We start from the raw sequence: 72,089 nt of genomic DNA on the forward strand, positions 1-72,089 counted from the left end.
TTGTTGTTTTTCTTGAAATCGGTAATATTGCAATACAAGAATATAATTTTTTTGTTGTATAATAAATTGGGATGGGATAATATGAAATTTACCGATATCGATAACTGATATTCTACTGATCCAATATAAAATTCCAGGTAGTCCTTGAAGAGCCTGAATGGTTCACTGACCTCCTTAATAAATGTGTGTTTTGAAGTGACTACAGTGCAAAAGAAGTTCAATATTTAGACGTGGAGATTATCCATAAAAATTATAACAAAATGGCAGAATTTTGTTTTAAATTATAAGATATTTATAGATATATTGGATCTGTAAAATAATTGGTAATTTTACCGATATGCCTATAGATACTGATACCGATAGAGTACCGATTGAATGTGTGATGAATGAAAAAATATTTGAAAAAATGACAACAAACAATGAAATTTATGTGTGTGGGTTACACTCAGAGGTATACCAACAGTGTTACTCTTGGAATGTGCATACAAGTGAAGGGTAATATGGTGCAGAAACATTATGATGCCAGCAGATATGCTTGCAAGGTGAGGCTGCAGGGTTTAATTCTTTACCTGTAAATTTTTAATGTGTCACCATGCAAAAAAATCTTGCATCCCTAATTTGTTTTTGTTTTTTTCAGTAAATTAGGGCTTCGTAAGTATTCATGCTACAGAGGCAACATTCTTTTTATGGCTACATATTGAGGCCTCTTGTTGATGAAATAAGCAAAACATTACCAAGAAAAGTTGTTTGTCTTGATGTCCTCTACATGCTGAGGAAGTTTGTAAGGCAACACCCTCTGTATGTGTGAAAGATTTCCATATGAAAGAATTGTTTTTTCTTGGCTTGAACCAAGTTGCTTGAATGCTCATTAGCATGCATTGATTAACAGCCATCTTTTCTTTTTTGTCAGTATGCTCCACTGGATATATCAGAAACTTAGTTTATAGTGCTATAGTGCATTTATTTTCCCAAAAGAGTACATTTTCATGGTGACAGCATACAAATTGCTACTTCACAGGATACTGTCCCTTAAGGGTAGTGCTAAAAAGAAAGTGCAACAAGTGCCACATGAAGTGTGGCACTCGGTTCATTTTGAGTTTAACAGGTAACCCAATGAGGATGATCCTCAGGCCTGCACTGCTGAGGACATGCTTCATCTAGATATGTTGAGTTGGGTGTGGCCCCTACAAAGTTGGGTGGAAAAATGTTTCGTTCCACAGGCCATGGCCTCACATACTTGTAGTCTTCGTAGTCCTTGCAGTGATAGCTGTCATGCTGAATGGAATCACCTGAAATAAAACAATTACAGTATATTATTGCTGTAAATATTTGAACCAGTATGCACTTTCATGTTAAATTATATTAATTCATCATCTCAGTTCTATGTAGTTTTGACAGACAGATCGATTACAAATATGTTTAGCATGACACAATTTGCTGTGTATGTTTCACATGTGATTTGTCAGGACCAGTGGCATGGCATGAGATTTTTCAAAAGGCTTACCAGGTATTGCTACAGTTATAGCTGTTAGATGTTTACATCTTCCACCCCCCTCCCCTGGATGTTTTTGATCTATTCACTCAATTCATTCTTTATTCACACCCCCTCTCAGTGATTTATCCACACACCCCCTAGAAAGAAGTCTTGCACCATGACCATGTGGTCTAAGGCATCATTCTTTTGGCTCCAGCTATGGGACACGTTCAGGTTCGAGTATCCTGGGGAAAGTGTTACAACTTTTCTCCTAGAGATTTTTGCCTGTATGTGGGACCGGTGGCCACTCACCATCATGAGGAAATTGGGGAGCTACGAATTAGTACCGTAACCCGGTCATGGAAACCTACAACAATGACTGTGTGTTCGTCGTGCTGACCAGGATGATCTCCCACTTCGGCAGTCGGTAGGTAGGCTCTGACCCTTGTGGCTGTTGCAGTCAGAGTTTGTACCCCTAAAAGGAATGTGAAAATCTTGTTCTCCAGTGGCATGGCATAATGCTCAACCTTTCTTCCAAGTACTTCTTGTTTTCAAAGAGCACTTTCTTAAAATTAATTAATTCTCTCTCTCTCTCTCTCTCTCTCTCTCTCTCTCTCTCTCTCTCTCTCCCTCCCCCTCCCCCCTTCCTCCCTCCCTCCCCCCTCTAAATATTGAAAGGAAAGTGTGCAAAATAATTAAAATTACTTATATTCTAAACTACAATTAAGTCCAAAAAGGGATTTATGACCACCATAACACCCTTTTCAAGTTTGTATTTGTTTCTTTATCATCTCTCTTCTATCTATTTAATTGTGAAAGTGAAGACTGATCTACTATAATGTTAGATGCAAATCATGCTTAATTTTCAAAGTGAAACTTCATAGAGGATTCAGGTATTTGCACACATGGATAGAGATAAATAAAATTTAGGTTTTATGCTAAATTATCACTTCCATGAATAGTTAAAATTATTTTGTCTGTATTGAAACAACACTGAAATCTATGCATTTGGGTGTGTGCGATGCTTTAAAGCCATAATCAGTTGCAACTCCAAATGCTGAGGTCACCGCATGTCACTGTTAATTTTTAAAATGTAAAATTATGTAATAAACATGTACCCTTTAAAAAATAATTAAAGAAACCTGACATGTGGTTTTCATGTCTTTAAATGGTCAAAAATTTGTTACTAAAGCTCTGGGCATGACAATTAGTAAAAAGAACTTGGTGTTACGCATACAACCACTATAGCAGAACTGGCAAATTTAAAGCAAAGTGTGATGCAATAGTATTTGTGATTTACCAACAAATTTTCATTTCTCTGTAAAAATATGGTGGAGAGCCTCAGTGGTGTATGTGCCACATTATAGTCATGTATATTAACCTACACTGGTCTCCATTTCTACATTCCCTGAAGATGAGAGCAATGTATCCCCTTGAAACGTCTTTTGAGGGCCAAGTCTTGCCAGTTGGCTTTTTATTGGCTGACTCTTGGTCAATGCATTTGGTCTGATTACTGCTGTTTTCTGGATTTCAAAATTGATTTCAAGCAGCTTCTCAATTGTCCTCAAGATACTGAGTCAGCACAGACATTTTGGAGCTCCCACCAGTGATTTAACAAGAGACCAGTCACACTGAAGGTGAAAGTGCTAAACGTTTGGCTATGTAGGATCCTAATTCAAAATAATGCAAACTTTTAATCAGTGACAGCTCAAAGAGGAGCACTACCCTCAGAAAAAGTGCATTCTTTACCAAAGTATAGTTAAATGAATACATTTATGGACAAGGAGATTCAAATCTCGCAATCATTTTCCTCTCCACGTGGCATCCTCAGCTGTTCCTCACTCTTTATTCGAGCCTTGCATGGTGTGACCCAAATTGATGCATGCGCAGAAGCTTGAAAAATTCTCCAAGGGGAATGAGCCCCAGCTATGATGGTCTCAAGACACCAGTCAAGTCAATTTTTGTTTGGCCTGACGTAAGAGCTTTCTCATTGTGTTGACATAGTTGCTAACTTTAGAGAGAATTCGCCAATTCTCACCAATTTGTAATACCCATTGGAGAAGTAATTTGTGGGATTGGTACTATTTACTTTTCTTTGCCTATTCTGGGAAGAACAAATGTAATATCTTCCCAAATTTATATAACTATTTGCATAGATGCATCTAAACGGCCATCCAGACTTTTCATTATTGATTTCATCCTTATGAAAATATATCCCTTCCTCTCACCCATGCATATATATCAGGCTTCGCATTTTGCCCGGTTCTTTCGAAAAAAAAACAAAAAAAACCTAGGTGGGTTTTTCGGTTGTTTTTTTCCCAGAAAAAAACCCGGCAAAACTGTTTTTTTTTTTAGATTTTTTGAGGTTATGTTTATGTATTTTTTTAAAATTAAAAGAAAAATTCCCTGATAGTAATTCATTGGAACATTCAATTTGTATTGTTTTAGTTCACTGAATCATAAACTATTTTATATTTTCTGTTAACATAGTTAAAAATTGACAATCAAGATCTCACACCTTTGAAATGATTAAACTAAAAACATACATAACCTGTACCGCAGCAGACCATTGAGAGCCCAAGCCTACCTACTGACTGCCGGCTGCACTCCCACCTGATCCTACTCTGTGGTGGATGATCATCCAACCAGTTTCGGGGTGACATGTGGTCAGCACGATGAACCCCGTCGTCGTTGTAGGTTTTCATGACGGGGTTACGCTACTCATTCGTAGTTCCCCCATTTAATCATGATGGTGAGTGTTCACCATGTTCATACACAGGCCAAAATCTCGGAGCAAAGCTGTTACGTTTCCCCCAGGAGACTTGAACCTGCATGCATCCCGTAGCCGGAACCCAAAGTATGAAACCTTAGACGGCACAGTCACAGTGCGGTACAAATGATTAAATTATTTAAAATACTATGTTCTGAAATATTTCACCAACAGTTTCATTCTACTCTTAGATCTGTGATCAGTTCCCAGGGTTGCACATTGCAATACTATACTAATACTAATAGCTGTTTTAGTTTAGTCGACGTCCATGGCAGAGTGGTTAGCACAGCATGCTGCAATGCCAGGGGTCCCAGGTTCGAACGTGGATGTTTCGTGTTTGTCCCAATGAGAATACAGAGAAAATAGAAGAAATTGATGTGTGTGAAAATTGAGAAAATGGGGGATACTACTGCTTAGGGGTTTTATTACAAATGTGAAAAAAGAGTCGACAGGCTGTCTGACTGTCATGCAGAAGACTCAGGTTCGAATCTTGCGGTGGGTGATCTATGGTTGGAATTTTTCTTGTCTTGTTTCTGCATAAAGCAGATCTAGGACTCACTCAGCCTGAAATCAATGGGTCCCGGGTGGTAAAGGCAGCCAGAGTTTGATTGTGATCACATCACCTCCAAAATGGCCGAGATCGAGAATATGTCTGGCCCTAGCCCCATATCCCCTGAATGTGCCTTCATGGCACGGTGCTATATGCACGGGGAACTTTACCTTTACCTCCTATACAGCACATGATAGCTACACATACACTTTTAAAATCTGCTTCAATACAGTTTGTTCACAGTAGATATATCACAGTTGTGTTTTCCCATTATTTTTGTGGATGTTCCAAGCTTAAATATCTCCTTTGTGTATTAACCAAAATTATAAGGTTGGCATATTTAATTGCCTTGGCTGATTTCATCCAAATGAAATACCGTATCCATCATCCAAAATATCTGGTAGCAATGAAACTAATAGTTCCCATGGACAAAACATTAGTGACCCCAATTTGGCCCCCAACATACATATGCACTATATTTTTTTAAAAAAATCATTGTCAAGTCATAGCTTAAGAAATGCCCTAAAATATTTCTCTCTTTTCTTAATGTCTAAAAATGAAGTTTAGGCAGATATTTGGCATAAGAATTTAGAGCTTCCTCAGAATATGAAAAATCAATTTTTCATCCACCATCTTGAAATGCTTTCAACAGATGCAAAATAAAATCATTCCCTGGGTGTATCTAGTTGCGACATGGATTTAAGCTTAGAAATTCTAAATTTGCTACATATATCGTGGTCTCAAAATTGGTGACTTCACCCCCCCCCCCACCCTTTCTAAACCACACACTGTATTAGAGAGCTTTTATTAAAAAAAAACTTCAAGCTCAACTTAGCTGAGACTTGATTTTCTTAATCTACGAAAATCTAATCTCAAATATTAGCATTACTTAAAAGCTCTTGCAAGGCATGTTAAATCAGTCTGTCATCCACCATCTTTAAACATGGTGACAATATTTTCTCAAATACAATATGACACCAATCCTTTAAGGTAACCTGTAACTCTAAAAATTGCAACTCAAAAGCTTTACATTTATGGCAAAATTTATGTTTGCGATTTTACCACCACTCCTCTCCTAAACTAAGAAATATAATTTTAAAAATTTTACTGCAAAATTGCAGACTGACGAATTATCTACAATGACTGAGTTTAGTTACTTATATTCCAAAAATGCATTGTACACAGTTTTGGGGGAAATGAGAGCATGGTGTGGAACGTACGTGCAACATGAGGAAAATTAGTTTTTCATTCACTATCTTGAAACAAATTGTCCAACTTCACTCACATGTAATACCATTGCAGTCTGTCAAGTTTTCTAGCTGCAGAAACATGTTATCACGGTCACTAAACAGATGACTTGTCTTTCTTTGCCCATCCACCCCACACAAGCTCCTAAATCGTGCATTATGTTTCAATAATTGTATTGTCAATTTACAGTGCAAATAATGTCACAATGCTCCTGTTTTATGCACAAAGCTTGAAATTATAGTCTATAAAAAGGTTTGAAAATGTAAAAACTGGTCAAAATATAAAAGTACATGTATGCATTGTATTTACTTGAGTTCCCCACACCCCCTATTGTTAAGAAAGAAAATGAAATTGTGGTAGATTATGAGAGTAGTCAACTTCTTGGGTATAGAGCTCCTAACTACAAATAACATTTATCCTACATGGGCAAGCAACCCATTACACTGTCTCAGTGCAAGGTATTGGAAAGAAAACAGAACATTTGCACACATACTAAGTTTTGAGAAATGAAATGAATCATTTGAAAAGTGTTTGATTTAATTATACCACAATTAACTTTATTCTACTGTCACGACATTTCAATAAAATGTACTCAATTCTCCTTTGTATTGTTTTATACATAAAAAAAATTATTGTAAAACATGATCGTCACAGGTGAAACTATGTGGCTTGCCCACGTACAGAAGTGACTGATATCTAAAGTGCTACCACATTTCAAAATTATAAGCTTTGTTCGTTCAATGTTTTATCTAAATATTTCAGACCCTTTTGATTTCTTGTTTCTTGGATATATGTTCATATTATTTCTGTTAAAAGTCCATTTCTAGCATGATTTGAGAAAAATATCCTGAAAATACCCACTGTGACTTGTACCACATGAATTATTTTGAGTATTATAAGCTTGGCTAAGCCTTTATTTTACAAGTTTTCTCAAACTGTTGACAATTCTAGAACCTCATAATTATTTAAAACAATAATTTACAACATTTTCGAGGTGGGTTTTTCTGAAAAAAACCTGCATGGGGAAAACTGGGCTGGACCTACCCAGGCCAACCCTGATACATACACATATTGCAACTGGACAGCAATAATATTCAATATTTAAAAAAAAATAATAATAAAATAAAATATCAAAGGGAACTCGTATCACCAGGGAATTTTTGACTTTATACTTTAGAAAAATCTTGTAAAAATCTATAATTGTAAATGAATTTCACTTTGAAATAGAATTCAATTTGTTGCCCTGATTTTTATAATTTTTAAATCCACATTTGACTTAGCAGATATTTGTGGAGTTTTAGCACTAATCATATTTCAGTTGTTGTTAACACTGGTTGCTGATGTGCCGTACTTGAGTGGCAGAATTATAAACAAAGCAAGGTGAGAATTACATGTTTGACTTAGATTTTCTAATTGTCCAGTGTTTTTAGTTGAGTGAAAGTGTCCGATAGTGTGTAAAAGATAGGGTAGTGAGTGAAGATGAATCAAGCTTAGTATATTATATAAACCATAAAAAATTGTGGTAAAGAACATCTCAAGGCTGACCCCATTAATATCAAATTACAGAATGCGATGGAACTAACATTTGCAAATTTATATCTTTCTCTATTTTCATAATGCAAAGTAAAGTTGAAATCAGAAAATCACAAGTAATACGCATACCTCAAAATTGCAGAAAACATCCCTTCAGATGTTGGTTGATTTAGTGTTTTAAGTCCACTTTATGCACAGTAAGGCTAATCGGGACTGGACCTACAGTTTAAAGTGGAATCCGAACCACTACGTGCCTCCACCGGGTATTGAAACTGAGACCCCTTGATTACAAGGTGACGACGCAACCACTGCGCCATCGGGGAGGCCCTCTTCAGATGTTGATGTATATATATATCTTCTTTTGCAAGTAATTCATGTTTTGGAAGCTTTGTGCAAAAGATTTAATGTTACAGACAAATGTGGTTTTGCCCTTTCATGACAAAATATCACGTTATAGCTATCTTTGTGCTCTTTTGAAAAACAAAATAGGTTGCACAAAATTTACTACTTAATTCCAAATATCAGTCATGTTATTTGAATAGTTGCTGCAACATGTATACCTGAGCTGTTATAGTTCCCAGCATGAACAGTCTCCTATTACCTAGGCTGTTGCATCATTGGGGGAGTATGTGATGTGATTTGTTGCTTACAGAGTTGCCTCTCCTATGTGTTGCTACACGGGGGTGCCGAACCCCCCCCCCCCCCAAGACCTTGGATGCAACCCCCTCAAATTCGTTCATCATAATCCCCCCAAAATTATTTTGATTAATATATTGTAACTAATTGTAATTTTAATGCAATAGCCTGTCAAGGGGTCGACAGTTTTATCTTAAAATGTTGTAAATTTTAGGCACGCAGAAAGCTAGCACATTGATTGGTTAGATAATTTGAAATTCAAGAAAATAAATTATGTATAAAGTGTTTTTCGATGGGGAATAAATATTGAAAAGCCTGCAACTTAATGATAAGATTGAAAATTCTAACTACACCACTGGCATACTTGGAGGGGGCTGGAATTGTGAAGGTAGATATTACATAGCAGCGTTCCGGGAGTAGACTGGATACAGCCCAGCTGGAAATTTTTCCAATTTGTTCCGATAGCCAATATGTGTTTTTAGACACATTAATGGATCTAACAATTCAATTGTAATGAATTGGTTTCTATTGGAAAGTATTTTATTGTTTTCAATATATTTCTTATGAAAAATTCTTATCTATACAACTGTAAATGCAATGGAGAAATCATATAAAACAACTAAAATAAATCTCTGGTAAAGCATGTGGAATTTATAACTTAGAAAAACTTTCACATACAAAACTTTTTCAAATATATGAACACGTTTTTAACTCTGTGATTAACACACTTATAGAAAATTGAAAAATATGCTGCTTCAGTCATAAATTGACTTATTGTTCTTCCTTTGTACAGGCGAAAACAGCAACAAATTAGGTTAAACAAAGAGTATGACCCACACAGTAGCCTGCATAGTCTGGATTTTGCCTACCCGCTGCCTGCTTGCCTGCAAGAACAGGTATACCTGCTCTCCGGCCCACCACAACAAGTCGACTTGCATCTTTACCCGGGTTCCTCATCTTCAAGGTGCTCTGCACTTACAAGGTAACTGGGCATTCAACAAGACCCGGGCACCTGCAAAACCTGCTGGAAGGAAACAGCCCTCCGGCAGCGTGTCGCTCCAAGTGTTTTTTCACCACATGGACAGCTGCAGCCAGTGTTACCTACTTACATAGCTCCTAAATCCTATGAAGTCCTAGGAGGAGCTCTCTGCTCCAAGGAGAATTTATATACTTAGCGATTTCAGTTCAGAGTAATCAGTTTTTATCTTATTGCCAGGAAATGCACGCAATATTACAGCTTCATTTATCTAAATGAATGATCGAGCAAACAAAAATCTCCTCACTGAACACTAATTGTTTTTCATTGCATGGTGCCTTAACCAGGCATGCAGTGCCGCAACCAGAGGGGGCATTGCTCATCAACCTTGGACGGAAATTAAGTCTAGTGGAGGGACAAGGGTGGGGGTCAAACATTAAGGTACAAGAAAAACAGGCTAGCAGAATTTAAGAGTAGCAGGGCTAAAGGATTCTCAAGATGGAATTAGTTTTCATATTTTTCTTGCATTTTACTTCCAGACGGCCAAGGGCACCTGCAGAGGGGGAATGGAGGAGTAATTGCAACCCCTTGATTTCAAACTTTATGAAAGTAGAAATATATTATAATATATTATACAGTCTCATCAAGTTCAATGCCATAGCTAGGGGGTAGCGGGAATCTGCTCTGGGCACCGAACGATCTAAGTGAATGCCATGGCAGCCCGTGATATTATTTGCTATTAATGTTGGTTTGTTACGAGTTGGATGAATTGATTATGTAATGTATTTAAATAATATATATGCTTTAATGAAACTTTGAATATGTACACAATTTAGTGTTAGCATATGTATTTCTTATTTTACGACGCTCCATGTGAAGAGAAAATATTGTAGATGGAAATTTTATATGCCATATGTATGTACATTCGGAATGCATTTATCATGCACTTTCTTTCTTTCAAAAACAGTTTGTGTGCTTGTTTTCCATTATTAGCTAATGTTAGGGATGTGACGAAGCTGAAAATTTACCGATGCCGATGTACTCACCGATAATTTTTGGAACCGATACCAATACATAAGATTATTAAACAGAAAGGGATGTTATTTTCAGCATGACAAAAATAAATTTGCTATGTACATTTCTATTGCATACATACATATATATTCTCAAGAGTGCGAATGTACATTTGCATCTACAAAATATTATGTGAACCTTTAAGAAGAACATGGATTCTCAAGAGATTAAACATTAGTACACAAGCAGTTCTTTGAAATGCAAAATGAATTCCTGTTCTGCCAGATTCAACTTCAGAAACACGAAATTTGGAAGCACCTCAGGAAGTAACCTACTTCTTCTCTTATCACAAATCTGTTCAGCAACACTGAACACTCAATCACTGAATACTGATACAGCAGGTATGCCCAAGTATTTTCTCAGCACTTGGCTTCAGGTTTGAATACTCATTTTTGAATTTCCAATACAACAGCAGATCCTGGTTCAGCAATGTACTGTTTTATTTCGATTTATAGTTAGGTTGATCCTCTGAATGGGAGTTTGCAATAATTTTATTACAAAAGCTCTACAATAATGACGAATCATAACCAAATTTTCAAAAAATCTTACAAAACTAGAATATGAAACTTATTAGAAGGTAAAAACTCTAGTATAATCTGTACCGCGGATTTTTGCCGATTCCGATACCGATGTGTCAATTTCGGCCGATTTTCATACATCTGTAATCGGCTTCGACACATCCCTAGCTAATGTGAAATTGACGTGTTGAAAAAATATTTCTAATCCTCTGTTTCAACACAAATGCGTGAGAACCGACTTCTACCCCCTTTTTTCAAGAGTTATGAGGATAATAATTCCTTTCATGCTACTTTATTACTATTATTGTTATTGTTGGCACATTTATCAGGTACTTGCCTTCCCCCCCCCCCCCTCAAATGAGGGTAACGGCAATGTCCCTGGCTGGCTACGGCCCTGGTGTTCGCAGTAGAACAATGTGTTGTTCAACTCGCGACCTCAGCGTCGAACATGACATGTTTCAGTCCTGCCCTATATATATATATATATATATATATATATACAGGGTGACTGGTAATTAGATGTATTCCCTGAAAGGGGTTAAAGTAGAGACAATTTGCAATCAATTTGACCATATGATACCCCATCCGAAAATTAGTAGTTTTCGAGATAATTGAATTTCTATTGTTGTTTTAAAAAATGACAATTTTCCAAATAAAAAGATGAATTCAGAAAATACTGCTAATTGTATGGAACTTATTTCAGTGTTTTCTGATAGCTAACAAATAAGTGGTTCGTTGAAAAAAAAGTCTTTCCCAAATAACAATCACATGTAAGTAACGGGTGTTTCTAAACTTACAAGTGATGATAAAAAATGCACTCTTAGTTTACTTGGCAACGTATTAACAACAAAAATGGTATGACACGAAGCGTACAAATTACTTTAATTACTTCCTTGCTTCATCTGCTATCCAACAAGGTACAAATGTTGCTAACATTCACATTTGTGTACAAGAAATAATACTTCATTCATCTTCATGTGAATGGAATCGATGAACAATACAATTAAAGAACATTACACATTACAAAGTGGGCACCTCCATTACGAAAGCAGGCACGCAGGTTTTTACGGACATTTGGTCTCTTAACTCATGATGTGATGGTGTCCTTGATGTGTTGACCAGCTGTTAAGATCCTCTCCCTGAGCTCTTCTTGCTAGTTTACTGGTATCTTGTAAACTAATTCTTTCATGTGGCTCCAAATGTAGAAGTCGTAAGGCGTCAAATCGGGGGATCGAGCCGGCCAGGGAATCGGGCTGCCATTTCTTTGGGTAATTTTCATCCAGCCACTGTTGCATGTACAGGCAGAAGTATGGATGGGCGTCATCAACAATCATTTGATCGAGCCATTTTTCCTGCCCCAAATCTTAAATGGCATCACTTATGAACATTTTTTGAGGAACAGGATGGCAATGTTGTTGGAGGATGTGCCTCTAGCTACTAGACGTGACATGATTTATCAGCATGATGACTACCCAGCTCGATTCCCCAATCGATTTGACACCTTGCGACTTTTACATTTGGAGCCACATGACAAGACACCGGTAAACGCGGAAGAAGAGCTCAGGGAGAGGATCTTAACAGCTGGTCAACACATCAAGGACACCATCACATCACGGGTTAAAAGACCAAATGTCCGTAAAACCTGCGTGCCTGCATTCGTAACGGAGGTGCCCACTTTGAGCAAGACGTGTAATGTTCTTTAATTGTATTGTTCATTGATTCCATTCACATGAAGATGAATGAAGTATTATTTCTTGTACACAAATGTGAATGTTAGCAACATTTGTACCTTGTTGGATAGCAGATGAAGCAAGGAAGTAATTAAAGTAATTTGTACGCTTCGTGTCATACCATTTTTATTATTAATACATTGCCAAGTAAACTCAGATTGCATTTTTTTATCACCACTTGTAAGTTTAGACCCACCCGTTACTTACATGTGATTGTTATTTGGGAAAGACTTTTTTTTTTTTTCAACGAACCGCTTATTTGTTAGCTATCAGAAAATGCTGAAATAAGTTCCATACAATGAGCAGTATTTTCTGAATTCATCTTTTTATTTGGAAAATTGTCATTTTTTAAAAGAACAATAGAAATTCGATTATCTCGAAAACTACCAATTTTCGGATGGGGTATCATATGGTCAAATTGATTGCAAATTGTCTCTACTTTAACCCCTTTCAGGGAATACATCTAATTACCAGTCACCCTGTATATATATATATATTGGTTGTTTATGACATGTACTTATGGATCCTGCGCCACGGAAAACCTATTTCAATGTGTGTGGGGGGGGGGGGAGGGGTGCAACATTCATAAATCTCATTTCATTGGCTTACGAACTTAGAGTTCCCTTTTTTAACTAGTGAAAATCTATTGCAGTTGGCAACACTGCAGACAGGTGTGTGCCCGGTGCAGTTTCTACTCGAAGCAACTACGTCATGCAGAGGGAGGGGCATGCAGTTGATTGAATGAACGCACTGAGACCTACTAGGTATCTTACGACTGCGGGTACCTGGCGGGTTTTCAATACCTGCCAAGAAGGATCTGGGCAGATGGTCAGTCAAGGTGCTCAAGCGAGGGTGTTGCACAGGTTGCATGGCATTTCAGGAGTGATGTCTCGCGAACGGGTCTGCTCCAGGTCTTGTGCAGGCCTCTGGACCCACAACACTTGACAAAGTAATAAACAAACAAAACACTGTCGAGGTTGACTTAGTTGATCAAAAGGTTGCTCATTTTTCCAATTGCATTACATACACACAAGAATAATCATGGAAATTTCATTTTACTAAAACAAGAACTAATATGAACATTTATTCCAACTACTAGGTCCTCTAAGGTCAAGTTGGTTCTTAAGAAAGAGTTCTTGTTAAGTTAAGATAAATTTGACTTCAGTAGTATGCATTAGAATTCAGAACAAATTCATTTCAAGTGTGCTGTTTTTCCAAAGAACTTCTAAATCACAGGAAATGTGGTGTCAAGAATTAAAGTACCTATGCTTTGAGTCAATAAATGAGTTGATAACATATTGATTCTACAATACACACAAACTTACAATTGGATACAATTCACCAATTGTAAATTGTCTTGATTTTCCAATTGGTTTCAGTTGAGATTCCGATTGAAACCAATACATTCCAATAGACTCAGATTCATTCCAATTGAAACCGATAGAATATGATTCATTCCAATTGAAACCAATTCAATCCAATTGAAATTTCAATTGAAACCAATAGAAAATTCATAAATATAATTTTTTTACCTTCGTTTTAGAAGCTGTTCAGACAGAAATGCTAATCGGGGGTCATTTCATATCATTTTCCATTTTCCTGAGTTCTTTACTGCTTTCATTTGAAAAATTTAATTTTCAAAAAATTTCCAAACCCTGTGTACACGAGTGGGGCACACCAAATATTCAGACTGCAGTTGTCTTAACCAAAACTGTTTTGTTCGTATGACTGATTCAATTATTGTTTCATACACAGAGCCATAGACTGTTGCCTAAGGCAACAAATTCTCCTCCTATGCTTCGAGAATTTCATAGTCAAAATTTTCTGGATTGTATTATCAAGTGCAAAATTTACTTCCTGCGACAAGTTAAGTTGTTTATTTTTCTGTTGTATCGGGTTATTTTCAAAGCTTTACTATGTAGTATATTTAGTAAAATTGTGACAGTATGGGGAATAGACAATACATTAGTATTCCTAATAGAACAAGATCGTTAAAATAATGCACCTGCAGGAAGAAATCACAAAGGCCAAGTCCTGTGAACAGGCTGGATGGGTAATAATTTTGAAGCAAAAACCGTGCAATTTTGCCATTGCGACGTTCGATTTGTGGGATTTTCTGTTTAAGAAGCACTTTTTGGGCTACTGGGAAAGTGATCTATTCACCTCATGAATTGCGGTATCATATCCTGAAATTACTTGCCAGCGAAGCCAGGAGGAAATTTTTTATATCTATTTCTTTGCAAACTTGCAAGAAGGTTAATTTAATTTGGCGTCAATATTTTCACAGCATTCCAAAAACAAAAACAGTCCATCACTAAGAAATGGGGTAGAAAAGTGGTACAATATCACGTAAATTGTAAGACAATCAAAAACTTTGTTACTTTGTCAAAAAGTGAACCAAGGTAATAAAAAGATAATACAGGTTTTCAGGAGAGATCACTTCCAGTGCCCTGTTCCCACATCCTTCTATCAGCCCTTGTAAACTGCGAGCAAGAAAATTTTTAGGATATTTATTTCAAAACTGGCAATAGTCAATATTGTCGCAAGGAGAAGGCGACCTTTACTCCTTCCAAATTTTTCTATTTTTGCTCCCAGCACCCACTTTGGCTCTGGGCTTGTGGCGCTCCTTTGCCTTCCCCCAGTGGTGCAGGAACGGGGAGGTACAGGGGTACATTGTACCTCCCCAAATTTTTGAAGGGGGGTACTGTACCCCCTGAATCCGTAAATTCTGTTGTACTACCTGTACCCCCCTTAGATAATCTGACAGAGGCAAGGTATTACTGTTAAAAGAACCTATTTCCAATTCACTCAATAAAAAAAGTTTATATTGTTTATAATTTACAAGCATTATTATCCTTACCATAGGAATTCAAACAATTGTAAACTTATTCCACTACATTGTGCTTGCTACTATTTAGTTCATCGACCTGTGTTCTTGGAAATATCTTTAAGGAGATGAAAAAGGTTTAATATGTGTGTGGTAAAGTTTACTCTCAGAAAACACACTCCAGAAGAATGCTCTTTTGCATAAGGGAGGTACACTTTTGTAAAGAAGTGGTCACGTCAATTCGAAGATAAGATACAAGTCTTCATCACAAGATTACATGACTGACCTCCTTTTCTTTTGAATTTTTCAAGTGGAATTTTCTGAACTTACACCAACGAGACGAGACACGACTGACCAACTTGGGGGGTACAATGTTCTCCTGTACCTCACCCATAATTTTTCAAAGCTTTGTAAGAGGATGTTCGGAAAACTATACTTATACCTATATATTAAGATATTTTTTGAAAGTAGAGATGATACTGAGACAAGAAAAGTCTGTGTTTCCTCTAGACGAAACTGAAGTAAGTCTCTGCAAAGTCAAAGCAAGACGATTCTTGATGTCCGAGGTGATCTCGTTGGAAACTTTGGTATTATATTTGAAGAAATTGCTTAAAAAAAATTTAAATTACTATTTGCCTTATCCAGACACATCAAGCTTATATCATATTGATTTTTTTCAAATAAGTCGTATATTTTGTTTACTGTAATTGCATAGTTAATCCATTACTGACAATTGCGAGCCAATGCTGTCCAGTTTCATCTATTCAGGATAAAATTCCATATGTCGACGGTATATATTTTGATACAAGATGTAAAGCAGAAAAATGTTATTAAGAAAAGTTTTTGCTTTAATGGCCTATATATGTTGTGAAACTTTGAGTGGTGGCACAATGTACGTGTTTGCTTATACTCAACATTTCTTTTTTCAGGATGAGATATCTCGTCTTGTAATTAAGGGGTCCCACATGTACAGTGCTTTGGATTCCACTTTAAACTGTAGATCCAGTTCCGATTAGATTTTGTACCCCCCCAAAATGAAAATCATTCCTGGGCCAGTGCCTTCCCCCATAGCAAATGCTGTGTCTAACCATCACTTATCCTCAGAGGCATGGCGTGCATGTAGCCGCTGTTACCGCAGGTAACACCAAAATATAAAGAATTGAAGAACCTGTCTTAAAATATTATTACGTACATAAACTGGTAATATTGTCGTAAAGTAAACATTGCAGACTGACATTTTTCTGACACCGGCAAAAGCGAAAAGGAGGACTGATCCGGTACCCTCCACAGGCAACATGGGGAAAGGGACCTGAGGCCACGCAAGGAAGACTTTCCTTCGCGGCAAAGACTGTTTCGGCGGGTTAATGGCATGACTGTTTAGCTGCCACAGTTGCCGGTGATACTTACCGGAAACAGATCAGTGTTGCCATATTCAATTGACAGAAAAGAGCTAAGTCGCCTAATCGGGTCTATATTAGTCTGAAGGTGTCCAGTCACACTGGGGAACGATGCTGCAGTGATAGCGCCACCACCTTGTAATCAAGGGATCCCGGGTTCGATACCCGGTGGAGGCACAAGTGGTTCGGATCCCACTTTAAACTGTCCCGATTAACATTACTGTGCATGAGTTGACTTAAATCGCCAAATCAAAATTTAAAAAAATCAAATCACACTGGGGGAAAATCAAACTACCAAGTGATATTTTGTATTTACTCTAAATATCAGCGATTACGAAAGTCCTCTTTGTCCTTCTTCGACATCATGGGCGAGAAGGAGAGGAGAGGGATGGGCATGATCAAGGGGTCTGCTGTCCTTCTAAAATGTCAACTTAAAATTCTATATTTCACACATATAATATTATTTCGGTTACAGGAATTTGTAATAATTGTTGAAAGGACCGCTTGAGATTGACATACGTTGTCGCAGGAATGCGATAATTTCGGATTGAAGCAATGTTTTTGAGGTGGTAGAACTGTTTTTGGGTGAAAACATTACTTACAAGCATAATTTCCCGATTGTTATCTTACCACGCTCTGAAGTGTCAGGTGTCGCAGGTTCGAATCCTCAGCAAGAAATGGTTATTTCAATGTTTGTTGTTATTATTTTACTTACATAATTATAAAAATTAATAATTACATACACAAAGAAATAATAATTTTATTTCAATAATTCACCATGCATCCTCATCGTCACGATTATCCTATAAAGCGAAAGCCTTAAAGGTAGCAAGGGACGTAAAATATACGAAATAGTAGTGGTGTCAGAAATGAGATTTCAGTGGATTTAGCGAAACATGGGAGTGGGAGTAGTTAGGAAACAGATGAAGACTACATCTACTCTACATACATACGTCTTATTTGAAATGAAAAGTTTCGCCATTTGGGCAAATCTGGTTTCAAAAGAACTAATATGGCAACAGTAGTAGAACTGGACTTCTTGCAGGTTCCGAAGGAAATATTGGGGAAGCGCGGATGCTGAGAGGGGAGGGGGCAAGGAGGGTGCTTCACGTGTTACAAAAGTAAACAACGGTTTGCGGAAGGAACTGTGCAGTGCGAGTTTTGTGAGTGGTGTCTTTCGTCTTTATGTTGTTTTCGGGCATTGTCAATTAATTAACAAGCGGAATGGAGCTTGCTCCGAGTTCCGAGGTGGCGGGTTCATCCTATCTGAACAGTGTGTGTGTAATTGTGCGATAGAAGATATTTTGAAGCAATCTTTTGGTTCGTTCTTTTGCAGAAAAAATCGAAATTGTGGCGAAAGAGAGGCCAAAGCCTATTTTGAACGATTTAAAAACCAAGTCGTCTGCTGGATATGACCGACATTTCAATGTTTCGTGGTTATGTGGATGTGCGCAGTTGTCGAAACTCTTTTGTTGGCCATGTACTCTATTTTCGGGTGAATGGACCATGACCATGACACACACAAAAATTCAAATTCAAATGAAAAACTTCACTTTATGACAGCATCATAGAACTTTTTTGATTTGATTTGATTGATTTTACTTCGCTTGTGCCACTTTTGGCTAATTTGCGAAGATGGGGATGAGTGATGATATGATGAAATTTGATGAATAGACATCACAAACGCCCATGCCCAAGCAAGGATTCGAACCTTGGACCACAGCATCATATAACTATTTTCAAAGAAGAGTCGTCGGATTGATCTGCTCTATAAGTAGCCTTCGATGTTTCTGTAAGTATCAAATTACATATTATTGTGTCAACAACCAATGTTTACGATTTCACTTCAGTCCTTATGTCAACATTTTTATTTCCTGATTAATAACTTTACCAAAATCTAGTACTGAATTGCAGACGTGCCAGATTAATATTATATGAACTACTTGGAAGACATTGGGGGGAGGGGGGGAATGAGGTGGGGAGGCACCCAAGTCTTACGGCTCCTCCCTTAAATGTCCTACTGATAACCAGTAACACTTTTAAAAATCCCACGCCACGCCACTGCTAATCCTCATTATCCTAAAGTGGCAGAAAAGCGACGTAAAGTAACGAATAGTTACCCACGGAGCTTTTTGTTTCATGTATCCAATATTTGTTTTAGGAGTGAAGGAATAAAGGTGAATGATTATGACACCCACTGCCACCTCGCTTAGAGAATAATCCAGACTAATATCCATTTGATACCATGCAACTTCCAAATGGTATAGAAAAATGACAGCCTAAATAATGATCATGATATGAATTTTATACCAAATCGCTAAATATTACACCCTCCCCCCCCAAACTTTAAAGTTTGATTTCCCATTACTATAGATATTCTGTGCCAATGTAAAACTTAACATTGATATCCAATATATTGATATTCCCCCCTTCAACTCAATGCTCAAACCCCTGCCTCGTAGAATTCCAGTGATAATCTAGGACTTAACATTGATAGTCAAGATTTTTATAGTGTTCCCTCCCAAAAATTTAATGCTTATATTCTCCCCACAAGAATTCACATGACAATTTAAAACTAAGTAAGAATTGGGCACTGCCCCCCCCCCCCCCCAATCATACTTATTACCCATCCCGTAGCAGTAGATTAGCAGTGTTGTTAAATGCTGAAATTTTTATTCAGTCAAATTTCCATCACAAAATAAGAAAATGAAAAAAATCCCCCCCAAAAGTTGGGTGGACTAAACCTGCATCCTCAAACCTGCCCGTGGGCACCCCTGTTGGAACAGGTGTTCAAAACAGCCAATAAGGCAAGCACGTTCTTGAAATCTTCCCATGCTCTTATGCTATTGGAGGCCGCTTTTAACACCGGCCGTACTTTAGGGCTGGTGCCGAGGTGAAACTTGACACAGTTTGATTTCTGTGAATGACAAAGCATGTCTCATTTCTCAGTCTTACCTATCTTTTTTTCAGTGCTCTCTCTCTTCACATTTCACTGTATGTGATACCCAAGCATCCATATAATTCTACAAATTCAGTCTCAATTATGCAGAAGACACTAGGCATGCACGTACTTACCATTAATTACTGGCCAAATAACACCTGCTAGGTATTTCTGATCTGTGTCATTCTTCGAAGAAGCCTTGTGTGCATACTGTCCGATGTGAAAAAAGATGTATGCAAACTGTGCTCTCTTGTATGCGGTAACAGCACCCCACATGCCACCTGTAGAGAAGAAACAGAATCAGTGCTTCTACAGTCCTGCAAACACCATCCACAAGTTACCAAAGCAAAGTGATTGCCAATTGTCTCTTAACAAAGACTTAAAGAACTCCTTTCCACCTTCACCATCACTAGAGAAGTATATATGAAGTCAGTAGCATATTCTGATAATTTGACCTGTTTTACTTGCAGCAATTCTATATAGTAATAAAACACAAATGCAGACACGCAAGTAAAACAAAAACAGAAGTCAGACTACATCATATTTTTTGGCAATTTCTATGTATGTTAAAAAAAGTTGATTTACCAGCAGTAAACCAGATAACATGGGATAATGCACCACTGCTTGAAGTAAACTATGTCACAAGCTTGCAAATCTTCTTGTAGTTTTTCATTAAAAGAATAATTGTCAACACAAAACATTAGCAACTGAACATAGCACACTAAACCCTTAATTCTTGTTCAAAATCCGAATAATTTTCTTGTCTACTTTTTTTCCTATGAACTTTTTCTGCAACTTGTAACTTTTTCACTAAGTCTCTTTGTTCCAGAAGGAAGGATTTATGAGATTTCCTGGAACAAACGTTGTTCATGAAATTTTCGTACTGGCAAGGAACAAGTGGATTTTAAAATAATAAACAAAAACCCTAAGAAATATCCCCTCTCTCACGAGAACATAAAAAAGCAAAATAATGATTTTTAAAAATGAAAGTCCCACAGAAGATGCTTTGTTATGAAGCCCATGATCATCTGACTATGCAATGAATTGGGTTCCCAAAAGAAAAAGCTACACAAAGGCTTCAAAATCCCAGCCTTAATGATGATGTTACAATAGGTTATTTCATGACATGAAACATTTTGGGGAAAAGTCAGAAATTATAGCTCATCAGTATAGAGGAAAAGGCATGCTATCAGATGGCTGCAGTGGCCCATTCTGAAAATTTGACCTGGTTTACAACAACAATTCTTATTTATTGTACATATTTATTATACACCCCATCCAGATTAATTAGATATAATATAAATAAAATACCAATGCAGGCATGCAAGTAAAACAGAAAACAGAAGTCTGACTACTTCAAGTTTTCGGGCAATTTCTATATTTTTTCATAATATTCACAATTCAAAAATTTCACTTTTTACCTAAAATTTGACCTGGATTCCCCTTCACTAAGGACAATTTCTATTTTCGTAGCAATGCCTCTGCCAAGCACAGCACAAAAAGCAGGAAGAACAAGCAGTGTTCTCCCACCAATGCTGTTTGGAGCAGGAGATCTGACCACGCAGGCTGAGTTTTTTAAATAGCCACTCACTTCAGCTCCTTCACTCTCCCTGTGTAGAATCAGGGAAGAAATCCACTCATCAGAAGGATGCTATGATAGTGGTATACATAAACCAATCATAAAGTTCTTTAAATAATTTACTTAAATTCTGGTTTAGACACTTGATTGATTGATTTGCTTTATGTTACTTTGTGTTTTGTGTCACTTTTGGCTAACTTGCAAATATGGGGATGAGTGATGATATGATGAAATTGATGAATGGACACTCACAAACATCCATGCCCATGCCGGGATTCAAACCTGGGACTCCTGGCATCATAGCCCAATGTGCTAACCACTCTGCCATAGGGGTCAACCTGGTTTAGACACTTGTTTTAATAGTTTGCATAATATATCAAGAGCAATTACTAATATATTAAAGCTAAATGTATAAAAATTAAGGCTGAACCAATGTATTGGTATTGACCGATACCAGTGGTATTGGTATCAGAAAGTATTGGTTGGAATTTGTTTACCAATACCAGCCAATACTTTCCTCGCATTTTGGTCTTTCACGGGGTCCGCAAAAATTTCTCATGTCACGGAGTCTATATCCTTTAAATTATGCAAAATTCGAATTTTATTTTTATTTTGCACCAGTTTTGTGTGGGAAAACTAAATTGTGTTATAATATAACATGTAATTTAATATTATGATGTAATTCTTGAATATTTGAAGCAAAATTCTTGGTTAATTGACACGTGAAATACTTAGATACTTATATTAATCAATATTTCAAACAAATTGTAATTATTACAATTTTTAAGTATCAATATCGGTATTGGTGGGAATCAGAGAGAGTTTCGGTATTGGTATCCATATCAGTTCAAAGTGGTATCAGCTCAGCCCTAATAAAAATATTTGAAAAAAGTTGGTTTAGTTGCAGTAAATGTGCTAACATGGAGAATATGCCACCATTAGGGTACACTCACAAAGAACACCCATGCCCAGGTCGGAATTCAAACCCAGAAATCCTGGCATCATAGTGTGTTGTGTTAACCAGTCCACCACAGAGATCGGCTAAAGGAAGAAAGTATGAAGAAAGCAAAAGAGGCTAATTTAAGAAGGCTCATTTTAGAAATAAAATTACCCATTATTTTAGCTGTGTGATTTGGGTGATCTCGCATTATGTGAAAGGTCACATTTGATTCCAACCACTCCTCCACAGCAGCCACTTCCCTCTCAGAGAAACGAGTGTTCAAGTCCCTGCTCACAAACACATCCACATAAGGGTCTGCCATAGGAACAAAGCGCCATGCCATGTCATGCATTTCTACAAAGGAAAATAAACAATGGGATTAGTATGGAAAATACAATTGAATTATAATTTAATAGTTTTAATAATTTTATATTTCAATGGAAATATATTATAAAACCATTAATTTATCTTGTCAGATTTTTTTGATAAATGTATCATTTAAATATTTATTGTATGTATTAATGTGAGATCAAGGAAACTGTCCTGTATATTCTGATGTTTGTGTTTTACATTGCTTATTTTATACAGTATATACCACGTTTGTTACAACCTGTTACATTTCCCACACTAGAAATCGCTCGACAGTTTCGGTGCCAATGACAAGTGAGGAAAAAGTCGTCTGATGATAGTGATGAGAGAATGGAAGCCAGAAGATGCTGTTGCCACGTTGCAGTCTAACTCCCATATGTTTTGTGTGTGCTTTTGCAAGAAGCTTGTTTTATAAGTGTGGTGCTGACTCGTGTGGTGTTGGAATTTGTGCATTCCCGCATATCTTGTGCATAACCTGCCCTCGGCTTCCCCAACATAGGGTTAACTGCACGTGGTTTCTGCTAGAAATGCCAACAGTTGGCAAGTGTGGGAAACGTGACAGGATGTACCAAACACAGTAAATTTAGTTTCTTCATTTTTAAAATATTTCTGGCTATGTTGCATGTGCTGGTCTTAGAAAATTATTTTTAGTCATCAAGTGTGTGCATTAGAGGCTACTCTGTATTAAAGTAGGGTTGAGAATTGGGCCTTTTTGTCCTTTGAAAATATAACACTTCATGCAAGACATAATATATTTAGAGGATGTTTTTCACCGAGAATGTCTGGGACTTTTTTTTCCAGTTTTACGCGGACAGTATATTTTTCTTATGAAAATTTTCACTTAATGCAGATTGCTACAAAATTATACACTCTGAAGTTTTCACCTCGTGCAATCTGCATCAAGCAAAAATTCTATAATAAAAAGACACTTGTCAGTAAAACTGATTATATATACAGGGTGATTCTAAAGGTAGGGTACAAACAAAAACCACAGAATACCTTCCATGAAATAGAGACGAAAGTGCCCCTTCCACTTTGCCAAGAGATGCCTCCGTGAGGAGCTAGACAACGCTGAAAATGTGTGAAAATGAACTTCACACTGCTGTACAGCCAGTACCAGTGAAGATAGAAAGAAGTCAAAAGGAACACCAAAGTCGCCCATCCGAAAAACACCAGGTGGCAGCTGCGCAACGCATGCGCATGGGGTTCCACAAAGGAAATAGGAGTGTCCCACAAGACAAGTGAAGGGAAAGGGTAGCAATCAACAACGGTAGGGACAAAAGAAGCAATGAAGCATGAAGTAACAATTGAACAGCGGGAAACAAACACCATGACTGAAGCAGTGCAGTCGAGAAAAGTAGTGCGGGGTTGCAGAACCACGGGAGGACAGCGTAGGACGAAGAAACACACGGAGAATGTAAACAAAGTGGCCCATGACATTCGACAGGCAACAGACGCGTACATGGTTCGGGGCAGAAATGGCGGCGCTGGCGGTGCAGCATATGGGGAGTCCCCAAACACAGTGGGGATGTCACACAGAGGTCATGCGCCAGCAGGACAAACACAGCAACTCCGGGCACAGGAGGTTATTGCCAATGAAAGGTGCACGTACAGATAGGACCACGTACCCCGTACAGACGTTGTTACAAATGTAGTGATGGGGCCCAATCAGCCTCTTAGAAATGAAGCCGGAGGCACATCGCTGGGTGGGAGGGGGCAAAAGTCTGCTGGAGTGTTGTACAGACCCCACCAATGGACGAGGTTGGAAAGTGTCCACCCTGATCACCAGGTCCACCATCCCCAGACCTGACGCGGCTGCTTGCTTCCGAGCCCAACCCCAGCCGAACAACTCGAGTACCTCTTCGGCCGCAGCCTTCTGCTCCGAAACCAACCGTGGCCTCACACCACCGCAGCCGCACACTGCCGCGTGGGTGTGAGACCGGGCCGAGCGAGGCTGGACAGACAAACTGCATGGGACAGCCATGGAATGAATCTATGTGGGGGTATTCACGTCTGTTCAACTGCTGGGTCACCCCACATTTTTGTACACAAACACCACACGATCGTACGTAGTGCTCCCTGTCAGCTCAAGCAAGATGGACGAAGTACGTGTTGTGGGTGAATGGGGCAAGAATGAAGGACACTACATGTGTTCCAAGATGACAAGCCCCCAGAGTATATGGCCCCACCTGATGGCAGTGGTCAGGTAGTGAAGTCACGGGTGGCTCGGGAAGTCAGTGGTCACAGGTGGCTCGGGAACATTAGCTGATTGTACCACAGTGCCGTGCGGACATGTGGGCTGCAGGCATCTGGTCTGCGTACACAGTGCCAGATTGGAAGTGCAGTGTCAGGGAGCGTGTCAGTGAAAGAGCCAGTGCGGTGGTGGTGTGCTTGATGTATGACAGTTGAGTACGCTGTTTCGAAGCCGTTGTGACCAGTGTGTGTGTGTGCCACCTGCGCACTGGAGTACAGTATTCCATAATTGGCACTGTCCTCACCGTACCATGGAACTCTACACATTTGTAGAACTGAGGGACATGCATTTTGTCTACGGCCTTGCAGATGGCAATGGTCAAGCATCTGCATGCCTGTATCATGAACGGTATCCAGACAGGCGACACCTCGACAGCAGGTTGTTTTCGAATGTGCACCGTACCCTTGGTGAATCGGGTGTGTTACGTGCAGGCCATCATGTTGGTCACCCAAGACACGTGTGCACCGCGGTGGTCGAGGAGGACGTACTTGCTTGCGTGGATGACTCACCATCCACTAGCACCCGTAGCATTGCACGTGCAGTGGGTGTATCACAGTCGACAGTGTGGCGTGACCTTCATGATGGTCTGCTGTATCCCTATCATCCACAGCGAGTCCACGCATTGCTGGCTGGTGATTACCCACGACGTGTGGAATTCTGTCAACGACTGTTGCAGTTTTGTACTGACGATCCCCGTTTTTTACGCAATGTGCTTTTCATGGACGAGGCATCATTCACCCATGAGGGCATCTTCAATTGCCGAAACAGCCATGTGTGGGATTATGAAAATCCACATGCAGCAGTCGAGGTGCACCATCAGACCCAGTTTGCAGTGCATATCTGGGCAGGTATCATCGATGAACAGATTATCGGTTCATATCTGCTGCCACCACGTTTAAATAGCTGCCTCTATCGCACCTTTCTTGCATCAGTCCTTCCAGAGCTGCTAGAAGATGTACCCCTCAACGTGCGACATCGCATGTGGTTTCAATTGGATGGAGCGGCTGCACATTTTGATGGCACAGTGCGAACCCTTTTGCACCGTACCTACCCACAGCGCTGGATCGGCAGAGTGGGCCCCGTCCCCTGGCCCGCCCATTCGCCTGACCACACACCAATGGATTTCTTCTTGTGGACCATGTGAAAACACTCTTCTACGAGATCCCGGTGTCTGACCAGGAAACATTGGTAGCGTGGATACTTGCAGCATCGGCCGAGGTGTGTACCATGCCAGGGATTTTTGATGAGGTTTGCCAGAATTTCCTGCGACGCTGCAATGAATGTGGTGGTCGTCAATTTGAGCAACTTTTGTAACAACATCAGTCCGGGGTACGACTACGTACCATGTACTATTCCTATCTGTAAGTGCACCTTTGGGTGGCAATAAACCTCCTGTGCCCGGAGTTGCTGTGTTTGTCCTGCTGGCACATGACCTCTGTGTGACATCCCCTCAGTGCTGCTACGGGGAATCTCTCGTCCTGCATTTGTTGTCTCCTTGGCAGGTACCATTCTCCGTCCGGTCCTCTTTCTCTTTTGTTGCACCATGCTTTGTTCTTGCTGCAGTGTCTCCCCACTGTGTTTGGAGACTCCCCATACGCTGCACCACCTGAGCTGCATTTTCTGCCCCGAAACATGTATGCGTCTGTTGCCTGTCGAGTGTCACGGACCACTTTGCTTGCATTCTCGGTGTGTTTCTTCGTCCTATGTCGTCCTCCTGTGGTTCTGCAACCCTGCACTACTTTTCTCGACTGCACTGCTTCAGTCATGGTGTTTGTTTCTCGCTGTGCAATTGTTACTTCATGCTTCATTGCTTCTTTTGTCCCTACCATTGTCGATTGCTACCCTTTCCCTTCACTTGTCTTGCGGGACACTCCTATTTCCTTTGTGGAACCCCATGCACATGCATTGCGCAGCTGCTGCCTGGTGTTTTTCGGATGGGCAACTTTGGTGTTCCTTTTGACTTCTTTCTATTTTCACTGGTACTGGCTGTACAGCAGTGTGAAGTTCATTTTCACACGTTTTCGGCGTTGTCTAGCTTAGCTCCTCACGGAGGCATCTCTCGGCAAAGTGGAAGGGGCACTTTCGTCTCTATTTCATGGGAGGTATCTGTGGTTTTAGTTTGTACCCTACCTTTAGAATCACCCTGTATATATGATATCCCTCTCAAGTGTAAATATTCAGCAACTGGGGAGGGGGGATAGTCATGCCTTACTCAAAACCTGAGGTTTGTCAGAGTGGTAGCAATGCCTGCAGAACTGCATGAGGGAATAAATACAACGTAAGAGTTTCATAAATTTTGCCTGTAGTTATACTGAGTCTTTCCAATTCTCAATTGTATTGACCTGGATATGCTCTAAATTTGTAATCTGCTTAAAGGTGAACTGTCCTATGCAGTGGTGTGTCCAGGATGTTGGTACATGTTACGTCTAGTTGTAGTTTAATTTCTTTTGCAACAGAAGTAAGTCTTAAAGACAGCATTTGGTATGTATGAACTAAATGATAACACAAACAGCCTTTTTGACACTTGTCAAATCAACATAGTTATGATAATTACAAATGTATGTCGTCCACATTCTGGTTTCACAAGAATAAACAACACATCGAAATTCTTACCTGTTATATTTCCCATTATTGGAAGGCTGTTCACATCGCACAGGTCCAGATGCTCAAAATTGTCTTCCAAGTCACGCAGCGTTGCATTCAGACTCTCATTCCCTGAAGGTACACGCAGATGAACTCTCATTGTCCAGTTTGGGTAGTACATTGGTAACAACTCTGCAATTTCCACAACATCCTTCCAAGGGAAAAAAATACATTAAGTTGAAGCTTCTTAGAAAATGTACAGGCTTATGCTTCATTACGATGATAATTGTGGTAATTTAGAATACAAAGTCAAATTTTCTACTGTAATACTACTTAGGTAAACCAACCTGGTTCTAGAGTGCATGCATGATTTTTCGTCACAGTAAACTTTGTCAAAAGTACTACTTCAAAAGTCATAATAAACAGCAATTTCTTATTCCCCTCCCTCCCTTCTCTCTAATGTTTTACAACCTGGTCTCAGAGTATTTAACAATTAGTGAGGGTGCACAGCAATTGCCAAGTAATTTTTTTCTAACTGGAAAAAGGTCCATCGATTCTCCCTTTTGAGTTCGGCATCCTTCATTTCAAGTTAAAAACCAACATCAAGATTTATTTTTATTGTTAATAACAGAAACAAAGTTTAGTTACTTAGTATTTGAACATAAAAACCAAACTGAAAAATGCAATATATTGAAAATTCAGTGTAAAATGCAGGAACCAGTTTATATTTTCACATTCTACCATTTAATCCAAAGAATAAATTGTTCCACAATAGTAACAATTCCAAAAATTAGTTTCATGTGAGAGGTCAAACAACATAAGCAATAGGATAAATTTTCCCCTAACTTTTAAAGCTTTTTCTTGGATGAGGTTTATAAAAGTAAACTATAAACTTTCTAAAACAGGTTATCGCAGTTTCTTGTTCAAAATTGTGTTACGGTTATTCTTATATACCTTGCGTATGAATATTCTGTGGGTATTTTTAAAAGAGGCATAGCTTACTACCATCCCGCACTGTGGTCGTGCAGTCTAAGGTCTCAGGCTACAGGATTCATGCTTGTTCAAGTCTCCTGGGGGAAGCATAACAACTTTTCTCCTGAGATTTCGGCTAATGTTTGGGACCAGTGGTCGTAAGGAAATTCAGGAGTTACAAATGAGTAGCATCACCCAGTCATGGAAACCTACAACAATGACGGGATTCATCGTGCCGACCACACATCACCCCGTAACTAGTTGGATGATGGCCCACCTATGCTGAGGCATGTGGGAGTGAGGCCGGTAGTTGATAGGTAGGCTTTGGCCTTCAAGAGCAGTTGTGCCACTTGTTATGGTATTTATTATTAATAATATCAAAGAATTAATATAGATTATGCATTTCAATATTTCTAACTTGGCCCTACTTAATTCTTGTTTGATCTCTTTTAGGTTGAAATGTCTTTCGTAATACTTTATTTATCCATGAATAATATGTAACGTTGCATGGAACACATTAATGTGCATCGAAGAATGAAATTTACCTTGAAGAAACTGTCATCATTGGGATACCCATAGAGAGAGTAGGATACAACTTTCTGGCCAAGCCCTCGCAAGGTTGCGCGGCTGCTGCATGTGGAGTTGTATGGATCCCTGTATTCGTAGACGAAATCCATCACATATCCATCATTCCTGGATGTAAGCTTATTAGCCAATGATAACAAGCCAATGATTATAATAAAGGCTGCTGCGAATTTAAGTTTGCCCTTCATTCTGATTCTCACTTTCCAGCAATATTGAAGAAGAATGAACCTAGAGGTAAAAAGAGAGAAAAAATGTATTAGAAATGATCTACTAACTTAAAAAAAAATTGTGAATAAGAATAAATGTAATTTTGGAGGCACTCTAATATCTGGCATTGGGAATGAAAATAGCTGCATGAAATGAAATTGAAACAAACAGTTTTGCTGTGTGTTCTGGTGTGATTGAGTAAAAAAGTCTCCCCATGGATGTATTATTAATAATAAATTTGGAATAAAACTGGTTTATGTTTGTTTATAATAGTTCTTATTGTATAATAATAAAACATTATTATTATTCCTAATGTTCAAATTTTGTCAATGGCTCGAATCCCTCTACAAAAATTTCAGTTGACTGGCCATGCACGATGCTAATTCCTAACTGACTAGTAGTGGTCTACCCCAAAGGATGCCGTGCTGACTCGTGTAATGGGGATGGGCCAAATGCTGATTTTAGTTCTAATTATAGTCAGTAGAGTTTCAAAGATGCAACTTGTCATACAGAAAATATTTCTGAACCCAGTGTCACATCTGTATTCGAGATGTAAACTGTCTACATTGATTGAATCTTTGATTAAATCACACTGTTTTTAAGTCTACTTTATGCACAGAAAGGCTAATCGGGACGACCTACAGTTTAAAGTGGGATCCAAACTACTAGATATTAAACTCAGGACCCCTTGATTACAAAGCATAGATGTTACCACTAGCCATTGGCGAGGTCCCTGGAAGGATGAGAGAACGAACACAAATGAGTATATCTGCTTTACACAGAATTGGAAAGTAGGGTCCATGTCTGAATTTCAGTGCATTATGCTAAGCTTGCACCACGATAATTAAAAACCCAGCGCTCAGCGGAGGTGATGTGGTGGAACACTAAACCTCTAGTTAGGAAAAGTGACAAGAAGCATCCTTCCTGTCTCACTTCACCATGTTAAACCATGCAATCATCCTCCCACATCTTGGCTGGATATAATCCTTTTCAACGCTGATCTAGGCACTATTAAAAAGAAGTACATATAACCCTCCCTTTCGAAAATCCTGGGTACACCACTGCCTCCAGCTACCTCAAAGGCTCGACCAAATATTCCCAGCACGCTATGATGCCAGGGGTCCTAGGTTCGAATCCACACTTGGGAATGGGTGTTGCTTGTGAGTGTCCCTTCTCAATTTCACCATATCACTCATCCTCACCGTCGCGATTAGTCAAAAGTGGCATAAAAGCGTCATAAAAGAATGTAATTCAATCAGTCAACAAGAGGAATTTTAGTGTGTGTGTTCTGATTATTCTATAACAACGCTAAATTTCCCCCGGCTGTACAAAGAAGACGTTCCATGCAAAAGCGCATAACCAATATGTATAAACTAATAACACTTGTACACTATAACAAAAGCAAAATTAAGTTCACATCTCGGTGGACACCACATTTGTAACCAAACTTCATTTTTTAGTCGGCCAAGTAGCAGCAATTCGCGGCGCTACGTGACGAAGTAATGAAAAAGAAATTGCCAGTATTTGGCACCCCCATAATAGAAATGAAAAACTATTTACCGTTCGCAATTTAAAAGAATTTTCAAAGTTCCTGATTTTCTCGGCATCGCTCAAGTTTTCGAGACTAGTCACCTGTGCAACTGACATTTCAAATAAACACCCGAAAGAAGTTCACACCGATTTCCTTTAGCGTATCATAGAAAAATCGTAATCGCCTCTCGAGATAATAATTGTGTATCTAATCGCATCTCATCACGATATCCCCCAGCTGAATGCAGAAGTGTATACAAATAATAGACACCCTCGAAGGATTTGGATTGTCGTCACTAACGAAACCTAATTTGCGACACCCTGCTCTGACACTGAGGGCTTAGCGTGTTCGATTCTCATCTCGCCGTCGAAAATTCTGAGTTGGGAGTCCCTGCCAAAAGTATTGCGTCAGTTCTTTCGCATAACCATCCTTCAGCATCATCATTGCTGTTACAGTAGCACAAATAGATCCATCCTCGTTTTAAAATACCGTTTCAATGGTAACGCAATATCAGAAATTACACAAAGGATGAAAAATGTCACTGGAGTCGACAGAGTGTGTCGTGTTAATTTTCCTATCTTCAGTAGTAACGACGAACTGGCATATCCAATGTTTGGCGCTTCATCATAAACCGCAAAATGCAATCCTTGACTTGGTTTTCCAACGTTGTGTTCGATCATTTCGATTGTCGAAAACTAACAAAAATTGTGTCATCTCTCGTCAATTCTAACAGTTTCCCAAAGCCACCATCCGCTAAAGGGAATTTGAAGAAGACGCACAGTTGTTATTGCAAATCTCGTATCACTGCACAAGCTTATAGTTGATGCTAAAGTTTGGAAAGCACAGGCATACCTTCGACACAAGTTGCTGATGAACGTCCAAACTGTTGTAAGAAGGCCGCCACAATGAAGATACGAACTGCACCGCCGAGTATATGAACCCCGTCGAACGACAGTGTTCATACGTCACAACATGACGTACATGGGTACCAACATGCTCCTTGCGGAAAAGGTGAAGGGGGAGGGGCCAAAACATTTATTTTCTATCGAATTCCGAATATAGGCACGGATAATTTCTTATTTTGTGGAATAAGGGACAACAACCGGCTAAAAGTTTCCTTTTTGTAGCAAAATATATTAATTATTAATAAATATAGGAGGGTTTCATTTGAATTATTCACTGTTGCGTTGCAAGTTTGATCAACCCCGCCAGTCGTGCTTCATGTAAAAAACGCAGATTGTCGTACAACCACAATTTTATTTGCAACAATTTAAAATATAGACCATAGAAAAATGACCGTGCACGTTCTCGCGTTTTTGCGAGTTCGATTTAAGGCCAAAACCACACTTCCAAAATTGCGGGACCAGTGGTGCGCTCAAAATACACACAATCCGCCATGTTGGTACGTCACTGGTTCGTGGCGCATTCGTCGTCTGCTCTTCGAGTGTTCAGTTTACTACAGTGTTACCAGCTATACAGTTTTCATAGGAGATTTCCTGATTTTCATCGCAATCTCCTGATAATGACAAGTTTCAAGAAAATATGGGAACCTCGTAATATTTTGATTTCTTAAATATTTATAATGAACAATTATCTTAAATTCGCAACAGAAAAATCGAAAGTTACTTTAAATTTTACATGTTCTGTTGGTTCAATGAAAAGACCCGCGAATATAGGGCGGGGGGTGGGGTTGTCATACTGGGCTCAATATATTGGGAAAGACGCGCGGCGGCAATTGAGATGTGAAGACGTGTCCAAAACACTAAGTGCATTGTTAAAATATGTTATTCTGACAGAGACGATAAGGTTGATCCAGCTATCTTCTTAACCTGGGATGACAACACTTACCGTGCTGCGGTTGTGTTCAGTACGTTGGTAGACCGTCTTCCCGAGGCAGTGATTCCGACCCTGACATAATGGTACTGAACCTAGCATAATTTAACCTCCATTGCCACCTAGCACCCTGCGCTTGGTATAACAGCCAAATATAGCATAATAATCTCCAACCGCCCCTTCTCTGAGAGGTTGAACTCAATGGGAAAGGACACTGAAAATAATAATTAAAGAAACTGCCATTATCTTATTTCAGGAGTACGGAATGGTTCGCACAGTGCGTTACGACGCCAGGGGTCCCGGGTTCGAATCCCGGCCGGGGCATGGGTGTTCTTTGTGTGCCCGTTCATAAATTTCACCATATCATCACTCATCTTCATCTTCGCGATTAGCCAAAGGTGGTAGAAAAACAAAGTAAAATAAACCAAACCAACCAATCAATTTATTTCAGGAGTGGATATGTTTCAAACAAAACAGAGTAAACCGCCCCCCCCCCCATGTCTTTCATCTTTTCCGCATCTTCCTGTCGCAAAATCGAAGAAGAGAGCCGACCTCCATGTCGGAGTGGTTAGCATAGTGCGCTACGACGCCAAGGGTCTCTGGTTCGAATCTCGGCATGGGCGTGGATGTTCTTTTTGTGTGTCCATTCATTAATTTCATCATCTCCTCTTCATCTTCGCGCTTAACCAAAAGTGCAGAAAAGCGAAGTAAACAAAACAATAAACAATTGATTTGATTGATTTTTTTAAGTCCATTTTATGCACAGCAAGGCTAATCGGGACTGGACCTACAGTTTAAAGTGGGATCCGAACCACTGTGTCATGTGCCTCCACCGGGTATCGAGCAATAAACAATAGAAGAGGAGAGTGGGGTGACACACCTTCAAGTTTACCCTCTCTCAGCACCGACACAAGGGGTCAGCCATTTGCGGTGCTTGCATTTCCTGAGGAATATTCGACAGAAAATTGCGAAGTGGTCATTACAGCGCGCTACGACTGCAAGGGTCCCGGGTTTGAATTCCAGTATGAGCATGGGTGTTCCTTCATATCATAATTCATCCGCATCGTCGCGATTAACCAAAAGTGGGAGAAAAGCGAAGTAAAATAACCTCATCCATTCATTATTCACAGCTCTTTTCATAAGTGAGAGGTTGGTAACACTGTCCCGAGGCGAGAGACTCCTCGCAAGAAGCGAGGTGCATGACGGGAGCCGTGACGCGGGTGTATTCATATCGGGTCGCGTGCGGGGCACATCCAACTCCTAGCATGTCGCAAAAATGGGTTTGCTAATAGCTCTAAACCTGGCCTCATAACCTAACAACGTTGGAGGCATTATTAGAATCGTAATTGTGAAAATAATGCATGTTAGTTGGTTACGAGGGTTAAGTTCGGTGCTATAAGCTTTTTTAGGAACCGACTTTCGCAGAGCTGGATGTGCCTCGCACCAATCCTGTGTTTCATTTTATTCAAACGCTGAGTGGAGAAAACGCGCGACGAAGCCGACAGCACGGCGGTTTTCGTTGTAGCTTAACAGCGTGAGGAAAATACATGGCGTGCTGAATTTTTTTTTAGCCTCGTAAGGCTTGGCTGGTCCTTTGGCCGTCGCAAGGGCATATGTTTTTAAACTTTCCCTTTCTTTCAAAAAACCGCTGTGATATTTCAAAATTTGAAAAAATGCACAGCTTCTAGAGCATTGACATGAATTTTCGTGTGGTTTGCTTACGCTGTTAACTACATATTATCAATAGTTTAATAAACTTAAGGCTTGACTGGACCTCTGCAGCCGTAAGGGCGATTTTTTCAAGTTTTCCTCTCCAATCGAAAAACCTCTTTGATATTCCAAAATATGAAAAATTACAGACGCTTAGAATTTCTTCTACAGCATTGACGTGAATTTTCGTATAGTTTGCTTTCACTGTTATCTTAGATATTATCATGGACGTCCGGAAGGTCCACCTAAAAATTATACATTTCACACAATTTCATTTCAGTCACAATAATTTATGTTAATTATTATAAATTAGTTGAAGAAACATGATAATTTCAGACTGAAATAGTGTTTTATGAGGGGCCATCACTATTAAGGGAAAAATGTACCTCCTTTGCCCCCCTGGAAAAAAATACGTTGCTTGCCCCTCCCTGAAAAAAAACCTGCAGACGTCCATGGATATTATCAATAATTTAATATTCTTACGGCCCTCCCCGTTGGCGCAGTGGTAGCGTCGTTGCCTTGTAATCAAGGGATCCCAGGTTCGATACCCGGTAGAGGCACATAGTGGTTAGGATCCCACTTTAAACTGTAGGTCCAGTCCCAATTAGTCTTACTGTGCATAAAGTGGACTTAAAACTCCAAATCAATCAATTTAATATTCGTACGTACTCGAGAAACTTTTGAGAATATCTAGATAACAGCAAAAGCATACACGATAATTTATGTCAATGCTAACTATTTCCAAAATTGTTCTTACGTCCCTTTATACTCATTACTGTGGCTCCAGAAGGGTCCTTTTGTTCATTTTACACCAGGCAATCGTCGAATGTAACAAGCTGATTAGTGTTGCCCACGAGACGAGACTTTGGCCTGTCTCGTCTCGTGGAAATGCTGTCTCGTCTCGAAAATATTCGTTTGTCTTATGACACATGGCCAATCTCGTCTCGTCTCGTCTCGAATTTTTAAAAGCCTGTCCCTTCTCGTCCCGTGGGCAACACTAAAACTGATTTAATTATCGACACTCACTTTGCCTGAAGTGACTGAGGGGGTAAAATAAATAAAAAAAAATCTGTCACAAAGAGAGGAAGCTGTATTTAAACTTAGGACCTGTCGAATGCTGGTTGGTTGCGTTATTTTTAGGTGTCGCAATAAAAGAAAGAAATCGCAAATGGTATTCAATTCAATGTTCAGGTTTAGACTCATTTGTTACAAATTCAAACAATATACTTCTAAGATGATTTATAATTTCATTTCTGGAGCAGTTTTGGGTCCAAATCACTAAGCTTCATAAAAAGGGGCAACAAGTAGGTTGTCTTGCTGTACGAAGTTCCCGTGTTCTACAGAATGACAGAGAGGATGTACAAAGATATGCACGAAAGCGAAGAAGAACGTGAGGGGGTGGGTCTATTTTTATAGTGATGCAAACTTATGTCTAGTCGGCACAGTACATTATTACATTGCAGTCGCACCTCAGAACATTCGCAATATTCGCATGGTAATTTACCAAATGGGAATTTCTAAGTCAACAAGCTGATGACAAACATTTTTTAAGAGTTCGGGGATATTAGGGGAGTTTAAACATGATATCCCTTCTCCCTTAATTAGTTTGGTGTATTTAGGCTTGAATGTGTTGGTAAAAAGCAGGTGTAGAGTTTCTTAAATCCTTCAAACTTAGGTCAGTTTTAAATGGAAGCATGCGAGGTTGCTATCAGGATCCCTCTCAATAGGTAGTAGTACCTAATCCCTGTTAAAGGAAAAAGTCACGAAATATACCCAAACACTTTAACATTTTTTTTGAAAGTAGACACTGCACTGCACAATCATTCGTGTAGTTTTCATAATATCAATAAAATATATAATAATGCGTAGAGAAAATATTCGACGTGGAATTAGATTTTAATTTCTTATTTAATTGTTTAATTAATTAGCGTCGCTTTTCTGCTGATTGTGCCTAATCGCGGCGGTGAGGATAAGTGTTGATATGACGATAGTGATGAAGGAACACTCACAAAGAATACCCACGTCCAGGCCGGGATTCGATCCCGGGACATTTGGCTAACCACTCCGTCACAGAGGTCGGATACAAAGAATTCGAATCGAAGTTGAAATACGCAACACGATTTTTTATTAACGAATACGTAAATCCACGCGCAGTCGCATTTATTTCAATTTTATGTTAACATATTGTGTTGTTGTCATAGCTTTAATGTCAAGTTTACTTATTTTAGTGTTTGGAATATTTCTGAGAGATGAAGAGAAAATCGTTTACCTTGGGTTAATTAAGGGAGTTAGGTGATCGTACCCCTTGATGTCCAAAATATAGCAAATTTTGTATTAACATAAGAGTATGTTTTCTTTTGACATCTTGTCTTCCATGTCCCGAGAACGTCCTTAATCATCTCTTCTGATTTTATTAGCTAATTTCCTGGTTTTCCAAGGAAGCAGCTCTAAATTTTTCAAATCTGACCTGGCAACTCTGGTTTACTGTGGAGCCTGCGGAGGGGAACGTCAATGGTGGGAGGAAAAAATTAACGATGGGGGAAGAAATGTTAAATAACGAAGCCTCCATTTCAACGAACTGAAAAGTGGAGAAAAATTGGATAATTCTTATAAATATGAAAATTACATTCGGGTTTTTAGTGGTATAATCGCAGGTAGAATCAAGGATCTTACGTGGCAGATTTTATCTCGCTCTGAACTCAGCCAAAAGGCATTTCGCACCGATTTAATACATTCTCCAATTCATTTTAAAATATTAATGAATGTTTCATGTCGATATTTTGATCAATGCATCAATTCTTGACGCTGAGACGATATTTTCTATAAATACCTCATCTCTCCTCTCGTCTCCTTTCTCTTCTCTCCTTCTCCTTCTTCTCTCCTTCTCCTTCTACTCTGCTTATAAGTCTTATCGCCTTCCCTCCTGTTCTCGTCTCTTGTCTCCATCCCATTCTTCTCCACTCCTCTTATTCCTCTCCTGTCTTAGATTTCCGACTCCACTTCACTCTTCTCCTCTTCTTTTCGTTATTCTCATTTTCTCTCTTTTATTCTACTCTCAACTCCCCTCGTCTCGTCTCCTACCTCCTCTTCTCCTCTCCTCTCATCTGTTTCCCCCTCTCTTCTCCTCTTTGATCCATTTTCCTCATCTCTCCTCGCATCTTTTCCTTTTCTCCTCATTACTTCTCCTATCCACATCTGTCCTATCTTTTTTCTCCCTCCTATACTTTTCCTCTTCCCCTTTCGCTCTCTCTTTTTTCCTCTCATTTGTTGTCCCTTTTCGTTTCCTATATCCTCTTTTCCTTTGCGTAGACTCATCAGTGATGAAATAATAGGAAATCGATTTTCTTTCTTTCAGAAAGTATTTCTTATTTGCGACAAATGTAATACTGATATTTTTTTAGAGTTTTATACAATAATACTTGATTTTATTCCTTTTGCGTATTTCATAAATATCTATTGTGCATATGGCAACCCTGAAATTGAGTCTAACTCTACATGCAACTCACCAGCGCCTTACGTAATTTGGGTTGCCTAGTTTAAAATGTTGTTGTCCTTAAACTTTTGAGAGACAATGTACAATAAACACATTTGGAAATAATGATCATTCTTCTAATAAATACCTGTGCTGCCCACGTGAAATATAAATGAAACCCGTGTGTTCTCATAAAGTCACGTGAAGAATATTGCTTCCAGAATTGATTACTGACCAAATTTATAAAAATAAATTTAAAACGTACATATATCGAAGTTTACTTTAAAGTGTGGTACAAAATAAGTATGAAATAAAAGTTGGATATTTAATTTTCATATTGTTTACTTTATTTAGGAAGTTTTATTTATATTATTTTCCACAAGACAATTTAGTTTTTTCTTTCCTTCGTATGTGCACAGTCATTATAAATTCTGATCAAATATTTTTGTACATACAACGTAGAAGATTGAATCCGCTGCACAGTAAATTGCAATATTTATTTTATATACAGTGATTACAAGGAAATAACGGGTATAACATTATATCACATAGCTACTGAAATAGTACGATGTATTTTCAATTTTGTACTGAGAAGTAGCCACCTAATCTCATTAGCCCACGTGTGATTTGTCGGCTCACAAACTCACCACTAAGTGTTATCGAGACGAAACCAGACGAGACTTGTCAGTCTCGGTCTCATCTCGATTTATGAACATCCATCTCGTTATCGCCTCGGTCTCGAAGGGCAAATCTTGGTTCGTCTCAAGTCTCGAAAGATATAGAAAAAACAACTCCTGCACAAGCTTTCACAGGGTGCAGATCCTTTTTTTAACGCCTCGTTTCGACGATTCGAACCCTCGAAAACTGAATATCACTCTAAGCATGTATACCAATCATGCAGCAGATTCACAATTACCACGAATGGACTGACTGGCAATTATGATAGAGAAAATACATGACTTATCCAGCGGCGTATACTCTGGGTCACCTAGGTAATCGGAGATGACCCGGCTATAATTTTTTAAAAATTTGTTTTTTATTTCTTCGCAATATTCTTCCGAACCAATCTTTGAATCACATATTTCTTTGCTTCCAGCGCGCGAATGTTTTCAACCGTTTGCCGCGGAATGTCCGTGAGGCTTTTTCTCCAGCTGGTGGAACCTGGTGACGTCATGGTGAGATTCCACCGGCTCCCTTTAAAACCCTTGACGGGAGGGGAAGGAAACACTGCTTCTCAGGCGCGGTTATTCCGTGGCAAGGGTAAGCTCCTTCTGGAAAGAGTCCATCGGTCGCACTCTCCACCCCAGAGCCTTTGCCGTTCCCTTGGCTGGCACCCTCTTCTGCCATTCTTCCCCGATGGCCTTTGTATCGTAGGAGCTGTGTTGTTTACGACAGGGAAATTTATCAGGAAACAGGTTTTGGGTTCACAAATTACGTACTGAAAAGGAAAGAAGAGAAAATACATCTGAAAATGCGCGAGAAACAGAGAAATCTGAACAACATTTGCGAACCAATTCTATGAAAATTCTCATTTTACGTTTGCTTCTGTCTTCCTGATCTCTGCTATTTCAACAGATATTGTCAAAGGAAAAAAAAAAACTATTACACCGACCTCCATTGCGGAGTGTTAGCACAGCTCCCTACGACACCAGAGCTCCAGGGTTCGAATACCGGTCTAGGCATGGGTGTTCTTTGTAAATGTCCCTTCATCAATGTCATATCATCACTCGTAGTGATTAGCCAAAAGTGGCAGAAAAGCGACGTCAAATAACAGTTTAATCAATCGATTAATGAAGTAATTAAACTATTTATATGCTTACTTTTTTCATTTTTGTATTTTAAAATGCGTGATTAATTTCTTTGTAGCCTTCAAAACCAGTGAGAGTACTTCTTTCACAGAAATGAATAATTTTTAAAAGGGAAAGCTAAAAAAAAAAGGTAAAGTGTTCCCCTGTGCTTAGCACCACGCCATGAAGGCGTATAGGGGGTGTGGGGGTAACGCCACACACTTTCTTGATCCGGTCATGAGTGGGGGTGATGTGATCAGCATCACTCCCCTGACCGCCTTTACCCCCCAGGGTTACCCCCAGGTACCCATGTTATTGGACGCTGGGTGGCTATCAGAAATAAATTATATATATATGTACACATATATTAGGTAATTTAAGTTGCTTTTCCCCCCTCTTTAGATTAACAATGATCATAATGATAAAAGATGTTTGAATGTAAAATATATAAACAAAAAACGCAATGATTCCAACTTATAGAACCTCGCGCATCGCAGGGAATATAAAGCTGGGAAAGGGAATTTTTCAACATCCACAGGGAATTTAATTCTGTGTCAAGCAGGAAGGAACCGCAATAGAAGATTAGCGCAGGGAATTGAATGCGTGTTGTAGCGATTCGAGAATTTAATATTTGTTTAGCTGTTAGTGGTTTAGTATTTGTGCTAGTGCTGTGTTCACTGAAGTTAAAGGCAATGAATGGATATAATACAATATTTGCGTGCGAAAATATTTGGAACGGGATCTTTTCCGGAGAAATTTCAAATAGTTAATGTAGGTAGGTCAGTAGCATCTCTTGTACCATAGATCTCGAACTTAAACTTCCGTGTATAAAAACAAAAATCGGGAATGCACGAGTGACTGGGTACTGGGGTAACTTGAATTTTACACTTAAATTAATATTGAGGGTTTTTATTTCACTACCGCATTCCTTTCATATTCTTTGTTACAGGTTTTTTCTTATAGATTTATTATATTCTCTTGTTTTATCATTTGAAATTCTAAACGTAGATTAACTGCAAGTGCAATCACAACAATTATTCGACAGTGGTCGCAACAATAAGGTAAAATTTTTCACACATATATTCATAAATCCTGTATGGATGTTGAGGTAAATTTGCAGGGAGACTTCAGGAGTGGGTGGATGAATCAAGTGTCGGAGATTACCCACTAGTTAAAACCAGCATACGCCACTGGACTTATCTATAAATAATAATCAGATGGATATCCATTTGGTGTGTGTGTGTGTGAAGAAGTCGCATAGTAATGCAAATTCGGTTTACATTTTTGAAAATATCGTACCAGAGTCTAGAACGAGATCGAAACTCTCGGACACTAAGTCTCGGTCTCGCCTCAATTTTCCAGAAGTCTGTCTCGTTCTCGTCTCTATTATTACAAGCCTAATCTGGTCATGATTTTTGTATGCCTGTCTTGGTACTATTATCCCTACTCACCACCAAACGTTCTAGGTGTGACTCCTGACCTGGGAATGGCTGTTTCATTTGTGAACGGCCTTTCATTAATACCGTCTTATCATCAGCCCTTGACGTGGAAATTGTTAGGTGGTGGAATATTTATTAGAGCCTTTTTAGATTCTTGAGGGGATGCCTCTATGATTAACATGGTTGCAATGAAAGACAGGTTTAGTTTTCCTGGTTCGAGGGATAGTATTCTCATGCACCCCCACTTCGAACACTGCTTATCCTCATTTACCCTCATTGTCGCGATTATCCAAAAGAGGCAGAAAACCGACGCAAGAGAAGATAAATTCTAAAATAACACTGGCCTCATCTTTGCGATTAACCAAAGTTACAGAAAACGACGTAAATGTAAGAGAAATGAATAATTATAAAATATATATCCTTTGAAAACATTAAATTACAAATTACCACTTATATTGAGGAGACTGGCGTGTAAACCCGAATGTTCTAAAGGTACAGCAATTTTAAAATTTGTCAACAATAGAGAAATTAATTGTAATTCCCAAAAGTGCACATCTATTGTTCTTGATTTGATATTTAATTTTTTATGCTGTCGCTTTTCTGCCACCTTTGGCTAATCTCGACGATGAGGATAAGTGATGAAATTGACCAAGTGACACTCACAAAGAATACCAATACCCAGGCCAAGATTCGATCCCGGGACTCCTGGCGTCATAGCGCGCTGTGCTAACCATTCGGTCACGAAGGTCGGCTAACTATTGTTCTTGTAACAATATTTTTTTGCCGATCAGAACCTATATACTGACAATGAACAATACTGTTCACGGGTTTAGCCATTGACTTCTGCCAGTATTGCTTCGTCGGTGTAGTGTAAAAATCTCTATCCAGTGGTTGAATTGTAGTAAATGCTGCTGCTGTTAGGACATAGTGCATCTACAAGAGATAGATCACGTGTTTTAGCACTGCAAACAAGATTATTGTGTTTTACACATCGACTTTTTACTGTCGCTTTCACGACCCATGCTAAGTTTACTGGGCGAGCAGAATCTGCTGCACTCCTTCGTAACCAGTGACGTCAGACTAATTAGAGGACGTTTCTACTTCGGTGAGGTAGAACGTGAATTTCAGCTATGCGTATTTCACACGAACTAAAACAAATATTTTGCACATCTCATTTCTGCACCTTTTTCCGTAAAATAAGTGGATTTAAAACGTATTTCATGTCTATTGTCCGCACGGTATTGCGTCACCACCAAACATTTTTGGGGGAGGAGGCGTCAAATGTGGGACCACCCTAAGCTTTGGACTGTGCAGGGATCCAATCTTGCTTAAAATATCATTGTATAAAAATCTACATGATTTTTCTGCACTCAAATGACTCATCGTGTATTCTGAATTGTCTCTATTATGCTAATCCAAATATTCCATCCAGGATATCCTATTCTCGTCATGTAAGCCCCATATACGGATTAAATAAAATATACTGTATAAAGCCGATTTTTCAATTGTGGGATAAGGTTATTTGTTACAATGTACTTCAGTATTACAGTAGATAAAGTCAAGATTAACAAGTGATTGGGTAATATGTGCTATTTGGGTGATTGATGACCGCTATGTTCCGGGACATAATCTAATCTGTGTTTGACAGTTTGTAGTAGTTATACTCTTCTGTAAAGGCTCTGATTTCATATGGTTGCAAGTACCACTTTGAAGGTGATGTTTGGATCTGATTGTGTTCAATGTAGTAAAAAATGTTTGCTTCAAAGGAAAATTAACAGAATTTACGCCGAAAAAAGATAAACAAGGAAAAAATATGTCATTCATTTGGCCGTATAACACGATATCTTAAAACTAGACTCCGTGGCTTTCGACCTTCTTAAGCTTGACGCCCACCGAGACGTGGAGAAACGTGGCAACAAAAAGAAACCATTTATGTTGTCTGATTCTATTGAAATCAAATGGTGTAACGCCCACTACAGGCAAACACACCGAGCCGAAGCGGCAATTGCCCTTCCAGAAGTCTGCAGGTTATCTTAAGCTTGACACCAACGGCGTAATAATATACATATTATTATTGTTGGTGCTGTGAGAAATGGATTCAGCATTTGGTGCCTCTGTGGTTCTTTGCAGCGTAGTGGTCGCCTTCATACATGCAGGGTGCAATTTGTGATTTTATCGGGGGGTTAGACTTAATAAGCTTATATATGTTTGCTAATAGCTCTCCAGAAAACTATTTTGCAACAGGTTTTCATTAATTTAAACATCTCATTCAGTATCTTTTTTTACATTATTGTATGCTTATAATTGGACGTTAATTGCTGAAAATGTAATTTTGATATCAAATGGAACAGAAATCAACACCATTCTAAATAAAATTCTGTATTAAACTAGAAGAAAATTAAGACTGACTTTCACATAGATATTATTGATTGATTCATTTGGTTTATTTTACTTTGCATTCTGCCACTTTTGGCTAATCGCGAAAATGAGGATGAGTGATGAAATTGATGAGGTACACTCGCAAAGAATTCCCAGGCCGGGATTCGAACCAGGGACCTCATGTGGGTATCAGTTGAATATACAAAATGAATGAGACTATTCCTGAAGGTTCGATGGTTTGCCATTTGGTCTAACAAGGATACATTAACCATTTCGTTGCAATTTTTTCTGTACCGAAGCAATGCGCTGTAGGTTCATTTATTGAAAGAACAAGCAGGTTTGAAAGTGGTACAACTTCTAAATGATGCCTCTGATATGGCACTGAACCCACGTTCACATTCAGCTGTAGATGTTTCTAAAAGTTCTTTGAGTGAGGCGGGAATGTGTTTTGGATCAAACACATGGTTTTCCCTCTTAACTCCTGAATCCATTAGACAAAAGTGGCAGAAAAGCGACGATAAATGACAAAAATTAAATCAAATCACCCAATGTGAATTTCGAAATACGTGGCACGAATAGGAGAGGAAACAAGAGTTTACAGGATTCTTGTTGGGAAACCTGATGGTAAAAGACTTGTAAGAAGGCCAAGACGAAGATGGAGGGATAAAGTTGAGATGGATGGAAAAGATTGGATTGATCTTGCCCAGGATAGGGACAGATTGAAGGCTTGTGTTGCTGCAGTCATAAACCTTCGGGTTTAAGAATGCTAAATAGTTAGTTAGTTACTCCTGAATCCTCATGCACGGCGAATCAATCGTTTTCGATGTTTCAAGAGTTTTTCAGAGCCTTATGAGATCACCCCCTGCGTACGCCAGTGGTAAGGGAATCCATTCCTTGTCCTGAAAAAGTTGAATTAGGAATGATGGAGGCACTTCTAAGGGGAAAGATCCGTCATGTAAAAACTGCTCTGTTTTGGAGGATATTCTCAGACACCTTATCCAAAATACATCTCCAGTATGTAGATTAAGAGGGGGTTGAATCTGCATCTCGGTCTCGTCTCGATTTTCAAGAGGCCTTCTCGGTCTTGGTCTCGTCTCTAAATTCGAGACGAAAACGAGTCTTGTCTCGATATCATCCCTAGTGTATGTTAATACTTTTTTAAGGCTGCATACTAAAATATATGCATTGTAAGTTTTTTATGTATTTTACAGGCAGGCACGTAGGCAGGGTGAGGGCTCTGAGGGCTGAAGCCCCTCTCCCGAAATCCTACAATTATCTAATTTAAATAGTGGTAGTTAATATTACTTTAAACATCTTGTACAATAAGTTGTAAAATACTGAGAAATTCATCTTCAGGACTACTACCACCCCCCCCCCCAACTTTTTCGCCTTTAGATTGAAAATAGAAAACCTTGTTTTACGCACAAATGCCCAACCTTGAAGAGAACCTAAAATTTAACAGTTTTCAATGTAACATGTGAATGTGTACAATTTGTTTTACTCCAATATTTAAACTTTCTGTTACTGGGTAATAAATCACTTTCACCAATGTGAATTTCTCGTTGCCATTAGCCAAGAGCGGCAGAAAAGCGAAGCTTAATAACAAATATCAAATCAAATCAACCAATGCGAATTTCGAAACACATTTTTCTGAGGAAGATGCCCCACCCAAATATTTTACATATATTACTCTATGGTTTCTATGTTTTCCCAAAGTTCCACTGTAAACCAGGAGTCGTTGAATGACAAAAAATACAAAGGAGTGGTAAAAATAATCGCTCAACTGATATCATGAAATTCCTAACCACAATCGTACAGATCCTCGTTTATTTATCTCACATTTTTTATATGCGAAGAGCCATTCTATCACCCCTGATTTTCTCACTCGATAGTTGTCCAGTCTCAACAAGAGGATGAACATGATAAACATAACAGGACGCGGAGCTCGGTCACGTACTATGAGTCAACCTCACACCATGTCAGGCGAGAATTCAACTGACAATCAAGAAGCCTCTGTGTTTTACAGCAACATTCAACTCCTGCTCAGACGCCTGCCTCCCCCTTTCTCTAAACTCGTGAATTCTATTGCTTCCATTTTCTCATCAAGGTTAACTTGGCCTGATTTTAGAGAGTGTAAACCAAACAAAATATTTACTTCCCATGAGTAACGGTCCTTCGTTGCTTTGCGTTAGTTTACTTGCGATACCTTGATCCAGCGGCGCAGGAACGTTCTTCATTTGAGGGGGAAAAAACTTCACTTAAAAAATCTCATACAGTACAGGGTGTACCAAAAGTCCCATTACCCCCCCCCCCCTTTGAATTGTAGACAAACCTGCAAAATGTTATTTTAACAGCATGCGTATGATGAGAGGATGGTATACCATTAAATCAGACCAATGACCACCATTTACTCCAGAGGATCTGTGTGCACACCGCCATTTTCATGGCACTGTATTATTAGCCTCCAGGTGCGATGTGAAATCCTCCGTAACATAAGATGTCAGATCTGGATTTCAGTTGGCCATTTTAAGAGAATACCTCAATGATGGATTGGACGAGGATCGCCAAATTTACCAGCACCTCTAAAATGGCCACCCCAAAGTCCAAATCTGACATCTTGTGATAATGCGCTATGGGGACACATCAAACAGAAAGTCGCCCATAATCGTTATCAGATAACTGAGGAACTTCAAGAAGCTGTTCGCAGTGCGTTTGCTTCCCTCACGCCAGCCATGTAACGGAGGATTTCACATCGCACTTGGAGGCGAATAATACTGTGCCATGAAAATGGCGGTGTGCACACAGATCCTCTGGAGTAAATGGTGGTCATTGGTCTGATTTAATGGTATACCATCCTCTCATCATACGCATGCTGTTAAAATAAGATTTTGCAAGTTTGTCTACAATTCAAAGGGGGGGGGGTAATGGGACTTTTTGTACACCCTGTATAATAAAACGGAGAGGAAGAATGGAATCAGTACACCATTGGGCTTCAGTCCCCTGCTTCTTGAGAGTTTTATGAAATTTGCGAAACATATGCTTCCAGAAACAAAACAGTTGCATATTTTGAAAAATATACGTAGTTAAAGTTCCCCGTGGATATACAGTAGCACCGTGCCATGAAGGCACATTTAGGGGATGTGTGGGTAGGACTACACACATTCTCGATTCGGCCATTTTGGAGGTGATGTGATCAGCACCACGCTCTGGCCGTCTTCCCCAGGTACTCATTGATTCGAGGCTGGGTGAGCCCCAGAGCCGCTTTATGCAGAGACAAGGCGGGAATTCCGACCTTAGATCACCCATCCAGGGAATCGAACCCGGGACTCCCGCGTGGCAGTCAGACGCCCTGAGATTTTTATATTATTTTAATGTTTTCTTCTAGTAATTTTTTTCGAAATTCGCATTATAAAACAAAGCTACTTTTGTGATTTTAAGAAACAAAACTATATTTTCATACATTTTGTATTATACTATACTTGGTAAGATATATATATGTATGTATTTTCCTACATTTCTAAATATAATAAAATAGGAAGATTCCGTAGTTCACTGTGCACTGTAAATGATATATGTCTGTTGTGCACAGCATAGTAAATAACAATATAACAAAACTTCATCATTCTCATTGCATTCCATCTGGGTCGAGCCACGAACTTTTCAGGCCCGTAAAAAGGGGGGACAAGGGAGTCATGCCTCCCTCGAACGATTAAATATTTTAATGTGAACCTATAAAAATCTACAAAAATAACGTGGACGATTTGTTCAGAATTTCGATTTTCTTCTTGCATAAATGTATGGATTTTTTTCTGGAGAGAGAGGAAGACTCTAGAAGTCTGCAGGTTTTATAACCGCAAGGCTACCAGACGTTCCAATTTGGTCGGGACAGTTCACTATTGTTTCTAATCCCTGTTCTGACTTTTTTAGAACTGCAGTCTTCATGCGGAAATGTCCTTTTTATATATATATAATTCACGTTCAAACATGTTCTTATGTTCTTCATTATAAGAAGATATATATATATATATATATATATATATATATATATATATATACACACACACACAAGATGAATACGTATCATTTAACTTACACTATTTTCTATATAATTATTTTAAATTAAATCAAATCAAGGCTGTTCAGTGGTGCCGGTATGACATTCAAGGGAAATTTGAAAATATTGTTAATATGTGAATACTGTACTATTCGATTACTTTTGAAAACTGAATGTAAGCAATAAGCACCAAGCTATACGCCGTGTGAGACCCTTTCTTTGTAAGCGACTGTATTGTTGATTGTCGGGTCAGGGAGAGGAAAGGGCTATCGCTGAGTTGAATTCTTCCCGTTATTTGGACCATAATATTACAACTCTACAATTGTACGCCTAGCTGCAATACTACCATATCGTTGGTGGTCACATCCTTGGTATGAAATCCCAGGGGGTATAGGGGATCTCCCACCAACGACCTTGTTCTAATATCCCCCTCCCGATCAAAATTTCCCGAGAGGAAGAGTTTGTGTTGTAACAACAAAAATATGCATTAATTTTAACTTCAAATATACTTTACTAAGAATAATATCAGAAACACATCCAAAGATGGAAGACCAAAGAATATGCCTGTATGTGAATGTTGCACACATCTCTTGTTCTCTTTCTCTTTCTTTCTTTAGAGCTGGTAACAGCATGGAATTAAAACGTACTACTATAGTCATAGATAAGATTTTAAAATCATATCAAATTGGACTAGTAAGGAACGGATCCGTAGCTGCGAAGGGGATTTCCCACCCAGGCGCTGAGGCAAACTGACCAATATGTAAGGAAACTGAACCCAACTGTCCGTGGAACCCACAGCATTAGTATATTAGATCTTCAATTTGTAATCGAATTCGCAAATGTGAACATTTTTAGAAGAAAACTTCCTATTGAGCGTGATGCGTGGGTGCTGTTTCTTAGTTCTGTTCAACGTGTTTCATGATAAGTGGTTAACCAGTGGCGTATCGGCCGCCCCCGCAATGTTCTCTCTCTGTGCTCGTGAAGTTTTATATAATCGCAGATAGTGTCGTTTGTAAAAGAAAATCGATTTACGAAGTAGAAATTTGATTCCCAGTAACATATCATATGACGACGTCTGCGACAATAAACAGTGGCGTATTGTCTCAGCCAGAGGGGCCCGGGGATCTTGACACATGGGCCCTCTCCGAAATGAAGAATTAATTTACATGCTCGCAGATGGCCATCGATAGGAAAATATTCCTCGCCTCATACCTTTAGAGCCACGCAGTTTCTCATAAACGTAGTGTAGTATATCAATTGTCTACAGTTATGAATGCAATAGAAAGATTCAGTTGCTCAACCAGTCGACGCCTTATTGCTACACATTAAACAAGCAAACTTGGTAATTCATGACCTTTTACCAGCAATATTAGTTTTACACGTGCTATTTAAAATGTAACTTCCCACCAAATATTTTATAGGGGGCCCCAAGCCTTTTCATATTGAAATAAGAGATGTTATAAATTTCCCACATTGTCCACACCTGTTACGTGTTATTTCAAAGGGCACAAAAACTCTGAAAGCGCTGGAGCCCAAGGACTATTATTCATTTGCCCTAAGGGTCAGTACACCTTCTTCTGCAAATGTATGAGTCAAATGTTACCATTATTTTGGAGGATTTTGTGAAGTTCATTCTTCTTACATATTGAAATTTTTCCTAGATGCAATTTTCCTTGTTCACACTTGAAGACAGTGTAGCAGGTGGAGTATGATGCTTATGCAAATTATCCTAGCTGTGGGGGATGCTTCATGAAATTTTGCATTCACCTGTGCCCCCTTCCTCCCACACACACACTTCGAGCACTGTTGATCTATTAATAAAACGGTTCTTGTTTCATGAAAAAGTATTTAAGAAATGTATGTTCAGTGGTCTATCGAAAAGAAATGGCATCGTTAAAATTATGAATAATAATGTTGAGGTCCAATAACAACAAAATTAAACACCATGACCGTGTTGATACAACCTTTGGGGGGGGTGGGTGCAGTCCTTCCAACCGCTATTTCATTGAGTGACAATTTTTCAAGACTGGAGTCCGCTGTTATTTCTTCGTAGCAGAGTGGCGCAACCACAGGAGGGGAAGGGAGCGTGCCCCCCCAACCTTGGGCCGAAATGAGTTCTAGGGGGACAAGGGGGCATACAATGACGACCATTCTGCTCGGGGCAATTACCGCTCACAACTTCAAATTTTATGCAAATAAAAATACTTTTTATAATTTTTCTTGCTCGCTTCGTTCGCAATCCCTGCCTTTTCTTAGTCTTATCAAGTTCAGAACCGTAGCTAGGGGAGGCAGGAGTCGGCCCTGGGCGCCGAATGATCTAAATGAAAATAAGTTGTAAAATTGATTGATTGATTTGTGGTTTTAAGTTCACTTTACGCACAGAAAGGCTAATCGGGACTGGACCTACAGTTTAAATTGGGATCCGAACCACTGTGCCATGTGCCTCCACCGGGTATCGAACCCGGGACCCCTTGATCACAAGGCGACGATGTTACCACTACACTATCGGGGAGGCACAAAAGTTGTAAAAGAGAGAATGCATTGGCGTCCCGTGAAATTATTTGCGCCCTATTAAATCAATATTGATTACAGCCTGCAAAAAAAATTGGATCAAAATTTTTTTTTGCTCGGTTCGCTCGCAATTTATCACTGTTCTCTGTAATCCATTGTAAATTACGAGACAGAGAAATAAGACTTGTCTTAATTGATTTTGTTTTAAGTGCATGAACAATTGTTTTGAGGAAAGGGAGCGTGCACATTTGAGAGACAATTTATGTATTGATTGATTGATTTGCTGTATTTTACTTCGCTTTTTGTGCCACTTTTGGCTAATTTGTGAAGATGGGGATTAGTGATGATGTGATGATATTGATGAAGACACTCACAAACATCCATGCCCAGGCCGGGATTCGAATCCGGGACCTCTGGCGTCGTAGCACGATGTGCTAACAACTCCGCCACGGGGGCCGGCTCTTGTTACGTACGTCCGTCCCACTATGGCATCATCTCGATATTTTTTCACTAAGGGGCCCCCAATAATTTACTTGCAGGGGGCCCACAGAGAACTACGCTACGCCACTGTGGTTAACGTAGAGCCTTCTTATACAAAGAAGACTGTGTTGGAGGAAGGGAGCACAAGGGTAACATATTAAAGTTATATACTGTGCTTTTGCAATTTTGTCTCTTATTTTCAATGTGCGATTGCGATTTTGTTCCCAACTTTCATCTTGCCACCTAACAACCTTGAAGTCTGTTTTATAATGAAGGAACTCATGTTCAGTGGCTACTGATAGTCTGGCAATCAAGAAGGATATCTAAAACTTTGAGGTCCCAACGTTTATTTGCAGGTTCTTGTCGAAAAATATGTCGTGAAAGCAAATCCGACTAATACACTCTGGCGTGTTTGTGCAATTGCCGCCATATTGGATCCAAATATGGCGGTCAGCAAGCTGCCATTATTATTAAAGGTAGAAACTTGAAATCAACAGAGAACGTATTGTGGAAAAAAAGAAAAAAATCATTGTTGCACGAGACTCCATAGTTCCGGCCAGGAGTCGAAATTAGCAGATTCGCCTTAAACTTTCGTGCTAGATAAGAAGAAGGGGAAAATCGTAAATCCTTGTTGAACTGCGACGGAAAGATAGCACACTGCTACTGTTGCCAGGCATATAAACAAATGTCCACCGGGAAGGAAACAAAAAGGTCCATTTATCTACGGTGAGCTCAACAGGATACACCGCTATTTTTGAGCACTTTGTCTATCGATCTTATACCAACGGTGCGGTAAATTATCTAAATTGCCACATACGTAAGGGGATATCGCCAGGAAGAAAGGAAACGTTGTAAAGTAGTACCTACGCGACTGGTTGCAATAAGATTGTATGCTTTACTTTCAGCATGCTATTATTTTAACTCGCATTTATAGGAATTAGTAATTTTTCCTCAATTTCTGCTATGGATGATCAAGAAGACTCACTTAGCGAAACTTTAGTTAAATACAATGGCAGGAAAAAGTATTTCTTCTATTAACTTTTTGTATTTTAGAGCCACGGTGATCTAGTCGGTAGGGTGTGAGACTGCCACGCGGAAGACTGGGTTCGATTTCTGTGAGGAATGGGGAGGCAAGTGATCTTAAATGATAATTTTCCCTGCAATTCTCATATCTAAAAGCAGCTCTATGTACTACCTGGCGGCAACCCTGGGGAGTAAAGGTGACAGCAGAGTGGTGCTGATCACATCACCTTCTCTGTAGCAGGGATCGAGAATGCGTGGGGATCTACCTACACACATGGCCCTCTTCGATGGCTTAGTGGTTTCGTCGTCGCCTTGTAATCTAGTGGTCCCGAGTTTGATACCCGGTGGAGGCACATAATGATTCAGATCCCACTTTTAACTTTAGGTACAGTCCAGATTAGCCTATCTGAAATTGGTCTTAAAATCGAACTCCAACTACACACCTCTGCTACGGTGGTTAGTTTTAGCTTTCCTTGTGCTTAGATAGTCCTCCTCCGTGGCCGTGCGGTCTAAGGCGCTGTGGTTTGGACTCCAACTGGGTTCGAGTCCGCCTGAGTTCAATCTCTGGGTTTTCGGCCTGTGTATAGGAACGGTGGCAAACCCACCATCGTGAGGAAATTGGGGAGCTACGAGTGAGTATCGTAACCCGGTCTCGGAAATCTCCTATAACGGCTGGGGGTCCAACGTGCTGACTCCACGTCACTCCAATACCGGTTGAAGATCTCCACACCTTTAGGTAGGATTGTGGGAGGGAGACTGGCAGTCGGGAGATCGGCCTAGGCCCTTCAAGGGCTGTCGAGCTATGGGATATTATTTTTATTATTTGTGCTTAGATAAGCTAATCGGAACAGGATGTACAATTTGAAGTGGAATCCAGAATACTGTGCAATATACCCCCAGCAGGAATCGAACCCAAGAACCCTTCGTTACAAGGTAAAACTGAAAATACAGAGTTTTGCCAACTGCTCTAAAGAAGAAATGGAGAAGAAGATGCTATGATCAAGAGAGAGAGCGAGCAAGGAAGAAGACAAAGGCTGGAACAGAAAGGAAAAGGCAGATGGGGACCAAAAAGAGTGATAAGAATAAAATGAAAATAAAAGAACAAGATTTGATTTTTTATTTGATTTTAAAATTGTGGGAGCGTCAGCACTTAGGCTATTTTGCTCCAGTCACATTATACGTGGACCAGCCCATTATCATTACAAAGAACAACTCTAACGTTGCGTAATTAAAAATCTTAAAATGTTCTGACTTCTGTTAAAAGCTGAGGCTGTAACGGGGCACTCAGCACACATAAGGACAACAGGACAATACAAACAAAATTATACTGGCCATGGGGCCAGTCGCCAGAGCCTCGTTAGTCTTCAGTCCAGGGTGTACTAACGTGGAAGTGAGGTTGAAATTTGGGTGTACTACGTGGAAGGTCACCCCTTACACCCCTAAAAGAACAAGAAAATAAACGGGGAATGGAAGTAAGAATACATGATTAACATGCAGGGTGTTTCATAATATTGTTCGGGTTTATAAAGATGCATGACACGTTAATTACTGGACTTAATGCAACAAGGGCAGGACGAGAGAAGGCAGTCATTTTGACAGCTTCCTGTGTACAAGGACGATATACGGCACAGACTGAACACTTCGACAGTGTTATGTTCAGGAGCAGACAAACCTCATTGGGAAAGTTGTCTTATTGAAAAATTAAATCTGTGTTGTCTTGCAACTGAGGCATAAGCCAAATTTGCAACATATCCAGAAATGTCGTTGCTATTACGGCGGTTTCGTCTAGGAAATAAATAGTGTTTCTCGCAAGAAGAACGATTCGTACTGTACACTTGTAATACAGATTTTTACACGTGCGATAACGTGGCATGGCTGAGAAACTACAGCTCATCAAACCATATACACACAAGATATCATTTCATCACATTCAATTAACTAAACCAGTGGCGCCAACTTATATGGGTCTGTGGGGTTCGAGGCAACCCAATAACTTGTCTATTATTATATTTTAAGAAAACAAAATTTTCCATCATTATACATTTAAATAATTCTCATAGGTCCATTACTGACTAAGTATTATCAAAATACTGTTGTACTTTTCAGTGTCCTATATTATTTATGCTCTCCACGGTCACGTCGTTAATAGAAAAGTAAGGGAGGATAAGGGCTTATAACAAGGATGAGGATCAATAGGCACTAAAAACAGAAAATAGGCAGGAAAAGAAGAACCGAAAATACAAAATAGGCACTGAAATTGATGAACATGGATATATTCTTCATCATTTTCTCGAATTAGACACTCAAAGAAGCAGTTATTTTCGAAATACGCACTTATGACTGGAATAAGCAAAAACAGCCACTAGAAAATTCATGTATTCCTCACAGATATGGCCTGAAACTGTTTTTAAACGTAAAAACCAACATTTTATGGCCAAGGAACAAGAAAGGCAAATCTCCAGCCTACATTGCGTAAAATTATGAAACAAATCCCCGAGTTCATCTTACAAAATGATTTTCAAAAGTTGGGGCCAATGCACGAAACCATATGTAATACATATTGTTAATCCCGGAGAGTTAAAACAATTTTTGTCCGAGTGGATGCCCATGCTTCGAGGTACATTCCAACAAAAATTATAATATTTTTTAATCAAAATGAAATGATAATAATAATGAGATTAATCTACAAAATAATAACCCCACTGAACTTACAACTGTAATAGAAAAAAATAAAAATAATTTATCTGAGGATTGATCGATTGATTGATTGATTTGGTGTTATAAGTTCACTTTATGCACAGTAAGGCTAATCGGGACTGGACCTACAGTTTAAAGTGGGATCCGAACCACCGGGTATCGAACCCGGGACACCTTGATTACAAGGATATGATGATTATATTAATCACTATTAAGTCCACAAATTAGGGGTACAATCAGAGGCAGAGATAATAGCAAACACAGAAATTAAATGCGTCAGCTGAAACAAAAAAGGCATAGGTATAGTCTATAGTTCAGACCAAATGTTGAAGTGCATCATCGAGAAAGATGCAGGAAGGTGCATCGAAAACGCATCAATTGATGCATTTAAGTGCATCTTACTTGCATCATATGATGCACGTTGGCGTTACGTTTACAAATAAAGGGCTCGGGTGTAAAACATGGTAAGTGACATTTTGGTAATTTTTGAGTTACAAAGTAAAATGTGAATTCCTTCAAATTTCGAGTGAAATTACCAGGTCATACAATTTGCATTGGACTCAGTGAAACCTTCTGAAATTGGGAACACAAAAACAATTTATCTACAGTATAGCTTATAATAACCTTTTTTTCTTAATGAACTCAGAAATGACCAAAATGTCACTTACCATGTATTACACCCGACCCCTTCAAATGATAAACAAAATGCATCAGACTGTTCTTGGCGAAAGGCCAAAAAACACATTTTAGTGCATCAATCGTAATAGATTGTATGCATTTAGTTTTCTCTGTGTAGTTGTATTACTAGTATCATTTTCTTATCTTTTGTTCGATGTGTATTTCTAAGGGCCGGAATTATACTGATCCTTGAGCAGATATTACGAATGAATGATTTATTGATTTATTTTACTTTCCGTTTCTGCCACTTTTGGCTAATTCTGAGGATGATGTTAACAAGAAATTGATGAAGCGACAATCACAAACATATATGGACAGGACACAACACAAAAGTTCCTTAGAGGATTATACTGGCCATGGGTCCAGACGCCAGAGCCTAGCTAGTCCGCAAGAACAAGTGCAGTCCACATTGTACTACGTGAAAGTGAGATTGACATTTGGGTGTCTTACGAAAGGGTGACCCCTTACAATCCTCTATTTTTTAACGCCATTCCTTCAATTCTCGAATCGTGCATTGAAGAAAACAAGGGGAATGATCATGTAGACAGGAAAAAATAGTTTACTATTACATTTGCCACATAGGCGTAACTTGGCGGGGGCAAGGGAGTGCAATTGCCCCATTAAATTTTCAGGTTCATTAAAATTTACAAGTTAATGGTAGTTTTGTTAACCACCTTGGAGCTGAGGAGCAAAGGAATGTGTAATTTTTACAATTTGGCTAATGTAACAGTCATTTAGCAAAAACAGCTAAATAACTATTTTTGTGAGATAGAAAACTTTGATTCTGCCCCCTCCCCAAAGTAAAGCCTCAAGTTAGATCCTGCTCCCCAAAATTAGGTCCCAACTTACGCCCATGTATAGCAATATCCATCTTTTCCTCCAAAACTGGAGAAGCATTCTCCCTCAAAACAAATCTCGATTCGACGCCAGGAGTCCCGGGTTCGAATCTCGGCCTGGGCATGGGTGTTCTTTGTGAATGTCCCTTCATCAATTTCATTACATCACCACTCATCCTCATCTTCGCGATTAGCTAAACGTGGCAGAAAAGCGAAGTAAAATAAACCAAATTAATCAATCAAATCTTGATTCGAATTTCCTCCCATAAAAGTATGTTTTCGATAACTTTATATGCATAAAATTAAAAAGCCTCATATTAGAAATAATAATATACATCGTGCCAAAACAAGCTCCCAAAGTTTTGAAAGAACAGCATAGTTCATTCTTTATGTGGTCGTCCATGCATCCATACCATGATTTATATTATTCATCGCTAAGTATTTCTGAATTCCCTCACCGTTGATTCGCAGCTGGGTTATTAAATGTACGAAAGTAAATTTCCCTCAAGAAACAATGGACACGAGAGTGTTATTTTTTATGTATTGACGTCACATTCTGAGCAACACAAGGCCAAGCTTATTCCAAGCATCGATAACGCAATTGCGCATTGACAGCATGCTAGACGGTGACTCGAGGTGTCTGGAATTTGAAAAATGAAACGGTAGGGTGAGAAAGAGAGCAGCTTATTCACGTTATCTCTCTGCACGTGTTGCGTATTGGCGACTCTTCCTCTGGGGGTGAGGGGAAAGGTGACCTCTGTTCTAGAAGCTTCCATAGGCCTATTGTTCTCTTTTAGACGTTGATTGTTCATTCGCTTGTAGTCGTCAGAGATGATACACGATAGACCTCCCTTAGTCTTGCAAGAACAATCGCTGCTACATTGCACGCATTCTTTGTTTACTGACTCCTTTGGTATTTTTTGCGTCGTTTTTCAGTTGCATTTTTTTCTAATCTTGACACTGAATTCTTTCTTTCTTATCAGCCAGATATTATATATGCATTTAAGTTAATTTCGCATTTCGTTCGAAATGATGGGAATTAAGGTGAACAATAGCATCCTTAACCAGGATTCGTCATTTTGTCCGGGTTTTTCGAAAAACCCAACCCAGATGGGCTTTTCGGTTTTTTCAGAAGAAAACATAAAAATCCGACTAAAACTGTGTTTATTGGTTTTCTTCTCAAGTTATGCTTCAAAATAAGGTAAAGTGCCCAAATACCGTCCCCCTAAGCCAAGTCTTCAATTCTGAAAATGTGTTTAAAGTTAAAAATAATACAACAACTGATTGAAGCAACTCAACTCCATACCTACTAGTGCTGCTGGTGTGATTCTACTAAATAAACCTTTCTTAACCGAAAAAAAAGGAAATAATCAAAAGAACACAAATTCTGATGTTTCAAAAATTGGGTGTCCCAATTCCGTCCCCCTTTTCCAGTTATTATATACTCATTTATTTTTATGGGAAATTTGATTAAAACAGTGTTAAAATCTCTTGAAAAAAATTTATTGAGATGAAAACATGTTTATACATTTTTATACTTAAGTTACATTTTTTTACCCATCGAGACAAAAATCGCAAACAAAGGTTTTGGCTCTTGTTGAAGATGAACACATCTCGTGGCACCACTGGAAGCATTTCGAACACTTTGCCCATTTCTCTCCTAGCTTGTCTTGGGGAAAACGCTTTCCACAAATTGGACATAACGCATCTTCATCGCTTGAACTATCCTCGTCATCGGTGGACACCAGTGGAACTTATGTTTCATCCTCAGAGTCGCTTGAACTTAAGTCATATTTTTATGTTTTCTTTTTGGGAGGTTTTGTCGATGATGTTCCAAGCTGATCTTTATCTTCAATGATGAAACGTTTCTTGGCCTTTGATGGGATTGTTTCTTCTGACGCTCTTCCGCCATTTGTTTCTTTTCCATAGAGGCTTTTGGAGACATCTTATGTGGACTTCCTTTTACCAAGAATGAGGTCCCGGCTCTAGAAGATGTGGAAGGCTGGATTACTGGAACTTCCTGGATGTATCTTGGACTGACCACTTGAGGTGAAGCTGGAGCATTCTGGTTGTCATCATTCCATCCATTGTCAGGGACCTCTGGCTCTTCAAGTTGTCTGGCTATGAAAGTCATGCTCTTAAAAGACATCGGGATCAAACGGATGAATTCCAGTTTTCCTAAATACATTGACGGCAGTTTCGAGAGTAGCAGCACGAAGGTACGCTTCACAGAACAAACTGTATACTCGTAGTTTCCTCACAATTCTGTTTGAGTTAGAGGCCAACCATTACTCTATAGCCTTTGCGTATAGAGTTTTCAGAGGAAACATAAATGCTAAATCTAAAGGCTGTAGCTTGTCTGTTGAGTGAGGAGGAAAGCACATGCCCCCTCGGACCCCCCCCCCCCGCTGGCGTCAACTTCTTCATAGAACTTTAAGTTTAATATATACTTTTTTTTATTAATTAGCATTAATTTTCTTTTCAAGAATAAAGCATAGAAGTGTTAAACACATTATAAAAAGGTCGACAAGTGATCATACATCAACCAAAACTAGTCTAAATGGTCAGGAATATATATATATATACACATACATAATGTGGGTTCTAAATCCGTCCCTGGGACGGATTTGAGAATCTCAAAGGTGACGGATATAGGACTACAGTTATAACAACAATAGCGACTGCTCCTGACCAAACGACTACAGCTACATGGCTGTGACAACTGGAACGCAATATTCAAGTACTAATATATAATTAGCAAACACTAAATTATGAAAAACTTACCGCGAGGCGTCAATATAACTGTTTCAAGTTGATTTCACACTGTAGCAAGCTTTCAGACAAACTATTTTTGAAAAATTAAAACGTGAATGAACAGAAAAAAGCAACTACGTCACTGCCAGTAGGCAACCGAATGGTTCTGAAGATTTTCCTGCTGCTCTCACAAAATGGCAGCACTTTCCATGGAAGTTAAAGAGGGGGACGAATTCAGGGCAAGGGACGGATTTCGGGCACTTTACCCTACATATTTTAAAATTGAAATACCATTTTTCTTGCACTAACATATCTTATCATTCACTTCTATTGCTTTAGTTGACCGAACCGGAAACTACATAATATATATTTTTAATATTTATCAAAATATCATTATTATGGAGCAGATTTTTGCATAATTTATCCCTCTGAAGAAAATAAAGGCTTGAAGGTTTTCAATTCATTTCATGTTTTTTGAAGTCGAATAACGGCTTTTTATAGTGTGAAGGGTTAGTGTCTATTTTGTATAATATTGCCTAAAATGCCTATTTTGGTAATTTTTGTTACAGTACGTTGTAGAAGATCACAAGAAACCTTTCCCGAGAGAATCTTGTTAATGTTAATGACAATCTCTTGTTTATGATGAACTGAAAAAGTGGCAGATCGCCAGGGACGTAAGGTTCTGTAAATTCCAATTTCTTTCTCTCAGGATACGCAATCTGGATAGCTACTATCGGATTAAAAAAATATGGATACTCGAGTTTGCACTCCAATTAAAAATTAACCAGTAGACCTACATAAAACCAAGGTACATAAAAATTTAGATTATGCTAACTAAATTTTCTTAGTATGCCTTCAATTTTTTTCCTTCGTGAAAACAAAAAAGTGCCTTTTTATGTGTTTTCCAAACGAACGCTCTTCTTGAAATCTTATAAATGTCCGATCGTAAAAAAACTTTAATACGGTGCATGTAGACAGACAATCCTTAATTTTCAGATTATTAAAATTTGTCAAAAAACCGTTCTTCTCAATTTTCTGAAAACTTTTACTTAGTATCTACACGATCTTTTACAAATACGATCTTGGTCTTGTTTAAAATCTGCTTTTAAAATCAATTATCATTGTCAATTTACATTGCGAAACCAATTTTATACCCCACTTCCAACAATCAGCCACATAGTCGCTTACAGACAAAGGTGTCACGCGGTGTACAGCTTAGTGCTTATTGTTTACATTCAATTCTCCGAAGTATTCGAATAGTTCTGTGTTCCACAAATTAACAATGCTTCATTTTTAAAAACGTTCTCATTGCAGCACCATTGAACAGCCATTATAATTCAATGGTTAGAAAATAATAAATTTATAAATAAAATGATACTAAATCGGCAAATTAGACTGTCTGGTAGCCTCGCATCAATGGTTATAAAACTAGAACTACCAAATATTGCAGATTGCAGACTACTGGAGCATGCCTCTCTACACAACAAACTAGTGTTGACCACGGGACGAGACGGGACAGGCTTTTAAAAATTCGAGACGAGACGAGATTGACCATGTGTCATGAGACAAACGAATATTTTCGAGACGAGACAGCATTTCCACGAGACGAGACAGGCCAAAGTCTCGTCTCGTGGGCAACACTACAACAAACACATTCATGCAAGGACAACATTGAAATTTTATATACATTTGAAAAATCGTCGATGTTATTTTCGTAACCTTTCATAGGTTTACATTTTAATATTTCATAGTTCGAGGGGTGGGAGAATGGCCCCCCATGGCCCCTACCCTGAGTATGGGCCTGAGTGACAGGCCACAGTTTCCACCGTTCAACAGATATCGCCGTGTGCGGTCAGGGTTGCCAAATGCCAATGGACAACCGCGCTAGATTCCAGCTTTAAACTCACCAAGCGCTAGCCAAAGTGAAAAATCACCAGAACTAGCACTACATCACAAAAAGTGAATTATAGCATAAAATTGTGTATTTTCCTTTACAAAACATCATCATCATTTTTTTAAGAGATTGATTTATTGATTGATTTGCTTTATATTACTTCGCGTTTGTGCCACTTTTGGCTAATTTGCGAAGATGGGGATGAGTGATGATATGATGAAATTGTTGAGGGACACTCACAAACATCAATGCTTACGTCGGGATTCAAACCCGAGACCATTGGCGTCGTAGTGCGATGTACTAACCACTCTGCCTCGGGGACCGGCTTTCTTTTCTTTCTTTCTATTTTTTTAAATAAGAATCTTGGTCCGTGGATAGTTCGTTCATCAATTCCGAAACGTGTGAATTGTTCCGATTAGGGTTACCAGGTATATACGGGATTGTCCCCTTTTTTAAAGATATGTCCCCGTATCCCGGAAAATGTTCTCGGGACGTTCATTTGTCCCGTATTTAGCTAAAGAAATAACGAATTCAAATTTCAAAATCATTCTATACATCTCATTTTTCTATGATGACTCTTCAAGTTGACCAAAGAACAAAATCGGCTGGACTTAACGACAGTGGAAAGCATATTGCAAGTTCTAGTGGATGAGAATAAGTTCTATTCTGAATTTTATAGTAATGCATGGAAATAAAAGGTCCTCTTAAAGGACGCCAAAAGTTCACTCAAATATTAATATAATTTGCCAAAATGTTAAAAATTAGGAATTAACAATGCTTTAAACAGCAATTGGTTTTGTAATGTTTAAAAATGTTATAAACTAAAAATTTAACTATATCCATGTCTATAAAATCTGTATGCCCCGTTTCTTTATTTTAGAAATCTGGCAACCCTAGTTCCGATAGTATTCACAACTTCCAGTGGTAAAGTGGAATTGTGATGAAAGCCGTAGCTACGGGGAGGAAATGGAAGAAGAAGGGGGGGGGGGTTGCAGTCGTTACGGGTGCCTAAGTCAAGAGGGCGTCAAAGGAACTAAAGAAAATTGGAAACAGCATGGTGGCCTAATTCTATAAAAGTAATATTAAGTGTATATCGTTGTCATTATGGAATAGTAATAATATCCGTTCCTGTGTATTTGAAATACTTAGTTACAAATTAATTACATTGCATTAATGTAGATTTCTAATTCTCCAGTGAAGCAATTATAAATCATTACAAATTGAATATAACGATGAGATTCTTCGCATCAGAATTCACACCAGAATATCTGAAACATCATCAGAATTTCGCCTTGGCGGAATTTATAAAAAATGGCACCTGTTCGAAATGACAAAACACAGATCTGGTGTAAAAAGCACCAAATTGTCAACCCTGTGTGCGGTGTTGCCACGTTGTATTAAATTGCGACAACGTGTCTACTAGTATCCTATTACTGAAAGTCGATGTTTTAGCTTCAATGAACTCTTTACTTGACCTGCCCTTCCCTAAATTCTTCAATTTCTGCGACACTGCGACGCCACCGGATGTGAACCAAGCTCTTCTTTTTTTTTCCAGCTGCATATTTGTATATCAGTATTCACTTGTTTCGCCCCCTTCTCTCTCCCCCCCATCTCTCTGTGTGTGTGTGTGTGTGTGTGTGTGTGTGTGTGTGTGTGTGTGTGGGTGTGGGTGTGTGTGTGTGTGTGTGTGTGTGTGTGTGTGTGTGTGTAAGAACGAACGTGGCTTCAAATATCACGAATACCTTAGTTGAAAAAACTCCCACGCTAAACAATTTCTGCAGGCCTGGTGCTAAAATAAGTGGATTGCTGCAGATACATGTTTTAGCACCGATAGAAAAATAATTTGCATATGGACATGAATTGAGTCTACCCTGAAACCACATTTAATGTGCTTTCCTTTGTGTCTGTCCATAGAAAAAATAATTGATTGATTTGGCTTATTGTACTTCGCTTTTCTGCCACTTTTGGCTAATTGCGAAGATGAGGATGCGTGACGAAATTAGGAAATTGATGAAATGACATTCACAAAGAACACCCATGCCCAGGCCGGGATTCGAACCCAGGACCCCTGGAGTCGTAGCGCGCTGCTCTAGCCACTCTGCCACGGAGGTCGGCATAGAAAAATGAAGATTAAGTTGTGTCTGTGGGATAGAGTTTGCAGTAACGGTATCAGAGGAGAGAGGGGCAAGTCGACCACTCCTTCCCCTTAGGTACAGCCTCCCCTACAGACAAGAGAAATTATACAGTTGAACCTGAGTTATACCTACGTCAAGGTGAAGAGAAAATATACGTATAACTGAGAATTACTTGAAAACCAGATTTGGATAACATGTCATATCATTATTAAAATACTGTAATTCCATCTATTTTGAGTTACAACATGCAGCATAATACAGCTAATTTCCGTCATAAAGTGGTAAATTAACGAATCTAAAAGTTTGATTCTTAAGTACATTACATTTGCCACTTTTAATGCTTTTATATCGATTAGCGTCCACTTCCCGTATAAATTTTACTTTCTGGTCAAGCATGTAACATTTCCTCTTTCTGTACTCAATGGCCGACCAGTAGCGACTGAAAACTTTCACTGAAGGAACCCCTGTTCTGTTTTTATTATGGAACACAACAAAGCTCAGCTATCGGCATCTTTTTAACTTGTGTGCTGTCATATCGCGATTACAGTACGTACAAAGTAAAATTGGTATCGTATTCTGAACAACTGCCGCAAATCTTGTTCCTCTCGCTTTCGTGCCGCCTCTGCTTGCCTTCTCTGTGACACCGCCGTTCTGCACTCGTCTTTGTCGCAACTCGAGACCGACCGACGCCATATTCGCCTATATCCTGTTTCGTATCTGTGTTTTTGTAACAACAAGAAAGTATACTTCTGTGACATTGTTGTAGCTTGGTTACGTACAAATCAACTGTATTTTATGAAAATTAGTAAGCGTAACGTCTTCCTCCGTAGCCGAGCGGGTTAAGACTAGGGATGGCCAAACGGATCCGGATCCGAAAAATCCGGATCCATTCGGATCCGGATCCGGATCCAAAAGTTTCGAATCTGGATCCAGATCCGAAACTTTCGTATCTCAATCCCATCATAATATTACCACACCTTAAAAAGATATTATGATCTTCGATTACAAATAAATTTTTCGTTAGTCCTACAATAATTTTTTTCAAGTGTTGTTCCTAAAATACTTTGCTACGCATCGGCTAACACACTCGTGCACAAAAATAATCTTACTTGTTTAACATAAAAATCAGAGGTGATTTTGTAAATGCCATTGAAACGAATATGTATTCATTCGAATGTTTTGGAAATGAAAACACACATAAATGTGAGACATTCCATTCCAGGATGAAACCTTTAACACATATAACAAGATAGAAATGTTATACAAAAATTATACAATTGTTCTACAGTTAAAGTTTTACAAATTAAAATAAAACATTATAATATATGCAGTGTTATATAATTACAAAGTGTAAGACTAACAAGGGAGGTTATCTAAGTGTCCCCCTCCGATTTCCATGAAACTTGGCAGGCGTGTAGTGGGGCCCAAAGGAAGAATTCAGTGTTTTTTTTGTTTCAGCTAAAAACGGTTTTAGGGGACAAAACCCCCTCAAATGTCAAGATGAGGACAACTTGAAGTGAGGATCTGACCCCTGTGTCCCCCTCCGATTTCCATGATACTTGGCAGGTGTGTGTATAAACAGGCCCAAATGAAGAAATACGTGTTTTTTTTGTTTCGGCTAAAAAACTGTTTTAGGGAGCAACCCCCCCCCCCCTCAAATGTCAAGATGAGGACAAATTGAAGTGAGGATCTGACCCCTGTGTCCCCCTCCGATTTCCATGATACTTGGCAGGTGTGTGTATAAACGGGCCCAAATGAAGAAATACGTGCTTTTTTGTTTCGGCTAAGAAACTGTTTGAGGGAGCAACCCCCCCCCCCTCAAATGTCAAGATGAGGACAAATTGAAATGAGGATCTGACCCCTGTGTCCCCCTCCGATTTCCATGATACTTGGCAGGTGTGTGTATAAACGGGCCCAAATGAAGAAATACGTGCTTTTTTGTTTCGGCTAAGAAACTGTTTTAGGGAGGCAACCCCCTCAAATGTCAATATGAGGACAAATTTAAGTGGGCATTTGACCTATGTGTCCCCCTCCGATTTCCATGAAACTTAGCAGGTGTATAGCGGGGCCAAAAGGAAAAAATACGTGTTTTTTTGTTTCAGCTAAAAAAACGGTTTTACAGGGCAAAACCCACTCAATTGTCAAGATGAGGACTAATTGAAGTGGGGATCTGACCCCTGTGTCCTCGTCCGATTTCCATGAAACTTGGCAGGGTTGTGTACAAACGGGCCCAAATGAAGAAATACATGTTTTTTTTTGTTTCGGCTAAAAATCTGTTCTAGTTGGCAACCTCCCCTCAAATGTCAAGATGAGGACAAATTCAAGTGGGGATCTGACCCCTGTGTCCCCCTCCGATTCCCATGATTTTTGACAGGTGTATAGAGAGGCCCTATTCCCCCTCTTTCTTCCTATGCCATATTTACGTGGTTTCGGAGTCAGATCCCCACTTCAATTTCTCCTCATCTTGACATTTGAGGGGGGCTCTATACACCTGCCAAGTTTCATGGAAATCGGAGGGGGAGACTTAGAAATCCCTTGTATGTGTATTAATTAATTACAAATCGCGCACGCGCGCGCACACACACTATATGTATGTTATATATATATATATATATATATATATATATATATATATATGTATATTAGCAGGTAACAGTATGTTATAAGCACATTCTTACTTTCCAAAGAAGCGCACGTGGGATGGCAAAATTCCGGATCCGGATCCAAAAGTACCGGATCCGGATCCGAAAGTACCGGATCCGGATCCGAAAGTACCGGATCCGAAAGTTTTGGATCCGGATCCGAAAATTCCGGATCCGTGTATCCGGATCCGAAAAATTTTAGGATCCGGATCCCTAGGATCCGGAACCAACCGGATCCGAATTTTGGATCCGTCAGGATCCGGATCTGGCCATCCCTAGTTAAGACGTTCACTCGTCTTGAGATCGTTCGCTGCGGGACTGCGTAGGTTCGAATCCTGCTCTGGTCGGAATTTATTCGGCCTACGTATAGGGGCGGTGGCAACCCACCATCGTGAGGAAATTGGGGAGCTTCGAATGAGTAAGCGTAATCCAGTCCCGGAAACCTACTATAACGGCTGGGGATACGTCGGGCTGACCCCCCGACTATTCCAATACTGGTTGCAGATCTCCACGCTTAGAGGTGAAGAAGGAAAGCGTGGGAGGGAGACCGGCAGTCGGTAGGTAAGCAAAGGCCCTTCAGGGCTGTTGCGCAAAGGATTATTATTATTATTATATTAGTAAGCGTAACACAAATTTACGTATAAATTCATTACGTACAAGCAGGGTGGATAAAAATCATGTTTTTTTTATTGAAAAAAACATTTTTGATGTTTTTTTTATATAAATCGTATTCTTTTGATTTAAATCGGATTTTTTTTTAAAAAAAAACATGCTTAAAATTGCTTGCATGGTTTTTCGCACCACACACGTACATGCATGTTTCTTTAATAGAAATCATTTTTCTGGTAAACGGCCCAGTAAAATATTTAAACAGATTGATTAAATGAAATAAAAAATTACATATAAATATACATGTTTCTGTTTCTAATACTGTATACACATGAACACCATGGAAATGTTTGTTGAGCGTGTTAATGAAACAATAATCATTTCAGTAAGTTTTATTCCAGTGAAAATAAAACATTCTGGTTATAACTTTATATATTTTTTATATTCTTTGTAGCTGAATTTTGGCATTTTTTTGAACGATAGTTTGCAAAATATTAGCTGCCGTTTATTTACAGTTTAATAATAATGACACTATGGTTTAACATGATTAGTATTTTGTATATTATTCTACACAAAATGTTCGCTGTTTTTGCCTACAAAAATTATTTTTATTTAAATCAAGAGAAATTTAAGTGTGTTTACAGTTTACGTATTACATTTCCTTTCGTCTTCATCCCATCAGTAGATATATTCTGTTTAATTTCTTTTCCTTTTCTAGACTATAATAATAATAATAACCCGTGGCTCGACAGCCCTAGGCCTATCTCCCGGCTGCCAGTCTCCTTCCCACAAACCTACCTGGAGGTGTGGAGATCTTCAACCGGTATTGGGGTGACGTGGGGTCAGCACGTCGAACCCCCAGCCGTTATAAGGGATTTTTATGACCGGGTTACGCTACTCACTCTTAGCTCCCCAGCCTAAATCAAGTGGGGGTGGGGGCTACAGATTTCGGAGTTAAATTCTCGGGGGGCTAACTAATATCGGTTAAAAGGTAATTACATAATACTTTACTACGGTATAATTTTACCAGTGACATACTTTACAGTCAGATCCAAAGATGATAACTGAGATGTTATGTTGCATTTTGTTCTCCAGGCACGAATCTTTTATGTCAAATAAAATGCAATAATTGTATTGTTTTCTTTTCCTAAGCAATTATCCAGAGGAATAGTATCACTTAATATTCATATGAATAGTAAATAAAATATACCATAAAAAATACACTCATTATCAATTCGCTGGATATATGCGTAAATAAGACACGTAAAACTTTTTGTATGTAGAGAATGTGATTGATTGAATCAAAAGTCTTGGGTGCGTCGGCACTTAAGGCCATTTTGCACCCTTCTATATATATGTAGAGAATGTAAGTACTTTTTTGTTCAAAGAAGAAAATAACCACACCAAGAAACTACGATAAGGTACGTCTGTTTCTATGAGCAGCTACAACCTTGTTTAAATCCAATGACAGAATAGATATAGCTCTCAACCTCTCATTACCATTTCGATTATGAAGGCAACACTTGATTTGCCGTAAGCAGCCGTTGATGGGGGTTTGCACATTTCAATAACACAAAGCTTATAAAGTTCGTAAAAGGCAATTTTAAATATTTCAACCATTGCAAGCAGCTGCTGAAGGGTCTTTATTTTGAGTTCCTTTCTGCCTCAGTGTGCCATAACCCTAAACTGTTCAAATTACAACAGCAGGGAGCGGCGAAAGATTGTAGCTTTTCGTACATCAGAAAAGCGGCACTAACTTAATAAAGTAGGCATCAAATAAACAAACCACCCTTGAATAGAAGTATGTTAATGATGCCATTTTCTCTGCCATGATGAAATATCTTACTTTTTGGTTCAACGACTGAAATTCAGAACTTAGGGCTAAACATAGGGCGAATGCCGGAATGCCGTCCTCTTAGGAGGTGCCACTCACAAGGAACAAGAATAATTTTAATACAAATTCACTTTCACTAGGAGCCAAGTACATTGACATAAAAGCAATGAATATAGTTGCAACACTTGCACTGGGCATTTTTATTACTGAAAATAACTGCTGAAGATTCTATTTTTTTTTTCCAGAATATATTGTGCATAAATACTGCACAGAATTGGATCAAAAGTTTTACATTTCCTTCAAAGATTAATTCTTCTGCACAGAATCAAGTTTATCTGCTATGGTGGTACTGCATAAATTATTTTCTAAGCTCACAAATTATAATAGTAACATGTAGAACTAGGACTGCGAGCAAGAAAATTGCCCAAGCCTGCTGATATTCGCACGGTATTTCAATGATTAATTGATTGAATTTGTATTATGATCTATTATACACACAGAGGCTAATCGGGACGAGAGCTGCAGCTTCTAGTGGAATTGAATTGTTTCTTGAAGTCCTTTATGCACAGATAGGTTAATCGGGACTGAACCTACAGTTTAAAGTGGGATCCGAACCACTGTGCAATGTGCCTCCACCGAGTATCGAAATCGGGACCCCTTATTACAAATTGACGACGTTGCCATTACGCCATAGGGGAAGCCCTTCTAGTGGAATCTGAATGACTTCATGAAATGTTACCTCCACTGGGATCGAACCTGGGACCCCCTTGATATGAAGACAGCAATTCTATCGCTAGACCATGGGGGCTGGGAGGCCAATTTTAATATTTCCAATGTTTTAGCATTTAGGAATTAGGTAGTTTGTGTACTCTTTCATTCTTTAACTTCGTATTTCTCCCTCTCGAATATTTGCAATGATAAGGATAGGAAGGCTTGTGTTGCTGCAGCCATAAACCTTCGGGTTTAAGAATCCTGGAGAATTAGTTACTTAAGAATAGATATAACGATGAAACCAATGAGAGAACATCTCTAACTCTCATGCAATTGTCGGTACTCTAATGAGGAACAAACAAACAGAAAGGAAACATAACGCTTTTTTAGATTTTGAACGTCATCCTACTTATAAAAATTCATTTGTCACACCTGTTAAACCTATTCCGAAATATAGTGATACCTGGTGATACGATTTACGGAGGCTGCCAACAACAATCAAAGAACAATCTCACAGCCACTGAATACGTCCATCTTCCAGGCACGCAGATGATTTCGTAGCAAGTGTGGCGACTCCTGATTGGCAAATTACTTAGTATCGAATGACCAGTGGCCCATTTGATTTCAGAACACATCCTAATAAAGTAACCTTGCGATCTAATCTAACTAGAAAATGTATTTGAACATTGTACTTACCCCAATGGAAGTTTCATAATGGAAAATGTAAATTTTACTTTTTAAGTTTTCGGTTGAAATGCGTCTACCGTACTACAAAAATCTAGGGGGGCTACCGGGGGCTGAGGCCTGGTTTGGTGGGGCTTCAGCCCCCTGTAGCGCCGTCCCTGCCACGGACGAGGACTCTTAGACCACAATAGACACATAACATGATTTCGAGATTAATATTCTTTCACCAAAATTGATTCTGATATCTACAAAATGCTTATGTACATTATTCTAGAAATTATTTATTTAAAGGGATTTTAATCAGTGAATTTTTTTAAAAGTCACCTGATTTAAATCAAGATTTAAATCGAGATTTAAATCAAGCTTGCGTACAAATATCATTTAATTAACGCGTTTTTAAATTATATTTTGCAGGAACTTACAGCAATTTACGTATAAAACAGATTTACACAGAACTGAGTTACGTATAAAGCAGTCTCGATTGTAGTTCAATAGAATTTCACCATGAACACGTATTTTGAGCGTTACATGGGTCTGCTCCCCCTGAAGTTCTCCCTCCCATCTTTTAAGGTGTCGTTACTGAAAGGTTTGTCATTCTCGCAGGAATTCCTATCCACCCCCTTCCCCCGAACCCCCGAAGGCCAATGGCGCATCCCCAAGATAATCCCCCAAGGTGAATTGATTTAAATCAGGTGATTTCTTTGAGAAAAAAAAATCACTGATTTAAATCACTTTAAATAAATAATAATTTATAGAATTATGTACATTAGTATATTGTAGATATCAGAATCACTTTTGGTAAAAGTACATTCATCTCTAAGAAAGGAAAAGAAAGGAAACAAACTATATGTACTGATGGGGTGAAGCTCATTGGAAAGGAAATGTAATACGTAAACTGTAAACGCATTTCTCTTGATTGAAAATTCAATACTTTATATAGACAATCATAGGAAACATTTTGTGTAGACAAATATACAAAATGCTAATCATGTTAAACCGTAAAATAGTGTCATTATCATTAAACTGTAAATAATCATGGCAGCTGATATTTTGCAAACTATCATTAAAAAAATTTCCAAAATTTAGCTGCAAATATTTTAAGTTACAATTATAGAGTACATCCAGAATGTTTTATTTTCACTGGAAGAAAAGTTAATGGAATTATTGTAGTTTCATTAACCAATTCAACAAACATTTCCATAGTAGATTCATGTATCTACGTAGCTATACCTAGGTACAGTATCCGAAACAGAAAAATGTATATTTACATATATTTTTTTATTTGCTTTATTCAAAGTGTTCGAATATTTTATAGGGCCGTTTACTAGAAAAAGCCTTTCTATATAAAAAAAAACCATACAAGCACTTTTAAGTGTGTTTTTTTAGAACAATAAAAGAATCCGATTTAAATATCAAAAATCGTCAAAAATGATTTTTTAAATAAAAATCATGATTTTTAAATAAAAATAATGATTTTTATCCACCCTGTAATCCCCCATAAAGTATTTAATTGACAGGGTATGTACTATTCTATTACTGAAAGTACTGAAAGTCACTGTTTTTTTAGCTTACTGAACACTTTGCCTGATGTACCCCTTCTTGAAATCTTAATTTTCTTCATTTAACTGATGGTGCATCTCGTAGGGAAAGTGCCGGCCCCTGTGGCGGAGTTGTTAGCACATCGCGCTACGACGCCAGGGGTCCAGGGTTCGAATCCTGGCCTGGGCATGCGTATTTGTGAGTGTCCATTCATCAATTTCATCATATCATCACTCATCCCCATCTTCGCATATTAGCCAAAATTGGCACAAAAAGCGAAGTAAAATAAAGCAAATCAAATCAAATCAAATCAAAATCGTAGGGAAAGTGACTTGGAACCAGCTAAAGTAAATGAATTGCTAAGGAAATATATTCTGATCCCGCCCCCCTTCCAGCCGCCTCATCGCACATAGTGCAGCATAATGCCAAGGTGTATTTTTCTTTGCATATACTTTAGAAAAAAATATCCTATGTTATTTTAAGGAAAACGTAGGAACTAATTGACGGAAAGCGATGAAATTTAACCCAAAACAAAGATAATGTTTTTGTATTTTTTATATTCCCCTTACTTTATTTTTATTTTCTACCTCTGGAAGCAGTGACGTCCAAGGAGGGGGGTTGGTGGGGGTAATAACCCCCCCCCCTTTTAGCCTGTATTCCCAAGAAAAGATGGCAAAAATTAGGGCTGATCACTAAAAAATGTATACGTACTCCCCCCTCTTTCGAAAATCCTAGGCATGCTACTGTCTGGAAGATACACGGACCGAATCAATTTACATGCTTTACGAAGGATTTGAATCAAGGACTCGTGGCTTGTAGTGAGCTGTGAGCTACTCCTAATCACTACGGCATCGGGTCTGAGAAAAATAAATAATATAATACTCTTTCTTCACGTGTTTCTATAAATAGTTTAACATGAAATACGAAAGCATAAGAATACACAGTCGCCGACCCCCGTGGCGGAGTGGTTAGCACATCGCGCTACGATGCCAGGGGTCCCGGGTTCGAATCCTGGCCTGGGCGTGGATGTTTGTGAGTGTCCTTTCATCAATTTCATCATGTTATCACTCATCCCCATCTTCGCAAATTAGCCAAAAGTGGGAAAAAAAGCAAAGTAAAATAAAGCAAATCGATTAATCAATCAATCAATATAGAGTCACAAAATGCTCACTTCTCTGCAAAACGTTATGTGTGTTGCCTAACTCTACGGAGATAAGTGAATTTTAATAGCAAATTTTCAATGGCAACTTCTACCACCGCCGTAGTGTTAGGGAAGCCAGTATTTCAGGATCTAGGTGTCCCATTTGTATTGCTGATGACTGTACATGCTGTAACAAATTGATTGTTTTTTATTTGGTTTATTTTACTCCACTTTTGGCTAATCGCGAAGATGACGGTGAGTGATGAAATGGTGAAACTGATGAAGGGACACTCACAAAGGACAGCGATGCCCAGGCCGGGATTCGAACCCGTGACCTCTGGCATCGTAGCACGCTGTGATAATCGCTCGGCCACGGAGATCGGCCCATGCTGACATTTTAAGGACGAATTCCACATACACACACAGAAGTCAATACTGCCTATGTGTGAATAACAATAGTTTCAGTTATTTGAAACGTGTTTTTGGTGCACATAAATTAACGGATTTCCAGAATTTGAGCCCTTGAACAAATATTCAAACATTGAAAACTTTT

At 38.9% G+C, this 72,089-nt stretch overlaps 1 protein-coding gene across 1 annotated transcript; it reads right to left on the reverse strand.

Moving 5' to 3' along the window:
• Positions 1 to 1,098: 1,098 nt before the first annotated feature.
• LOC145981524 (uncharacterized) lies at positions 1,099 to 31,619 on the reverse strand. The gene is made up of 6 exons (XM_083114827.1): positions 31,547 to 31,619; positions 28,917 to 29,184; positions 27,430 to 27,610; positions 22,365 to 22,547; positions 19,809 to 19,955; positions 1,099 to 1,289 (listed from the first exon to the last, which is right to left on the reverse strand). The coding sequence occupies exons 2-6, from the start codon at positions 29,142 to 29,144 to the stop codon at positions 1,099 to 1,101; spliced, it is 930 nt and encodes a 309-aa protein (XP_082970953.1). The 5' UTR covers positions 29,145 to 29,184; positions 31,547 to 31,619.
• Between the last annotated feature and the right edge of the window lie 40,470 nt (positions 31,620 to 72,089).

This window comes from Lepisma saccharinum, chromosome 2 (assembly GCF_977018435.1).
Source record: "Lepisma saccharinum chromosome 2, izLepSacc3.1, whole genome shotgun sequence".
Lineage (NCBI taxonomy): Eukaryota > Metazoa > Arthropoda > Insecta > Zygentoma > Lepismatidae > Lepisma > Lepisma saccharinum.

Bases quoted from the DNA above. Each gene is read 5' to 3' on its own strand.
- LOC145981524 (XM_083114827.1), bottom strand. From the start codon at position 29,144: ATGAAGGGCAAACTTAAATTCGCAGCAGCCTTTATTATAATCATTGGC. The intron at 27,611-28,916 runs GTAAATTTCATT...TTCCCTTGGAAG, and splicing joins ATGATGACAGTTTCTTCAAG to GATGTTGTGGAAATTGCAGA. The intron at 1,290-19,808 runs GTAAGTACGTGC...GTTTTATTTCAG, and splicing joins TATTTGGCCAGTAATTAATG to GTGATTCCATTCAGCATGAC.